This window comes from Quercus robur, chromosome 8 (assembly GCF_932294415.1).
Source record: "Quercus robur chromosome 8, dhQueRobu3.1, whole genome shotgun sequence".
In the NCBI taxonomy this organism is placed as follows: Eukaryota; Viridiplantae; Streptophyta; class Magnoliopsida; order Fagales; family Fagaceae; genus Quercus; species Quercus robur.
Window position 1 is genome coordinate 36954824 of NC_065541.1, and position 71162 is coordinate 37025985.

Here is a 71162-nt window from a genome sequence, read left to right on the forward strand (position 1 = left end):
TTTTATTTGTGCTGACCTTCTATTTTATTTTTTTCATAATTTTATCTTTTGTAATGTGGGAGCTAACTCTTATAATAGAAGTGCACCTCTTTATTATTCTTCATAAAGAAAGAGAAATGTTTAGGCCCATAATATTTTCACAATACTTTCACAAAAAATTGTAGAAAGTAAGTTATTATTGGTTTTAATTTGAACTCACATTTGAAATTACATTTTTGCCCATTACTAACAGTCAATAACGACCTGCCACTTAAGATTTGTAGTGAAAAATCCTTTAAAAAAAAGTGTTGTGAAAATAATAGATATAAACATTTCTCTTTCTTTAATAATAATAAGTTAAACTCGTTCTTCTTTTATGTCTTGTCATATAGGCATTTTGTTTGAATATTGATTTCATATTTATATACTGTAATTTAAGGGTTTAATGATTAAAAATTGGGTAAATTATGTATTTGGTCTCTAACCTTTCGATTGTGTCAATTTGATTTCTAACATTTTAGTACTATGTCAATTTAGTCTTTATTGTTATTATTTTGATGAAAATTGATAACGCATCTAATGGTCAAAATAATAAAAAAAATTAGCTTTCGTTGATGTGACAATACACTAAAATTTTATTTTGACCATTTGACATGTCATAAATTTTCATTCAAGATATAATAATAAGAGCATCCACAGCAGTGGAGCTAAAAATTTAGTCTTTTAGCTCTATCAAAAGTTACTTTATCTATTATATCTACACACAAGCTGCAGCAGTGGATCTTTTAGCTATCAACGCAATAAAATAATATAAACATCACAATAAAATAATATATCCCATACAATAAAATAATATATTACACTACCCAAAAAAACAACCCAGCACCAACCACAACCACACCCACAACCACAACCACAACCACCACCACCAGACACAACCAAACCCACAAACAAAATAAAAAATCAAACCATCATCATAGTCACCAATCCACCACTACAGCCACCAAACCCACAGGAAAAAAAAAAAAAAAAATCAAACACCGTACCACCAAACCATAGCCACAACAACCATCGTTGCCACCACCACAGCCACCAAACCCACAGGAAAAAAAAAAAAAAAAAATCAAACACCGTACCACCACAACCATCAAACCCACAGAAGGAAAAAAAAAAAAATCAAACATCATTCCACCACCATAACTAAAATCCACAAACCCACTGTCAAAATCATCCACCACCACTACTATAGCCAAAATCAACCACCACCACCACAGCCACCAAACCCATACAAAAATAAGTTTAAAAAAAAAAAAAAAAAAAAAAAAAAAAAAAAAAAAAAAAACTCAATCACAGCAAAGAGAGAGGCACGGACTGGGCGATGGGGCTTGGGGAGGTCGGTGAGCTAGGTCGGCAATGGGGCTTGGGGTGGGTCGGCGAGTTGAGAGAGAGAGGTGAGAGTGACTGAGAGAGAGAGAGAGGCACGGACTAGGCGATGGGGCTTGGGGAGATCGGCGATGGGGCTTGGGGTGGGTCGGCATAACATATCGGCGATGAGGGAGCTGGCCGACGAGCTGAGGGATGAGGGAGATGGACGGCGTGCTAGAGAGAAAAAAATTGAGGAAGAAAGAAGAGAGAAGAGAAGCTAGAGAGAGAGAGAGAGAGAGAGAGAGAGAGAGAGAAAAGGAAATGTTATTTAATGAGAGAAGGAGAGAGAAGTGCAATAATTTTTTTTTTATTTTTTATTTTTTTTTTACCACCTGTGAGCTATAGTGCACATCTAAAGATAGATGTGCACTATAACTGATGAGCTAAATCTTTTAGATTTAGCTCCACTGCTGCATCGTGATATTTTGTGTTTGAGAGCTAAAAAATACCATTATACCTATATAGCACCACTACTGTGAGTGCTCTAAGGACTAAATTGACACGGTATTGAAAGGTTATGGACCAAATTGACACAATTAAAAGGTTATGGACCAAATTAAAATATGCAATAAAAGATAAGGACTAAATATGTAGTTTACCCTTAAAAATTTTGGTATGAAATAATTGTTCAGCTCTTAAATTCTTTTTGATATTAAAAAAAAGTCAAACTCCTAAAAAATTAATGTTATCTTTTCGTTATACAAATTGTACTCAATCATTATTATTGTGTTAAGTAGGTCATTATATCTTTAATTGTAAATTATCATAGACAATTTATTGTATTTAAGTGAAGTAATAAAAAAAAGTAGCGAAAAAAAAAAAAAAAAAACTTTAATAGAAGTGATACAAAACAGTGAAACACATGTCAGTTGAGAAAGTAACAAAATTTATATATATATATATATATATATATGATTTTCTTTTCAAAGATAGTTTCAAAGGAAAACAAACTTTATAAATTAAACTAATCGAAACCTATAAGAATATAACTTCATTCAATTGTGAAAAAGAATATATTCAACTCTAACTACAAGTGGATATTGAACCTACAAGTGGAGTGGTCCAAACTCCAAATGTCATGAAAATGATGATCATCTGTTTTTTTTTTTTTTTTCAAAATTTTTATTTTTAGTGAGAAAATAATGTTTTTTGCGCCGAAAGTAATGAAGGGAAGGGCCCATCTTCCACCTCGGCTATCAAGGCAGAGTGTGTCAGATTTGAGATAGGGATGGTCCCCTCTCTCTGTTAAAAGAATCAGCCCGGCCCAGTGGCAACATTGTGGGCTGCCATCTTCCATTTTGGTTTTTAGTTCACCGCTTAAGCCTCACAGACTCTGAATAATATACGTATCCATTTAACGCAAGATAAGGTGCCATATTAGTAGAAAATGATATACTATATATGTGTATAAATATTAAAGGACGCAAGACTCTGTAGTAAGTTGTGATGTCTCACATTAGCAACCAATAAAGAAAACGAATTGTGGAATCTCCACTTCCATTATCTTGTAGAGTTCCTATAACTTTTCTCTTACTCAAAAAATGCAGGCTTCTTCTCTCACCTACAATGAAAAGATGTTGGCAAACTATGTCCCAGTCTATGTAATGCTCCCAGTAAGTCTCAACCAAATCCTATACACACAACTTTTTTTTTTTTTTTTTTCCCTTTACAGATGCGATATAATTTTAATTTATAGCATCCGTTCCATGACAATCACTAATGTTTGATCTATGTATTCTAAGATGATATTAAAAACTAATATGTGCTAATATATATTTATATATTATTTACTCTTTCTTTGCGCATCAGTTGGGAGTCGTTACAATTAATAATGTCCTGGAAGACAAAGCCAGGATTGAGAAACAGCTCAAGGAGCTAAGAGCAGCTGGAGTGGACGGGGTAATGGTAGATGTCTGGTGGGGGATCACTGAATCCCAAGGACCTAAGCAGTATGATTGGAGTGCTTATAGGAGCTTGTTTCAAATAGTCCAAGAACATGGATTGAAGTTACAAGCTATAATGTCATTCCACCAGTGTGGGGGTAACGTAGGAGATGTTGTTAACATCCCACTGCCACAATGGGTACTGGACATCGGAGAATCAGACCCTGATGTCTTTTACACCAATCGCTCAGGTAACAGGAACAAGGAGTACCCCAGTCTTGGTGTGGATAACGAGCCTCTCTTCTATGGACGAACTGCTGTTGAGGTAATCCTACTTCACACTACTGGACTAGACTACTTGCATAGTTGCATCCATAGCCTTCTATTACTGTAGTCTCCTCAGGGTTTTTGAAACTGTTAAATATATGTTCTATGATAAAAACTAGGACTTGCTATATGTTAGATTTGAAATCCGTCTAATTACATGAACGTCTGTTATATACTGACACCATGTTAAAATTGATTATTGAACCATACAGATATATGGAGACTATATGAAGAGCTTCAGAGACAGCATGTCAGATTTTTTTGAAGATGGACTCATAATAGACATTGAAGTGGGGCTTGGCCCTGCGGGGGAGCTAAGGTATCCCTCTTATCCACAAAATCAAGGATGGGTTTTCCCAGGCATTGGAGAATTTCAGGTGAGATTGTTTTTTGTTGCTTTGGAAGTCCTTGAGCAAATATTCAAGGAATAGGTTTTAGCTTTTATGTAAGTGCACGCGTGAGGCAGGAAAAAGGGCTCTAATAGCAAAGATGATGAAGCACAAAATTCTGAAAGTATTTGAGACGAAGAAAAAAAAAAAAGATCCACTTAGAAATCAACATTTAGGGTTTTTCGGAATATGGGAAAAGGAAAACAGAACTTAAGAATCAACATGTACGATTGCCTAAATCATCACCAAGCTATGGGAAGAATTCAATAGAAATTTTATTTACCAAATCAAGCAGAACAATACTGAACTTTGGGGTCTTTAATTAGGGTTCCAAGTTACATTAGTGAAAGAAATGATCTAACTTTCTGACCAAGTTAGGAAATGAAAATAAATTCCAAATCAAGTATGAAAGTAAATAATAATGGACCAATTACAGAAAGGAAAATAACAATTAAATCCTAGAAAAAAAAAATAATGTGTAATAAATATCAATCTAGTCCAACTTGCAGTACAACCATGTGATCTTTGATGTTTCTAGCACTTAGCTACATACTACTTATTAAATGTTGCAGTGCTATGACAAATATCTCAAGGCAGAGTTCAAAGAGGCTGCAACAAGCGTAGGACATCCCGAGTGGGAATTGCCAGATAATGCAGGGACATATAATGACACACCCACATCTACAGAGTTCTTTGGACCAAGTGGTACATACCTTACTGAGAAAGGGAAGTTCTTCTTGACTTGGTATTCTAACAAGTTACTGGGCCATGGTGACCAGATCCTGGATGAAGCAAATAAAGCTTTCCTAGGCTGTAGAGTCAAGTTAGCAGCCAAAGTATACCTCATCATATTGTAGCCATCATATATTACCATCCACCATCTTTAATCAATGAAATGATTCACACTTCATTGTGAACAGGTCTCCGGAATCCACTGGTGGTATAAAGCTGATGATCATGCTGCAGAGCTTACTGCAGGATACTACAACTTGAAAGATAGAGATGGGTACCGACCCGTAGCAAGGATGCTATCCAGGCATTATGCCATTTTGAATTTCACTTGTCTTGAGATGAGGGACTCTGAACAAAGTTCTGATGCCAAAAGTGGACCTCAGGAACTTGTTCAGCAGGTAAAAACTTATAAATTCAACCCATTTAAGACCTCCCTTCTCATGTTTATTAATTTCTGATGAGATATGTTGTTTGGTGTTATGAGTTGTTTTAGAATTTTTTCATGTTCCAAAATTCTTTTTGATAACATCCACAAAATTCTTTTTCATATATATATATATATATATATATATATATTTTTTTTTTTTTCCTTTGTTGACTGTTAAATACTATGGGAAATATGAAGTTACACACACACACACAGCACCATGCCTAGCATCTCAAGAAAAGACATTTTTGTATTAATGAAATTTAAAGAAAGACCTTCAATAAATGATGAATAAAAAATAATAAAAAAATCACATTGGCACAATGTTGAACATGCATTTTCAGGTTTTGAGTGGAGGCTGGAGAGAGAACCTAGAAGTTGCGGGAGAGAATGCACTTTCAAGATATGATCGTGATGCTTGTAATCAAATCCTCCTAAATGCTAGACCTAATGGTGTCAACAAAGAGGGTCCACCAAAACTACGGATGTATGGGGTGACATATCTTCGCTTATCAGATGATCTATTGCAGAAAAATAATTTCAACATATTTAAGACATTTGTGAAGAGGATGCATGCCAATCAGGTGAGTAATTATCATAATTACATACTTCAAAAAGTATATGCTCCTTCAAAATTGAAATGATCAAATGCTCTCTCTCTCTCATAGGATTACTGTCCAGATCCAGAAAAGTACAACCACCACATAGGTCAATTGGAGCGATCAAAACCAAAAATGCCAATTGAATATCTGCTAGAAGCAACTGAGCCAATGGAGCCATTCCCATGGGACAAAGAAACAGATATGAGTGTCGGTGGTGCACTTTCTAATTTGATAGACAAGATCCTTTCTATATTTAAGTGAGAATATGGCCAAATGTGAAGAGAAGCAGCAGTTAAAGAATCAAATAAAAGAGTCGGTTCTGGGGAAAAAATAAACATCCATAGTGGCAATGTTGAAAAAAGTGCTGGGTATCTGCTTTTCAAATAAAAGATCTGTATTTTCATTTCTGTATCAAATGTACAATTATATTGCACTTAGTATAACTCACCAATAATCAGAGCAAGAGCAAGATCCATCTTTAAAATGGTGAAACCTACGGATATCTCTCATGATAATCTCTCGACACGTGAGCTTAGAAATTAGTTTTGTCACTGTGTGGCAATCTCCACATGTGCGAAGATTCTTAGTTATCCTGATTATGATCCCTGGACCTGTGTTAATAAGAGCAAAAGCAATAGCCAGTCTTTCGCTGTGATCCCAAAGCATCTTCTCCTTTACTTCTTTGTCAACATCATAAAACACTGAATTTGTATCAGGCTTGTATCCAGCCTCCTTCAGTTGCTGTTTTAAGTCCTCTAACTTGGCATATATATACTCTGTCTGTTGGTGTGACCTATCTCCAACTAAGAACCGATGAACCTTCTTATCTACCTCGACAAAGCTGCAGCCTGGTGGTTTTTTCAGTCCTTTCTTTCTCACCATGGCTCTTATCCTTTCAACATCACCCCACCGTTTCTCTGCAGCATAAATATTGGAAAGGCAAACATAGCTACCCACACCTTTAGGGTTCATTTCAAAAACTTTCTGTTCCAGAATTTCTGCTAAATTCATATTACGTTGCAGCCTGCAAGCAGAAAGCAGTGCAGCCCATATATCATCAGTAGGAACAACTTCCATACTTTTGATAAGCTCGTATGCTTCATTTAAGTGCCCTGCTCTACCGAGAAGATCCACCACACATGAATAGTGAGCAGAAGTAGGCTTAACATTGTACTTGGTGGTCATTCCATGGAATATTTGTCTGCCCTCATGTACTAGTCCTGCATGACTACATGCCGACAAAACTGAAGTAAGAACACCCTCATCTGGACAAACACTGTCTGCTATCATGGCATGAAAAATGGTGATAGCCTCTCTTCCCCTCCCATGAACCCCATATCCTGTAACCATAGCACTCCAAGAAACCAAATTCTTTTTGGGCATCTCATCAAAAACACAACGTGAAGAAGCCAAGCTTCCACATTTAGAATACATGTCTAGAAGGGAAGTTCCCACTATGATATTCACACCAAACCCTTTCTTAACAAGATATGAATGAATAGATGTGCCAAATTGTAAGGCCATGATCTGATCACAAGCTCTAAGAACAGTTACAATAGTCACTTCATCAGGCAGTGCCCCTTCTGAAACCATTTTACAGAAAAGTCTTAAGCACTCAAAAGCATCTCCACTCTGTTCATAACCTGAAATCATAGAATTCCATGAAACTGTATCTTTCAACTTCAACTCATCAAATAGTCGCCTTGCGTAAGCTATAGAGTTACAACTACAATACATTTCAATAAGAGCATTTCTCAAAAATTTGTTAGACATTTCAGCATTGTGTCGAACAACATACCCATGTACGCCTTTCCCTAGCTCCAAGGCCATCAGGCCAGTACAAGCAGAGAGGAGACCAAGCAAAGTAGTCCCATCTACAGTCATTCGAGCTTTTTCCATCATATCAAAAACCACCAAAGCCTCTTTCGGGCTCTCATTTTTCACATAGCCCGAGATCATAGTATTCCAAGAAGTTAAATCTCTCTCAGGCATTCTATCAAACAACATCCTCGCCATCCCCATATCCCCAAATTTCATGTACATGGCAAGCAGAGAATTCCCCACATAAATATCTGAGTCCAACCCACTAACCACAACCTCACCATGAACCCTCCTCCCAATTTCTACAAGCAACAAATAACCACAGGCCTTAAGAACAAAAGGGTAGGTGAACTTATCCGCCTTCCAACCAAAAGCCAACATTTCACGGTACAAAACAATAGACTTGAAAGAAGAAGAGCCGCCATTACAAGCATAACCCCTGATCATGACATTCCACAAGAATAAATTTTTGAAATCAATCCCATCAAAAATGAACTGGGCTTGGGGCATACGGCCACAACTGGCATAGAAGGCAGCCAGTTTGGTGCTGAGATAAGTGTTGTTTTGAAGAGTTCCAGAAATAGTGATGTGGGCATGGAGTTGGTGGCCTTTGGTGAAGGATTTGGTGTTGGTGAGGGACTGTAAAATGGTTCCGCATTGCAGAGAGGTGAGTGGGAAATGGGTGGTGGTAGTTGTAGAGGTAGCGGTAGCGGTGTATAGAGAGTGCTTGAGGAGTTTGTGAGTGAGAGAACCATTCATGAAGGAGAGTCAGAGAGAGAGACTGAGAAGTAAAGAGCTACGGACTATGATGGAATGGGTAGTGTGGCTCTGTCCTCTGTGTGAGAGTGAGAGTGAGAGAGAGAGAGCTTGGTGGTTTGATTCCATTAAAAGGATCACTATGGACGTTTGGTTTGCCTATGTTATATTAGGCCGTTATATTTCGATATTGTAATCTTAATATAAGAATATAAATTTACATTATTTAGGAATGTGATGAAATTAAAATGGTATTATATATTTTTTAATTTTAAATTATAGTAATTGATAGGTTCTAAAATTTTAAATTTAAATATATTAGAACTTTATTTTGTAATATTGGCAAACCATGCTCAAAACATTTAGTCTTGTTTTAAATTTGTTCAAAGTACGTTTATGTGTAAAGTTGGAATCGAGTGTACTGTAGGATTTACTGTGTAAATCTGTCTGGCTCGATCGATCGAGAATTAGACTCGATCGTTCGAAGCTTGTACAGATTATTTTTCTGCAGAAATTTCCAACTCAACCCAAGTCCGTTTGACGTGTAGGGTTTTATGTTTTATTTTAAGTATAAAAGGAAAAACTCTAGCCATGTTTTAGTGTTGTTATTTATGTGTATGTAAATCTTTTGTGAGATCTCGAGGTGTTTGCCTTCACATATACTTAGGGTTATCAAGAATCAAAATTATATCAAGAGCTTGATGATCAATTCGGTTATTGCATAAAGAGATTAAAGATACACAAGTGGGAGTACTTGTGCTTGCTGTGAATTCAAGAGAGAAGTAGTTCGTGGACTTGGAGCTGTCACGTGGTCGTGGTAGTAAGTTTCCTACTCGAGGTAGTAATAGGATGTTAGTGGTGTAAGTTGCTATTGTGTAAACTTTAATTTTTTTTATAGTAGATCTATTTTACCTTGAGAATAGTTAGGTTAAATCATCTCCAAATTTTTTACCGATTTGGTTTTCCTAGGTTATCATATCGTTGTGTTATTTATTTTTCACACTTTACAATGATATAATATATTTGTGTTAACCTAAATTTGAATAATTTGACTAAGTAATCACTTGGCTAATTAACTAGGTTAATCTGATTGTGTTTTAAGGGGTCTAAAAACGTACAATAATGTTAAAATAAAAAACCCAAAAATCTTAATATTACATCATCGTAATGTGCATCATATTAAAGCACGTTACAACGAATTAAATGTCCCTTAAAAGTTTAGTTCCCTAGCTCAAGGAACCATATTCTTCTTTAATTCTGTGTGTTGTCAGAGCCCTTGGACTCTTAACATACCCAACAAGTGGTTAATAGAAATGGGTTCTCAACACACCCCCAAAAAAAAGAGAGTCTCTCTTCCCCCGAAACAAAAACATTTAAAGCATCATATACAATTACATAATTCTAAAACTAATGTTACATCATCATAATGTGCATCATATCAAAAGCACATTATAGCAAATCAAACGTCCCTTAAAAGTTTAGTTCCCTAGTTCAAAGAACCATATTCTTCTTTAATTTTGTGTGTTGCTAGAGCCCTTGGGCTCTTAACATACCCAACAAGTGGGACCCATCAATTTTCTTGACCAGATGGGACTGTCTTGAAACTTGCATCTGCTGTCAATTGGTTCTTGACTGGCGATTTCCCCCAAGGTACTACCATTGCCGAACAGTGGGCTAGGCCTCTATATCGTGCCTGTACATATTGCGTTCTTATAAAAAAAAAAAAAAAAAAAAAAGAAATATATTGTATTAACATAAATGTTATATGTTTGAAATATTATTATATATATAATAATAATAATAAAAAACCACGTTATATATTTGTGCGCGTTTGGAATCTTTGGATCAATTTTTTTTTGTTCAAACTTTTTTAAAAAATTTGTTGGAATTAGTCAAAAATGTTATTACACAGAAAAAAAAAAAGGTGAGATTAAAAAAATATAAGTAAATAATTTATAATTATTTGATTAAAAAAAAACTAAAGGACACCTAGTCACGAACGTTGTGGAATTTATTTAAGGACTTCCCACAATCACAGCTCCAAGTGGTTGGTTGGTAATTGGCTGAGCATCAACTGACAAAGTGACAATTATTCTATGTGAATTGGGGTATTTATCAATAGCGAAGACACATAGCTAGCACTACAAAATAAATAAATAAATTAAAATAAAATAAAAAATTTACTTCTAGAATTATGTAATTATATATGATGCTTCAAATGTTTTTGATTTGGGGGAAGAGAGACCCCCCCCCCCCCCCCTCTCTCTCTCTCTCTCTCTCTCTCTCTCTCTCTCTTTTTTTTTTTTTTTTTTTTTTTTTTTTTTTTTTTTTTTTTTTTTTGGTGTTAAGAACCCATTTCTATTAACCACTTGTTGGGTATGTTAAGAGCTCAATGGTTCTGACAACACACAATTAAAGAAGATTATGATTCTTTGAGCTAGGAAACTAAACCTTTAGTGATCCTTTTAATGGAATCAAACCTCCAAGCTAGTAACTCAATGTAAAACTGAGCATTGCATTACTATTCAACATAAGCAGCTTACAACGAGATTTATTCCTTTATATTCGGCTACATGGCCGTACATGGCTGTGACTGGCTAACAGGATTAACTAACTATCAAACATGTGCCTAATTTGCCAAAGTATAACACACTAAGCATAGGCAGCTCAACTAACAATATACAGGTTTTATATGTCTAAAGGTGGATCTGGCTGTGGAAGTTTGTACTAGGGTCATAACATGGTATGGGTTCTATTATCAATGATAGAACTCGGTCCTTTGTTCTTGTATCTGGGGCACCATGCCCATCTCCATGCTGGTATATGCAATGGGATATCCGAGCAAGGTTAATTGCTGTTTCTAGAAAAGGTTCTTCAAATGGAGAATCGCTGAACCGATCTTTGTTCATTTTCTTCCAAGTTTTATCAATCAAATTACTTATATGTTCTCGAGCAAAATCTTCAGAACGACTTGTTTCACGCATATAGCACAGGATTGAATTTGCTGTTTCACCTCTCTCTAACTCCGCCTATACGTATAACAAATTTTTTTTTTAATAACTTGTCAACGTAGATAAATCGCTGCCACTCTTAATGAGTTCTCAAAATTTTGATTCAATGTCAAAAAAGAAAGAGCATACCGTTGAAGTACCCAAATCATTGGTAAGTCGAAAGATGATTGAAGGCCAACGTAAGATATTATGGTAATCTTCTAAGCCCTTTAGTGCCCTGTCTGTGATACTTGGACTCATTAAAAAATAGGCGTGAATTAGTAATAGAGCCCCTGATACAGATATCCATGCATTGTCTAAATAGTCCTCAGACGATGGTGTGCGTTTATAATAACGCCACTTTGTTTCCTGTAGGAACGCCTTGCATATATCCCCCCACTAAGATAAAAGAAGAAATTGCTAGTTACATTTAATTTCTCCGTACTAAAATTATCAATTTAAAGTAATTTTGAACAAATATTAACATTGGAAATTAAATTGCTATATATATAATACATACCGCTTTTGTTAGGTATGGAAGAATATCCACTCCTTGCTCTTTTAGAGTGTCATAAACCATCTCGTTAACAGTGTTAAAGAGAGCTAGAAAACATAACTTCATATACTCAGGGAGATCTTTCACGGCCTTAACATCCCATCTGCTTGAAAATACTAAATTAATTAGAATCCAAGAAAAACTAAACTCTAATTTAGTGATGGATACTACTAAAGTACAAACCTTTGAACGATATCGGTAAACATCTCCAGTTCTTCCAAAGTGGCATAAACATCGTAGATATCATCAATGACGGTTATAAATGAAAACATTTTTGTTACCGCCTTACGGCTATTACTAAATTGAGGCTCAAAGGCCATTCCAACCGAAAAAAAGAAGCATTCCATTAATCTGTCTCTGGCAAAGCTCAATTTGTTTCCAAGGCCCATTTCCTGCCACCATCTAAGTAATACAATAGAAGCTAGCAGATGTTACGACATCACCAGATGCAAATTTATTATAGCAATATCACTGAATAGATATTTAAAAATTATAAGAATAATTTTTTTGATTCAATTTCTGAAGAAAAATTGGTATCTGGATATGGACAAAATGCAATATATATTTGGGCAAAATAAACTTTGTATGGACAATATGCAATATTATAGGGACATGGTGTGAATTGTACCTTGACATGTCTTTCAAGTCTCTCTGGTGTACTGATTGCACAATGTTGAAATCTAGCTTGGCAAGTTCAAGTAGCTTGCGATCATGAGCTTCCTTCATATTGTATGCATCTATATACCACCGCTGTTCTAGCCTACGCATTCTGCGGTGCAATGGCATCTCCAAAGAGTGTCTCACTTCTTCTTTTAGTGTTCTGCTTACATCTCCCTTAAGGTCCTTGAGATGCATGGTTGTGAATTCCCTGGCCTCATCTAAGAGGTTCTCTCCTTCAAAACCTAGATATGAAGCCTCATATAGACTCAGCAATCCTTTGATGTCCTTGCTAAGGCACTCCTTGAAATTTCCCTTTTGGTCCTTGAAACAATTAAACATATCTGTGTTTTTTAAGATAACAATCACACTCTTAAGTTCCTTCCAATAACGACAAAACCAAATTACATACAGTTAAAAGAGTGTGGGTACCTTGAGAGACGCCAAACCCATGTTGTCTAAGGAGCCTGAAGCTGAGGGCAGTGTCATGGATACTACCATTTGTAAACTCTTCACATCCTTTCAAAGTGACAAATCTGTCAAGGGCTCTCATTATTTCTTCCTTGAACCGGTATCCCAAACCGAGCCGTTCAATGTCATCAATTAATTCAAGTGTGGTCAATAACTTCGTATCTTTGTTATTGATCATTCTCCTCACTTCTTCCCCCAGCTTCTTTGCCCTATCTTCATACAGGTCAGCCTGCATGATCATGATATTAGACAATAATTGAGCATATATAGGAATTGCCGTCTTACATATATAGAACTAAACATGCATATACTATGTTTGTTAAAGATATGTTATGTTCCAAGTTGTACATATGCACATTCCAAACTTCCAAGGAAAAATAGAAAGAACGAATGTTTAAATTAATAAATGATTGTATAAGAAAAGCAATCCCACCTCATAACCATTCTTCAATGACTGTATATATTCGTAACTCCAGAGGCTCGGCTGGAAATTGGCCGACTGCCTTTCAGTTGCTGTATTAGAAAGCACTTGTTTGCTCGCCATGCACCGCATATGCCTAGGCCTCAGTGTTCCATGAGGTGTTAAGGAGCTCCAATTGGGCAAGAAGAAGAGATGGACTTGGAGTGCTGCCATAACTGGATAATGCTACAAAGTTTTTGTGACAGGTATATATGCCAAAATGTAGATTTTTATTATTATTAATGTTTAGATAGCTGAAGTTCTAATGCCAATTATTTGTGAATGTGATCAATTCTATGTTGGCTAATTGAAGGAAGCAAGGTGGGAATGCAAGGAAAAATTTAGAACTCTGAGGATTGAAAACTAGTTTCTGTTTCTTTTGATGCAGAGAAGACTGACTTTCTGTTATACATAAAGGCTTTACACTAATAGGTATTTATGCTTGAAATGAAAATTCTAGAAGCTAAGAACTAAATAATAATAATAAATCCTGTACAGGATTTTTATTATTATTTAGTTCTTATACTTGAAATGAAAATTCTAGAAGCTAAGAACTAAATTAAAAAAAAAAAAAAAAAAAAAAAAAAAAAAAAAAAAAAATCCTGTACATAAAAAAAAAACCCGGTACAGGATATTTTTAGACAAATATACATATAAAAGTATAATACTATGTACAGTTAAATTGAGCCTCGTTCACAAGTTTATTATGTTTGGTCTTGGCTCGTTTAATAGTCAAGCCTAAACTTGGATTTCAAATTTGGCTTGTTTACTAAACAAATGAACATAAACAAACATTTTCATAGACCAAGCTTGGACTATTCCTAGATAGTTTGGTTTATTTACAGCTATAATCTTACAGAGCTATTACATGCAACCATCCTTATAATATGTGAGTTTCATGTGTTTGTAAGACCTAGATTAAGAGAGTTAGCCACCAACTTTTTTGAAATTTTTTTTTTTAATTTGTTTACTAATATATAAATTTTTAGGTACATTATTTTACATTAACCGAAATTTAATAAAAACATACTAACAAAGAATCAAGGAAAAAAGCTTACCTCCAAACCAGTTTTGAAGAAAATTTTCTCCAACCCACTTTATGACACTTAAAAATATCATTTTTATGTATAGTTTTGGTCACATGATTTTTATATTGAAAAACAAAGTTTAACTCTAACCCACACTATGTGATGATTTGTAAGACTGACATGTGTATTATTTAAACAAATCATATCTCTCATTAAAAAGTTATGTGACTAAAATTATATATTAATAGTTTATTTATTCGCCACATACTAGATTGGAGAAAGATAACTCTAAATTGTTTTAAAGAGCTAAACTTTTTTCTTTAATAAATTATGTGACTTGCATAAATGACACAATAGTCTTATAAGTCCCCTTGTATTAGTAATTAGTTTGGAAGTAAACTTTTTTTTTTTTTTTTTTAATTAACGGTGCCATGCAGATTTTGTCAATTTGGGGTGATCTGTCCGCCAATTTGGAGTGACAGATAAAAGATACCATCCAGGCCACATATTTGTATCTGGGGGAAAATGGATCGGCATTATTTGGAGTTACAGATTATAGTAACATCCACACCACATATTTGTGTGTTTCATATTTTCCCCAAATATTTGTGTGTTTTATATTTTCTTTGTTTTCGTTTTTTTATGAGTTATGGGTCTCATTTGTTTGTTTGACATGGGCCAAGCTAGTCGGACAAGATTGTTTCCTCTTACCACCTAAGAAAAACCAGAATTTTTATTTATTTATTTTTCCTGAATAAGAAGATCCAGCTTTTCGTACGTGTGATTGTGTCGTTGGGCTTACTTCCAAATGGGTCCATCCCATTTTTGAAGGGAATCGCTTACAAAAAATAAAAAAGAACCACCACACACGTGGTCCAATGCTTACTAGTAAGCTCATGGGTTGGGAAAACGACTATGGCGAAAAGAAAAGGTACCACCAAATTTTTTACTTTTTTTTATTTTTATTTTTAACATGGCAAAATATGATTGGTGAAAAAAATAATGAGTTCATGTATAAATAATGATTAACTACTTACAAACTTTTACATCAGAGTTATGACAAAAAAATTGTGGAATAATTTACATACGAAATTTAATAAAAACATACTAACAAAGAATCAAGCCACTATGTGAAGAAAATTTTCTCCAACCTACTATGTGACACTTAAAAATATCATTTTTATGTATAGTTTTGGTCACATGATTTTTATATTGAAAAACAAAGTTTAACTCTAACCCGCACTATGTGATGATTTGTAAGACTGACATGTGTGTTATTTAAACAAAATCATGTCACTCATTAAAAAGTTATGTAACTAAAATTACACATTAATAGTTTCTTCATTCGCCACATACTAGATTGGAGAAAGATAACTCTAAATTGTTTGAGAGCTAAAATTTTTTCTTTAATAAATTATGTGACTTGCATAAATAACACAATAGTCTTATAAGTCCCCTTGTATTAGTAACTAGTTTAGAAGTAAACTTTTTTTAAAAAAAAATTAACGGTGCCATGCAGATGTTGTCAATTTGGGGTAATCGTCCGCCAATTTTGAGTGACATATAAAAGATTATTGTACCATGACCATCCAGGCCACATATTTGTATCTGGGGCAAAATCGACCAGCATTATTTGGAGTTACAGATTATAGTACCATCCACACCACATATTTGTGTGTTTTATATTTTCTTTATTTGGAGTTACAGATTATACTATTATCCACACCATATATTTGTGTGTTTCATATTTTCCCCACATATTTGTGTGTTTTATATTTTCTTTGTTTTTCAAAACCAGAATTATTATTTTTATTTTTCCTGAATAAGAAGATCCAGCTTTTCGTATGTCAGTGTCATTGTGTCATTGGGCTTACTCCCATATTTGAAGGGAATCAATTATAAAAAAAATATATATATATAAAAAAAATAAATAAAAAACCCACCACACACTTGGTCAAATGCTTACTAGTAAGCTCATGGGTTGGGAAAACAACTATGGCGAAAAGAAAAGGTACCACCAATTTTTTTTTTTTTTTTTTTTAACATGGCAAAATGTGATGGGTGAAAAAAATAATGAGTTCATGTGTAAATGATGATTAATTACTTACAATCTTTTATATCAGAGTTATGACAAAAAAATTTGGAATAATTTGTTGTCATAAATTTACTCACAATGTAAAACATCTTTAACTCACTATTCCTTTACTCACATATCCAAATCCAATGGAAAAGATACTACTACCGTAACACTCAAGTAAGAAAGTTACTGCTTTTCAATTATTTTATTTATTAAATAAATAATGTATATAATGCTTCAAAATTTTTATTTTTTTGCAATGTTATTATTATTATTATTTTGGATCCATTATTGAAATCATTTATGTCATTTCCACGGTTATGAAATATTTTACAAAAATTTTAGTGGATTTATACTAATTATTATTATTGGATGATCAAATACTACATATTCAGCACCAGAAAAAATATCAGGATTGAGAGGCACATGGTTAGCCCATCAATCAGGGTTAGATTATTGGCTATTTGGCATGTACCACAAAAAAAAAAAAAATTTTGTTGAACCAGAACCAATGATTTTGATGATCAAAAGTGGGTTCAATTTTAGGAGAAAAATGAATTTGGATATCAATTCTTATGGTGGATGGCCTGGTCAAAATCCCACTATACATTTTTATTTACAGAAAAATATTACGTTCACAATATTAATTTTTACCACAAATTTAAATGACATATTATTATTGGTGAGTAAAAAGTGATGTCAATGGTGGACTTATATTAGAACCAGTAACATAATGGCTAGATTTTATTGTAAAATAATTGTAAAAATGTTGTAGATGTAACATTACTCTTTTTTTTTTTTTTTTTAGAAAAAGTCTCAATCTATGGCATCCGCTTTTGATGATAACTCTCTTTATCATCAGACCAAGACTCTAATCAGTTTTTTATGTAGGCGAGGACTGAACCCCAAATCTCTTATACAACTATAAGATATTTTACCAGTTGAGCTAATTGGAACCCACGATGTAACATTACTCTTACTAGTGTATAACCCCTGCATATGCATGGTACAATTAAAAAAAAATTACAATTGCACACATATATGGATTCAAATTACTCTCTCTCTCTCTCTCTCATTTTTTTTTTTTTAAATTTCTTTTGGATATACATGAGTTTACTCTTTCTTTTTCATTTTTTTTTTATTGAGTTTTTGATGATTTATTTATATTAGACCTCGTCTTTTGCACCTTATTAACTCACTTAGAACAAAAAATTAAAAAAAAAAACTAAAATAGGACACGTGGTGCAAAATTGAACAACAATTAGAATCTAATTTAAAACCTAATTGGATTTTCTTTTAGTCCTGTAGCATTGAGGTAGGTATTTGGTCCAAAGTGTAAAAGAATGTCAAAATAGTCACAATAATCTCTTTTTTAGTTGTATAAAGGCTTTAAGTGTTGAATTTCAACCAAATTCGCCATCTCATGTCTTCTTAAACTAGTCAAATCTCTACATTCAGGATTTGGAATTTTTGACTAGTTTGGCAATCTTACTAGTCAGAGCCACTTGCCTGCTAATTTTGTATATATGGATATACTTAAAGATATATAATAAGATGCATAATATAATTCTTATATAAATATATATATATAAAATTTAAATACTATTAATAGTCATTTTTATATTTTGTTAACTCTTTAAAAATTTTTGTAAAGATATTATTAGCTAGGTATAAAATGTATATTGTCCTTCTTTTTTATTTTTTATTTTTTTATCACTGTGAAGCATTAATTTTTTTTTTTATGATTTATTTATTCTAGATTCTTTGGTTTTTGTACTTAATAACTCACTTAGATGAATATTTATGATGTGGTCTCACATTTGATTCTAAAATTAAGAAATAAAACTCTTTAAGAATAAATAATTTAGAATATATGATGCAAAATTCGAACTCTAATTTGGAATTCTAATTTGAGTTTCTCTCAGCTTTACCTATTATTATTATTATTATTATTATTATTATTATTATTATTATTATTATATATACACACTAGAATGTAACCCGTACTTACGCACATGAATGATTTATTGTAGTGATGCTATTGATGTTAAGCTTGTGTTATTAAAAAAAATTCATGATATTTTTTTAGACAAAAATTAAAAACTAATTTAGTAATTTGTGTTTAATTTGAATTTTAATTGTACTTCCACTTAAAAAAAAACATATATATATATATATATATATTTGAGAATCATGTCCCAGCCTACAATAAACTTTATTTTGTCCACTTTTAACAAAGCCAAAAATACACCTTTGGTCCCCTATATTTTGGGCCAATTCTCGTTTTGATCCTTAAATTGATTTAGCTCCTATGTCAGTACCTGAAATTAGAAAATCGATTTTATTTTGGCCCTTGCCATCAACCTAGTAACATAAAATACATACGTGGCAAACAGAGTTCACTGTTAGCATGTTATATGCTGATGTGACTAATTATGGTGATGACTAGTCATTAAAATAATATTTTAAAATGCCACATCAGCATATAAATTAATTAAAAATAGAAAAAAAATTTTAATTTCTCGATTTTAATTTAAACTAGAAAAATTTAAAAACAAAAAACAAAAAAGCTTAGTCACTAAACCCTAATCTCAACCCCACGAACCCAACCCAACATCAAATATTCCTAGTCACCAACATCACAACATCAATTTAATCCCTTTCTCTACCCATTGTTCTCTCACTCTTTGTCTATTTGATTTCTCTTTCTCTTTGATCTGCTCCAAACCTAAAAACAATAGAATTTGTTGAGAAGGTAAAGTGTGGGTAGCAAACCCTAGAAATTTCTTCACAAAGCTAAGATTTTTGAGAGAGGGAGAGATATCTCGATTGGATTTGGGTTGGTTTTGGGTACAAAATTGAAGGAGATCTATTTTTTTTTTTTTTTTCCTTTGTGTTTGTTGTTACTTGTTTTTGTGTTTGGTTGCTAAGAGATGGGTTTGTTTGGCTGAGTTCGACATGCACTTAATTGATGGTGGTGATGGGTTTGATTGTGAGAACATAAAGTTTGCTGGGTATCCTTGCTCTTGTTTTGGATTTGATTGTGAGAACGTAAAGTTTGATTATGGGTTTGCTCCTATTCTAGGTTCAACCTGCATTATTGGTTTCTTTAATTTATTTCTTATTTTTATGAATTTGATGGAGATTAGATTTGGTTGCTGGATTTGGATTTGGGGTTTTCCAAAGATTGGTTTGGTTGGTGGGTTTATTTCTTGGATTTGGGAAAAACATGAATAACAAGTTCTTATGTTCTTATGGACAAAATAATAATAATAATAATAATAATAATAATTGTAGGGGCAAAGGCCCCAAATCATGTAATGGGCCTTGGGCCCCATCCGGGACGATTAGCAATGTCTGAGGAGAGGAAATGGATGCCAACAGGATTTCCAACCCAGGTCTCGTGGATAGGGGGCGTTTGAAGGACGGTTCGAGGAGGAATGCCTCCTCGGACGTGATGAGTATGGCTCAAATATGCACTCTATTTGCTAGAAGGACCCACCCTAACAGACATTAGTAGTAGGGATGCGTCCCACAGACCCACAGGAAAGAGGGAAACGTAAGATATCCAAGGAGAGACTGCTGCTACCGCATTAAATGCGTTGTAGCTACTTTTCTAGCCACATTAATTTGGAGAGGACCTATGAATAGTGCTGCCTTGGCCACCACAACTCACAGAAGGCTGAAAGGGGATGTCCGATGGGACAAGCACTCAAGTAAGGGTCCAGATGATCAACAAGTGTAAGACCACAATGGCTTCAAGAAGACTATATAAGAAGGGGAGTCCCCATGAGGAGGGGGGCGGAAAAAAAGAAGAGAGAATACGGTAGCAGTACAAATGACCATAATCTTCAAACAGTGACCGACATATATTCATCTTGTCTCCTCGGACTGAGGATCTATTGATACTAACGTGTTTTACTTGTTTTCAACTGTTGTATAGCCCAATAATAACCGTTGTCCAATTTGCTAAGACCTAGTTCTACAGCCCACTCTTTACAAATTCATTGTTTCTGGGCTCCGTGGATCAAGATCCCATACCTTTGGGGCTTAAGCCCCGAATTGTGACCCTACAATTGGCACCGTCTGTGGGAAGAACTTGTGCATTAGCAAGTGCAATGGTTAAATATGGAAGGATCAGGTCCACACCGAATGGAGCTCGCAGACTCCCAATGGCAAGACAACTTTCTTAACCTCGAACGAGAAAGAGATCAAGACAAGCGATGAGATGGTAATGTACATACCTTCCATATAAGCAGAAGCCATTCAAAGGGGAAAGGTCATGCATCCCAAAAGCGGGATGATAACAGAGCTCTACAGTAGGAAATTGATGACCTAGAGAGGAAGTTGTGTAGAGCATAGTGAAGGTGTCCCTCCTCCAGCCCGAACACTAGCGATGAAGAGGACAACGAATACAGGCGAAGGTTGAGAACTCCACCAAGTGAAACCTTCTCCTATGAGGAAGAGCAACCTCACAAACGCAGTCACAGAAGTTCATCCTTCAAGGACCTGGTAAACAACGCCATGAGCAAAGCCCTGGACCGAATCTCCCAGTTACCCTTCACACGCAAGATAGAGGGGGTTGAATTCCCTCAGCAGTTCCATTAACCTACCTTCACCATATATAACGGTCGGACGGACCCCGTAGAGCACGTAAGTCAATTCAACCAGAGGATGGCCGTCCATTCCAAAAACGAAACTTTAATGTGCAAAGTATTTTCATCTAGTTTGGAACCGATGGCTAGGAGATGGTTTGACGGCCTCAGGCCAAACTCCATAAATTCCTTTAAGCAACTAACCCACGCCTTCGGCTCTCGCTTCATCACGAGCAGCAGGGTTCTTCGACCCTTGGATTCCCTTCTATCCTTATCCATGCGAAAGGGGGAGACCCTAAAGGCCTACTCGGATAGGTATGGGGAATTGTATAATGAGATAGAGGGCGATTATGATGACGTTGCCATCAGTACCTTCAAGAGAGGCTTGCCGACCGAGCACGATTTAAGAAAATCCCTAATTGGGAAACCGGTCACCAGCCTGCGCCAACTCTGGACCGAATCAACAAGTACAAGAGGGTCGAAGAAGACCAACAGTTGGGTAAGGGTAAAGCGAAGTTTGTCCCTCAGGAGAGGAGGGACTTCAGGTCAGACCGATTTAGCAACAACAACCGATCGAGGAGAGACTACACGAAGCAACCTGGATCTACTAGAGCGCAAGCAGTCTACGCTGTATTTTGAGATCCATTACATCAGGTTTTGGAGAAAATCAGGAATGAACCATTCTTCAAATGGCCAAATAGGATGGCGGGGGACCCCACGAAACGCAACCAGAACCTATACTGTTAGTACCACCAAGAACTGGGGCACACCACCAAAGACTGTAGGAACCTGAAAAACCACTTGGACCAGCTGGTCCGAAAGGGAAAATTGAGTCATCTCCTACATCATTCCAGTGGCCGACAAGAACAGACGAACATTGAGACATGGAGGGACACCTTGAGACCGCCTATAGGCACGATAAATGTCATTCTCGTCGCTCCCGGAAGGACCGGTTCTCATCCTTCTAGAGTAATGTCGGTGGCCCGACTTCCTACTGAGATTGACGATTGGGAGTCTAAAAAGGTTAAGAGGATGGCCTCACCCATGCTAGGCTTCTCGGATGAAGATAAGATCGGAATTATCCAATCCCACGATGATGCTCTAGTTATCACGCTCAGGATTGGGGGATATGATGTGAAGAGAGTGTTAGTCAATCAGGGTAGCGCTATGGAAGTAATGTACCCCGACCTATACAAGGGGCTGAATCTGAAACTCGAAGACTTGACGGCATACGACTCCCTTTTGGTAAGCTTCGAAGGGAAAACCGTTACTCCGAGAGGCCAGATTAGACTGCCCATACAAACAGGTTTGGATATAGTGGAGGTGGACTTTATAGTGGTGGACGCATACTCACCCTACACAGCCATTGTAGCTAGGACTTGGCTTCATACCTTAGGGGCTGTTTTCTCTACTCTGCACTAGAAGGTGAAGTACTTGTCGGAAGGTCGGGTCAAAGAAGTTATAGAGGACCAGGCCATGGCTGACAATGCATGGTGCCCGCTATCTCACGACGACCGAGTGCTGAACCCTCAACCTCTACCGATAATGACTTATGGCAATTAACAACCCCGGCCATGACTGGTGGGGGGTCAACCGAGGAGGCAAATTGCGAGGATTTGGAAAAAGTTCCTGTAGGCCTTGATCTGGAAAGATTCTTTCAAGTCGGCTCGGAACTACCTCCCCAAGAGAAAGCATTGCTAATTGATTTCCTCAGGGAAAATGTGGACGTGTTTGCATGGGACACTTACGAGGCCTCGGGGGTCAATTCGAACTTCATATGCCACCACCTTAACGTTAATCCATCCGTTATGCCCAAGAAGCAACCCCTTCGGCATCCGTCGAAAGAGCATGCTAATGTGGTCAAGGAGGAAGTGATGAAACTTAAGAAAGCAGGGGCTATCAAAGAAGTCTTCTACCCTGAGTGGCTGACCAATACTGTAGTGGTGAAGAAGAAGAGCGGGAAATGGCAAGTCTGTGTAGACTTCACGGACTTAAATAAGGCCTGCCTAAAAGACCCCTTCCCTATGCCTCGAATAGATCGGTTGGTAGACACAACCGCGGGACATCCTCGAATGAGCTTCGTAGATGCCTTTCAAGGATATCATCAATTACCCCTGGCTATAGATGATCAAGAAAAGACAGCTTTTGTCACCCCTATCGGAAACTACCACTATAAAGTGATGCCTTTTGGTTTGAAGAACGCCAGTTCCACCTATTAGAGGATGATGACCAGGATGTTTGAGCTGCAAATGAGTAAGAACATTGAAGTCTAAATAGATGACATGGTGGTAAAGAGTAAATTGGTGTCCGAACATGTGAGAAACCTTGGCGACATCTTTGAAATCCTGAGAAGACATAGGCTGTGCCTTAACGCGTCTAAGTGTTCGTTCGGGGTGGGATCAGGAAAGTTCTTGGGCTATATGGTGACCCACAGAGGTATCGAAGTCAGCCCCGACCAAATTAGAGCCATCCACAGCATGCAGCCTCCTCGGAATCCCAAGGAGGTCCAAAAGCTTATGACATGATTGCTGCTTTGAACCGTTTTATTTCTTATTCGGCGGATAGATGTAGACCTTTCTTTCTTTTATTAAACAAGTGGAAAGGGTTCGAATGGACCGAAGAATGTGTCTTGGCCTTCCAACAGCTCAAAGAGTATCTGTCTCGGCCACCCATCATGTCTAGTCCTGAAGTCGACGAAGTTTTGTTCGCTTACATTGTCGTGGCCCTTCATGTAGTAAGCTTAGTACTGATACGAGTGGACAACGGTGTACAACAGCCTGTCTCTTACATGAGCAAGTCATTGCATGAGGCTGAGATTCGCTACCTTCCCCTAGAAAAGGCCATCTTGGCGGTTGTTCAAGCTATACGGAAGCTCCCCCATTATTTCCAAGCATACATAGTCATTGTTCTGATCCAACTCCTGTTCAGGTCTATACTCCAGAGCACTGATTATACAAGGAGGATTGCTAAATGAGGCACCATTTTGGGTGCCTTTGACATTAAGTACATGCCTCGCACCGCCGTAAAAGGCCAAATCCTCGCGGATCTAGTGGCTAAATTTACTGAACCCTCACTAGAGGAGGAATATGAAGCATAGATGAAAAATCGATTGGTGCAATCTCTCTGCAAGGGCCCACCTGTTGGAAGGTATACGTCGATAGCGCAGCAAATCAATGGGGCTCTGGGGTGGGACTAGTCCTGATTTCCCCCGAGGGGATTACCATTGAAAAATCGCTGAAATTAGGCTTCTCAGCCACAAATAACGAGGCAGAATATGAAGCCCTGCTGGAAGGAATGCCTATGGTCGAGAAATTGGGCAGGAAATCCGTAAACATGTTCTTGGACTCAAGACTTATTGTGGGTCAAGTAAATGGGGAATTAAAGGTAAGGGATGAAAGAATGCAAGAGTACCTAGACCAAGGTAAATGTTTGCAGTCGTGTTTTGATTCTTTTAGCCTACTGCACATATCTAGAAGTGGAAACACCCACGCTGATTCTCTGGCCACGTTGGCCACCTCCTCAGCTCAATGTTTACCTCGGGTTATAGTTGTGGAAGATCTACACAGGCCCTCGGTGGTGAAGACAGAAGTAATCCACATCCACGCGTCAGAGTGGGGCCTAGCTGGATGAACCCCTTAATACTATTTCTAAAAGAGGATGCCTTACCTAAAGAAAAGAGTGAAGCCGACAAGATTAGAAGAAAGGCTTCTCGATTCTGGCTATCCAAGCACTTGAAACTATATAAACACTCATTTTCAGGACCGTACTTGCTCTGCATGCACCCTGATGCCACAGAACTTATCATAGAGGAGTTGCATGAAGGAATTTGCAGAAACCATACAGGGGGCAGGTCCTTATCCCATAGAGCCATCACCCAAGGTTACTGGTGGCTAAACATGCAGAAAGAGGCACACGAATACGTGAAGAAGTGCGGCCAGTGCCAGAAGTTTGCCCCAAATATACATCAACCGGGAGGGATCCTCAATCCACTGTCCAGCCATTGGCCGTTTGCTCAGTGGGGCTTGGATATTGTAGGGCCATTTCCTAAAGCAGAGGGGAACAAAAGATATCTACTCGTCGGCACTGATTACTTCACCAAATGGGTCGAAGCCAAACCACTGGCAAATATCAAAGATGTGGATGCCAAGAAGTTTGTCTAGAGAAGCATTGTCATCAGGTTCGGAGTCCCTTATACCCTAATCTTGGACAACAGTCTTCAATTTGATAGTAAGACTTTCAGAAGGTATTGCAGTGAGTTGGGAATTGCGAATAGATACTCCACACTGGCTTACCCCTAGGGGAATGGGCAAGCCGAAACCGTTAACAAAGTCATAGTAAACAAGCTAAAGAAGAGGTTAGACGACACAAAGGGAAGATAGGTGGAAGAGCTGCCACATGTCCTGTGGACGTATTGAACCACACCCCACAGATCAACGGGGGAGACCCCCTTTTCGATGACCTTTGGGGCTGAGGCTGTAATTCCGCTAGAAACGAACTTTCCAACACTGAAACCAAGCTCATTCTGTCCCAGTGGCAAAAATGAGCTGCTGGAGAAGAGTTTAGACCTTATTGAGGAGAGTAGGGAATGGGCAATGGTCCAATTCGCCTACTACCAACACAAGTTTAAGCAAGGTTTTGACGCCAAGGTAAAACTAAGGCCATTAGCACCTGGGGACTTGGTATTAAGAAAGGTTCTAGGCACTGCAAAAAATCCCACATAGGGAAAACTTGGACCAAATTGGGAGGGGCCATATCGTATCACTTCAATAGCCGGTGCAGAGGCATACTTTTTAGAAGATTTGGATGAGCATGCAGTACTACGCCCCTGGAATGTAAACAAACTGAAAAGGTACTATTATTAATGAAATTTCTGACTCTTGATATACCCTTCTATTGTGAAAAGCCTTTGTGCTACTTATCTCTCATTTTTCAATGTAAGTATTAAACAGAACCCAAGTCCCGCGTGACTCCTCGGACCACAGGCTTGGGAGAAATTAATCACTTTGCATTTTTATCCAAGTATTAAATAGAACACAAGTCCTTCATGGCTCCTCGGACCACAGGCTTGGGGGAAATTAATCACTTCGCATTTTTATCCAAGTATTAAACAGAACCCAAGTCCCGCGTGGCTCTTTGGACCACTGGCTTAGGGGAAATTAATCACTTCGCGTTTTTATCCAAGTATTAAACAGAACCTAAGTCCCGCGTGGCTCCTCGGACCACAAGTTTGGGGAAAATTAATCACTTTGCGTTTTTTATCCAAGTATTAAACAGAACCCAAGTCTCGCGTGGCTCCTCGGACCACAGGCTTGGGAGAAATTAATCACTTCATATCTTTATACAAGTATTAAACAGAACCTAAGTCCCGCATGGCTCCTCGAGCCATAAGCTTAGGGAAAATTAATCACTTCGCGTTTTTATCCAAGTATTAAACAGAACCCAAGTCCCGCGTGGCTCCTCGGACCACAAGCTTGGGGGATATTAATCACTCCATATCTTTATACAAGTATTAAACAGAACCTAAGTCTTGCGTGGCTCCTCGGACCATAGGATTGGGGGAAATTAATCACTTCACGTTTTTATCCAAGTATTAAACAAAACCTAAGTCCCGCGTGGCTCCTCGGACTACAGGCTTGGGGGAAATTAATCACTCCATATTTTTATCCAAATATTAAATAGAACCTAAGTCCCACGTGGCTCCTCAGACCACAAGCTTGGGAGAAATTAATCACTCCATATTTTTATCCAAGTATTAAACAGAACTTAAGTCCCGCGTGGCTCTTCGGACCACAGGTTTGGGAGAAATTAATCACTCCATATCTTTATACAAGTATTAAGCAGAACCTAGGCCTCGCGTGGCCCCTCAGACCACAAACCCAGGGGAAATTAATTACTCAAAAAGAGCACAAAGCATTGGGGAAGAATCTTTTTCCCTTGCTCATACTTAGCTATAATGAGTTACCATTAGAAATCTAGCAACACAGTCCGAATTCATTCATGACGACAATAAAGTTAAAGCAGTAAAAATAAAGTCCAAAGAAGAAGAAATTATATCATTCATTAAACTCCAAAAGAAGTTATCTTACAAACATTGGCAAAAGCCAAGGAAATGAAAGGCAGAACAAAACAATTGCAAAAGAAAACCCTACACTAAAGTTTTAGGCTTTATCTTTGGTTGGGCTTTTTGCGGGGCCATCAGTCTCGGGATAATCATCTCCGGCTTTGGATTTAGATTCGGCATCCTTGGCCCGCAAGACTACATCTCTAATTGTGAGGGTGTCCTTAGACGACTTGTCCTTGGCTGGTGGCTGTGCCTCCTCATCCACCCCTTTCCCCTTAGGAACGATGGGATCAAGAACGGAGGTCGAGGCGGAAAGGAGCTTCTCAGGAGGATCCGAATCAGGAATCTCTCGAATATCCTTAAGGAAGAAGATATTGTCGATCCTCCTGAGCTCGAAGTCTACAGGAACTCCCGCTTGGTCCATTGCTACTCCCCAGGACTTGGTACAGTAGTCCCTGCAAACCACAGCCACCTCCTCGATCAGCCTGGCCTTGGTGTCCTTCACCCCACGCTCGTAAGAGGCTGCCACCGCAGCCTCAATCGCCTCCCTGGCCACTCGAGCCGCCTCCTTCGCCTGTTGCAGTTGCGCCTTGAGGTCTAGGACCGTTTGCTTCTCGGTGGCCAGATTTATTTCTATTGAGTGAAGTTGCTGATGCATGTCCTCGACTTGCCTCGTTATGGTCTTAAGGCCCGCCTCAATACTGTCCTGAGCCTTAATAGCCTCTTTAACCTTGAGGCGGGACTAAACCTCAACGTTCACCTCCTCTCGGGAATTCTTCACCCACTCCTTGGCCACAAAGATTTGCTGGGTGACCTGTATAAAAGTAATGGAAGAATCATCAAAACAGAGACGACAAATAGATGAGCATAGAATAAGGAACTTGAACAATGGAGAATCTTCATTTTACCATAGCGAGATCCATCTTCAATGACATGAAGAGGTCCGGTTGCCTCGTAGTCCAGAGCCCATCCATGTTACGGGGCAAGAGGAGGGACTGCTGCAAGGCCTCAGCGATATACGATGCCTGCCCCCGTTGGGACTCCCAAAGGGTCGCGTCCCAAGGGATGGGAGTGCCATCCAATTCTAGCTAGGGAGACTAGGTGCGCTGCCCTTTCCTATGTGCAGCCTCATCTCGGCTGTCTATGGACTTTGTCCTTTTGTCTTTAGGCTCTTTGCCTTTTTTTTGCTGTTTGGCCTTCTAAGGGCCGACCTCGCCCTCCTCTAGTTCTTCGATTGGCCTTTTCCGCCTCAAGTTTGGAATGGGTTGTAGTGCGGGGTCAGTGGGAGGAGGAGGTAGAGGAGGAAGGCTAGCAGGAACTTGCTCCTTAGGGGCATCCTTGAAGGATTGCCCTTTGTTCCTGTTGGACATGAGGCCCCTCAGACAAGATCTTGGCTTTAGGTCCATGCCTTCCTTTTCAACTTCCTGGCTTGTGTCGATCCGAGCAATTATTAGTTCTGGAGAGTGAGCCGTTGAGAAGCGATCAAGATCCAAGTCAGAATCTGAAAGCTCTACGGGCCTTGTTGATACCTCACCCTCTTCGTTGAAGTGGAAATGATCGATTTCGGCTTCGAGGGACGAGTGCGTGGAATCAATTTCCTCCCCTAGAACGGCTACCTCTAGGGGAACGCGTTTAGTGGGCGGTTGGACTAGTGGTAAGTCTCTCCGAGCTAAGAAGCCCAGTTTAGAAACGTCAATACAAGCTAATCGGGGACTCTCGGCCCTTATCGCGTAGCCTACGTCCACAAAGGCACGAGATAAAGGCTCGTAGTCCAAAATGAGGTGAGCGGCCCGCAACTGCCCATCCTCGCTTACAAAGATCTCCGACCTTAAGAGGTAGTTGAGAGCTTGGACGTTGACTAGGCTGATCCTTGGGGTAGTGTGTACTTTGTCTGCAAAACATCCAAAGAAAGGGTTACGTCAGTCCAAGAAAACAAACAACCAAAACCAAGACCAAAATAAGTAAAGGGAAAGCTCAAAAGACTAAGATCCCTACCGAGGGACCTGATCCTAGAATGTCCCACCTGGTGCTCCCGGCCTAACTGGGCAGCGAAGACCGTCGTGCCATGCTCCGGATACGATTAGATAATCGTCCTTCAAGCCTTTGTTGGACTTGGGAAGGCAAGATATCAGTCTCACCTCGTCAGACCTGGATTTCAGGTAATACGACTCGGAAAGGTAGTGACACTCGTACAAGTGAACAACATCGTGCCATGAGAGGCCGAGGTTCATCTGTTCATTCAGAGCATCTATGCACCCTAGAATCTGGAACATATTAGCGGCATACTAGTGGGGGGCCAACCTATGGCCGTGCAAGTAATCCCTAGTTATTCTACCCATAGGAATCGTCATCCCTCCTTCTATGAAAGCGATCATAGGAATGACGACCTGCCCCGTTTCTCTCTTGGTTAGGATTTGGTCCGAGGAGCAATACTTTAGATCCACTCCTTGCAAGATATGGTACTTGGCCCTAAAACCTTCCATACCGGCCGGAGAATTTACTAGGCTCTTAAACTTACCCATCCAGTTAACCCTGAAGGGCACGGAAAAAGGTTTATAAATGAAAGAAGGCCAAGGAGAACACCAAAAAAGGGGAGCAAGGGAATATGGGGAAATGAAAACTTATGGGAAGTATGAGTCCTAAATCTCTCAAACTTTCAAAGGATCCGCCGAGAATCCTTACAGGAACAGCTATGGAACTCAGGGACTTAGAGTATTTTGCGAGAGAAAATGCTAAAGTGCTCTGGAACGCTTGAATGTCTTTTCTAAAAAAGGGAAAGTAATCTCCCTCAGGAGCCTTATATAGCGAGGAAAAATGAACGGGATTACTCCCGCCCAAAATTTAGAGGAATATCTGTCATTGACTAAGTGCCCCACCGTTGGATGTGAGGGGACATAGAGCCGCCTAGTGCAATTAATGGCGCCTCGTGGATTACGAAACATCAGTAGTAGTAATGAGGCACGTGAGAGGGTGCTCCTACACGTGTGAATCAAGGAATTGTGGTGACTTATCCATTAAATATCAAAATTCCACCTTTTTCTCCTCGGATAAGAGGGAAAAACCGGAATTTTGAGGGGCTATTGTAGGAGCAAAGGCCCCAAATCATGTAATGGGCCTTAGGCCCTATATGGGACGATTAGCAATGTTCGAGGAGAGGAAATGGATGCCAATAGGATTTCCAACCCAGGTCTCGTGGATAGGGGGCGTTTGAAGGACGGTTCGAGGAGGAATGCCTCCTTGGACGTGATGAATATGGCTCAAATATGCACTCTATTTGCTAGAAGGACCCACCCTAATAGACATTAGCAGTAGGGATGCATCCTACAGATCTGCAGGAAAGAAGGAAACGTAATATATCCAAGGAGAGGCTGCTGCTACCGCATTAAATGCGTTGCAGCTACTTTTTTGGCCGCATTAATGTGAAGAGGACCTGTGAACAATGCTGCCTTGGCCACCACAACTCACAGAAGGCTGAAAGGGGATGTCCGATGGGACAAGCACTCAAGTAAGGGTCCAGATGATCAACAAGTGTAAGACCACGATGGCTTCAAGAAAACTATATAAGAAAGGAAGTCCCCATGAGGAGGGGGACGGAAAAAAAGAAGAGAGAATACGGTAGCAGTACAAACGACCATAATTTTCAAACAGTGACCGACATACATTCATCTTGTCTCCTCGGACTGAGGATCTATGGATACTAACGTGCTTTACTTGTGTTCAACTGTTGTATAGCCCAATAATAACCGCTGTCCAATTTGCTAAGACCTAGTTCTACAGCCCACGCTTTATAAATTCATTGTTTCTCGGCTCTGTGGACCAAGACCCCATACCTTTTGGGCTTGGGCCCCGAATTGTGACCCTACAATAACAATAACAACAACAACAATAATAATAATAATAATAATAATAATAATAATAATAATAATAATAGTTAGATTTAAGGTTTGTTTTTTAATTTAGTTTAAATTTTATGAGTTGGATTTTTTTTATTAATCTAAATGCTAACGTGGCATTTAAAAAATGATAATTATAATTTTATTTTATTTTATTAGCCACGTTAGCATATAACATGCCAATAGTACACTCTGTTTACCACATATGCAATTTCTGTTACTAGATTGACGATAAGAACCAAAATAGAATCGATTTTCTGATTTCAGGGATTGACTTAGAAGCAAAATCAATTTAGGGACCCAATTGAGAATGGACCCAAAATTTAGGGACCAAAAGTGTATTTTTGCCTTTAACAAATTAACAAAATGCTAAATTGAGCATGCTGAAAACTATTAAAAATGAGATTTAAAGAAATCTTAGGTTTATTTTCTTATTTTGTTGAATATTTAAATGGGATGCTTCACATCAAATTAAGCTACCATTCAAACTACGGAAATTATACCACACAAACACAACTTGACATTTTGAGATGCACTTTCAAAACTACAACTATACATAAAAATTTGTCCCTTGAAGGAACTAAATGACACAACACTGAACACGACAACAAAATCCACCCCACTTGTTCTCTTGAAAATGGAATTTTTTTTTCCAGTCTTAAGACAACATCGGAGATTCCCTGTGGACTGCAAACTATCTAGCTCAATAGAGTGCTTTTTTTTTTTTTTTTGCTATGATAGTTCAATAGAATTAGAATTTAACATTAAACTAAACTTTATTCTAGATTTCCCACCTAATCAATTTCAAATTATCTTCCTTTAAGTTAACCTTGCTTTGACCATTGGTAGCATTTCTTTGCTTCTAAATATGGTAGACAGGCCCATGGGGAAAATCTGCATATAACTGTCCTCCTCTGATATTCATATAACAGTGCTTAAGAGTTTAAATTTAATGATACCCCTTGCCCCATTCCATTATGCCACTCCATTGGACTTCAGGACTTTTGATTAGGCACCAGCTTATCATTGTTTCCAGATTTTGAATCATTAGGAAAAAAAGAAACTCTTAAGAGGAAAATTAAAGTTAAATTCTAAAGTTAATGCAACAAATTTCCATGAAATTTTGGTCCCATAAGTTTTGTGCATATTTTGCATAAAACATCAGTTTCATGTGTATAGAGAATTTTGTTTTGGATGGTATCCTTTTTTGAAGATAATATCATCTCTTGGAGTTCTTTCTCAAAAAAAAAAAAAAAAAAAAAAAAAAAAAAAAAAAATATCATCTCTTGGAGTTTTATTTAGCAAAAACAGTTATTCTCTTGTCAAACTTATAACATTTGCAGCAACTAAAGCATATGGGAAACCAACATAGGAAGACGCAAGAGCTGTAAACAAAAACACAGATTTAAATTGAAAATGTAAAAAAAGCAATGTGCCGTACATGTTCAGAGTATGATTGCCTGCTTCATAAGGATAATTTTCACATGGACAAAGTCATAAAGTTCTGCAGCAAATTCCACACCAGCTAGACAACCAGAATCTGCTACTGAGACAATACGACGCCATTTTAGTCGGAAAACCCGAAAAAGGAAAAGAAGAAAAAAATCGTGGAGATGCGGGGTATCGATCCCCGTACCTCTCGCATGCTAAGCGAGCGCTCTACCATCTGAGCTACATCCCCATTCGTGATTTTACTTATCAATAATTAAATTTTAAAAACGAGTACTGCTCATGCCACATAAAGTCTCAGAGCCTAAAGGAATCTGATGGTCTTAAATTTTTTTTTTTTGATAGATCTGATGGTCTAATTTGGTTGTACTTTTCAGCATTAGAGACCTTTTTGAATATCTTCAAATTTCTTGAGTCATATACTTTTCAGGGGAAAAAAAAATCGTCTTGTTTCTATATATCAAGTTTTTTTTTTTTTTTTCGTAAATGTGGGTTACATTACCCATTCAAATGTATGGATTTATTTTTATTTTTTTAAATTGGAGCGCAATTAAAATTTTATTTAAAATTTTGATTTCTTCTCAAATTTTTTTTTTTGAAATTTTGATTGAATTATTTTCTTTTAAGTTTTGAAGTTTTTATGGTCATTATACATGTGATAGTAAATTACAGCATTTTCAGAACAATACTTAAATAGCCATTGAAAATTAAATATTTTGAAAAATTGATTGGAAAATGATAAATTCAAAAAATAATGCTTATAAATTAGAATTAAACCTAAAACATAAATACAATTTTTTATAGCTAAATTCAAACTATCCTATTCATCATGGCATGCGGCATCTTTTTACAAATGAAACCATATATAATAGAGTAATTTTAGTATCACAAAATAAAATATATGAATTTTTGTGTATAATATATTAAAGTAGGAGTACAATGAGAATCCAAATCAAATTCAAATTAATTTCTACTTGTAGTCTGATTTGATATCAAGTTTCCATTTTAATTTTTTAGTTTTTGTGTCAAATGATACATTCGCAACATTTAGGACGAAAACCATGATACCACAATAATAATATACAGTAACCTAGATATGACCACCTTATCATCAATATACAATTTAGAATAACAATACAAATATTTTACTCCAAAACTATTTAAGAATTTTAGTAGAAATGTATTTCCAAGAATTCATTACAATTTTTAAAATTAAAAAAGTAATAAGGTCTTTTCTATACTCAAGTGTCGATTCAATGGGTGAGGCAAATAGGCAATTGCCTAAGGCTCTCAATGAAAAAAGGCCCTCAAATTTTTACCAATAGAGCTGTACCAATGGAAGTATTAATTAAACTCCAAATATTCACCAATAAATAAAAAGTAGTATATTTTTTAATTGAAGAAAAACCAGTTAAAGAAAAATCTTTTTATGGTATGTGGTAATGATGATTCGTTTTTCTCAATTTTAAAATGTATAACTCATTTAATCTCACACACATAAATGCTGAAAGAACTCATTAATCTCTTACTAGCAAATTAATTTATACTCGAATTTTATTTATAGATATCAAATATATACTCAAATTTTATTTATAGATATCAAATATATAATTTTATTAAAATTTTCAACCATATTTTTTAGTATATGGTTGCTTCACTTAATAAATAGTGTTTATTTTTGTAGTATAATCATTAAGTAATACGATGGATTTGTTTTAATTTATAATTTTGCATTTAAAAATAGATTTTAAATGAAAAAAAAAATCCAAAGTTAAACAAATCTTTGATTAATATTCAAAATATAAGAATTAATAAGCCCAATTAAGGTAGTCAGTTGCCTTAGACCCCACAATGATTTGAGCTGACCCTGAACTTCAAGGTTTTGAACAACACTATCAGCTTGATTTAGATCCTATGAATGATTTTCATGCACTTGAACAACATAATATGCTCCATAGTCCATAATGATAAAAAATAAAAACAAAAACTCTTGCCTCATTTGTGCTACTTCTGAGTTCTGATCTTTAAATCAAATAAATGAGAGTAAAAATTATGACACGAAGGAAATACAGATACAACAAAAGCAATCAAAAAAATGCAAAATTAATGCTTTTATATCATATTGTTCTCCTTTTTCAACAAATATAATGTATTAAAATAGAAGTTGCTAAAAGGATTCAAATCACCACTTCTTTGTTGCAACTATCAAATTATCAAAAAAAAAAAAAAAATGTCATTTTTAAGTTTTAAAGGTCATTATACACAAAACAGTAAATTAATGCATTTTCAGAAAAATATATAAATAGCTGCTAGAAAATTAATGGTTAGAAAAAGTGATTGGAAAATGACAAATTCAAAATTAATGCTCATAAATAAAAGTTAAAACCAGACTCAAATTCAATTTTTTTTTTCAAAAAACAAATTCAAATTATCTTAATGAATTATGATTGTAGGGACAAAGGCCCAAGATCATATATTGAGCATTGGGCTTTGTCCGAGGATATTGATATGTCTGAGGATGAACAAACAGTTATTAGGAGTTTTTAGTTAAAGTCTCATAAGTAGGGGACAAGTGGAGAATGATCCAAGGAGGAACTCCTCCTCAGATATGATGAATGCAGCTCAGATATGTATTCCGACAATTAAAGTGACCCTCCAAGAAGCTCTCATGATAGGAACGTGCCTTACAAACATACTAGAAAGAAGGAAATCCAAAAATATCTAAGGAAAAATTGCTACCACCGCATTAAATGCACTGCATCTACTTTTTTGGCCGCATTTATGTGGAGAAACCTCTGAACAGTGCTGCCTTGGCCACACAACTCACAAAAAGTCAGAAAGGGTGTCTGATGGGACAGGTACTCAAGTAGGGACTTAGATGATCAACAAGTGTAAGACCAAGATGACCCAAAGGGAGCTATATAATGTGAGAGACCCTCCATGAGAGAGGGATCAAAAAAATAGAGATAATACACTGTAGCAAGCTAAATTATCTTTGTATCCATCGGTGATTAATTTAAATAAGGGGGGACCTCCTTGGACTGAAAGTATATTAAGATCAGAATCTCTTATTTGTGTTTGACTGTCATTTAAATCAAAACTAGCTGTTGTTCAATTCATTAGGGCCTAGTTCTTCGACCCACTCTTTACAAATTTATTGTATTAGACTCATTGGGCCAATATCCCATATGTTTTGGGCTTGGACTGTAAATCGAGACTCTACAATGGTCATATGACATGACATCTTCTTTAGAAGTGAAAATAAACTTTCTTATTTTTTTAAAAAAAATTAAGTAGAAATTGTGGTGGGTCCATGTGGAAGATAGGGAAATTGTGTTTTGTTTATTTATTTATTTATTTTATTTTTTTGTGGCCATGCTTTGTTAAAGGAAATTATATGATTAATTTTCTCAAATTTATATTAGAAACAATTGATTTTAATTTTTTTTTTAAAAATAGATTTGGAATATAGCAATTTGCCCACATTCAGTTGCTTTGAAAACTACTGAAAAAAAATCATTAAGAGGTATAAGAAAATTCAATAAAACCTTTAATAAAATATATATAAATTAATTTTGCACATAATTAAGTTAGTAGAAATAATTAAATATTTGTAAAGTTACTCAAAAAATACATTGATATTCTTAATTATATTAATCTTAACAATTTATTTTTCTAATTCCTTTTAATGACATGTAAGGTAGTACATATATAAGCAAGATTCCATACTGGCAAATGCAAATTTTTCTATGTAAATGCATTTTTTAATGAGGTAAATGCATTTTTCCATGTATTTATTTAAAATGAATTTATATTGTTTTTTTTTTTTTTGAGGAAAATATAGTTATTTTTCTAAAATTTATATAATAAATTGTTAATTTGGAATATGGTATTCTTAGTCAAGTTTAATTTTTTTAGCAAAAATTGAGAACAAAACCAACAAAAGGTAAAAGCAACTTTAATAACACACATAATAAAAAAATAGAAAAAATAATGGTGCATTTAAGATAGCTGATTCATATTCTTAATTACGTTAGTTTTTACAATTTACCTTTCTTATCTTTTTAATGATGTGTAATATAATTTGAATTTATTTTCCAAATATTATATAAAAAATATTTCAAAATAAGCTTATAGATCTCGCACATCGTATAGGATAACCGCTAGTAACTAAGAAATTCATATCTTACACATCACACACAATAGAGTTTTTGCACATTTTTGTTAATCCATGAGCAAGATCTATATAGACGTCAAATATGTGAACCCATGGATCCACTCAACTCATATATTTCTTTCTTTCTTTCTTTTAAAATTTTTTTTTAATCCAAGTAATAATAATATTGATTTATTTTTGAGTTTTTTTTTTCATAGATATATAATTACTTTGATGACCCTATTTTTTATTTTTTATTTTTTTTGTTTCTTTTCAAGAAAAGCCATATTTTTTTCAACAACCATTTTTTTTTTTCCATTTGATAAAACACTGATAATTAATTCTCTCAAAATTTTTATTTTCAATATCAAAACGTATGTAATAAATGTCATATTATCCCTATTTTTTTTTTTAGAATCCTTATTATCCCTAGTTAAAAAATATCATCAAGTACGAAATTATGAATGTATCTAACGCTCATATGGATTCACAAAAATGATGTGAATAAAAACTTAAAAAGGAATATTGAAGTCATTTTGATGATTCAATAATAAAGTTTTGAGGTTTGAGTAATTCCCGCAAACCTCTTTTTTTACTTGAAGGAATCAGCCAGAAAAATTTTGTGTTATATAAATCTTGGTAAAATCAAACTTTTCTACAAACTTTCAAATCCTGTAACTGTAAGCTAGACTCTAGAAAAATTTTACGTTTTAGCTTTTCAAGATAATCTACAACTTTCCCAGAAAATTTTACTACAAATGACTTCAGAAAAATCCTATAGCGATTATGAATTGAGGAATCTTTGACAATTGTCAAATTACCCTAACAATATTTTCTTTTGCATGGCGTGAACAAATTAATGCACTCTCCTTTCCTTATCCTATAAACTCCAGGAATCTTTGACAATTGTCAAATTACCCTAACAATATTTTCTTTTGCATGGCGTAAACAAATTAATGCACTCTCCTTTCCTTATCCTATAAACTCCCTTTATTTACTCAATGTACTCAAGAACAAATTGTTTTCCATCTTTTCTTCTTGTGATTGACAATGGTTCGCAAGAAGCTCATTGTGAAGAAAATTGAGAATCCTAGCTCGCTTCAAGTAACATATTGTAAGCGTAAGGATGGAATTATTAAGAAGGCTTCTGAATTAGCAGTTTTATGTGATACAGATGTTGGTCTTGTGATGTTCTCTCCTACTGGTCGATTGACTAGCTTTGCAAGCAATGGAAGGTTGATTATCAATATTAATTTTTGAATACTTGGTTTATATCTCTTTCTTCCTCTATTGTGCTATTGTTTCTCAAATACATTTTGAGATGATTTTTGTCTTGCTTTTTGTAGGATTGAGGATATCTTTCTTCGTTATGTTGACCGGCCTAATGAACTACGAGGAGGGTGTGTTTTGAAAATGTTTCTGATTTTATTTGTGCTTTGGTTTATCCTGAATACCTTATTTTTAAGCCAAGTTTGTTTTATTATCTTTTTCTTTGAATAACATAATACTGTTGTTTGATTGTGCAGGCCTATTGAGAATGAAGAGGTAATTAATTACCACACTTTCTTTTCCCCCTCTCTCTATATGGGCAAACTTACCTTGCTGTGTTATACTTTCTACTTGTAGCGTTTATATCGAAGCCTCAAGAATTCGAAGTATGAAGGAGAAATCCTGGAACAGATAGCAAAGTATGACCTTTTCTTTTTCTCTCTCTCCCACACACATACACAGCAGCACAGACCTTTAGCAATTTATGCATGTCTTTTCTTCTGACTTTTTTTTTTCTTCTCTTATTCTCTCTTATTTCTCCATCAAAATGATTCACAAACTGGTAATGGCATGACAAGCTCAGACTTAAGGTAGCATTTGAATTATTTACAGTTTTAGCCTTACAGCTTACAAGAGTGTGCTTTTCATGAGTAACCAAAAAAATTACACATAAGTATATGATTTTTCTCTGTTTGGCTTTATAGACTCTTGGAGAAGAACTCCATGATCTCAATCAGCTAGAAGATGAAATGCAGCAAAAAATGAGGTCAAATTTTCATTTACCTTTATATTTTCAAATTTACTTTGTAGAATTCACATAACTATGCGAATGTGATTTATCATAGGTTTAAGAATTCTGACATTAATTGAGTTTATTTGTGTGAACATGGAAAAAAAAAAGGTCCTACAATCCAGATATAGAGAAGATCACCTCGATTTATGATGCTCTAGTGCACCAGAAGTTTCTTACTAATGCTATTCAACGTATTGAAGAGATGAAAGTGAGTATATTCAGCACGGCTCACTTATTTCTTGGTGTCAAAGTTGGAATTAACAATTTTTCTTCTCCCTTTTAGCAGGCAAAGCTGCTTGGTAAACAAATTGTTCCACTGGAACCTGACAGCATTGAAGTAGGAAAGGAAAAGGAAAGTCAATCAAGTGAAGTAAGAGAAAGATAAATAATAAAAAAGCTACTATAAACTTCTACACCAATATTCTCAATTAATGTAGTTTTTTTGTGTAAAATGTGTTAATCATTTCAATGTATTTTACTCGTAGGTACCTGTTCTTGATATAAAGGATTCAAATTTTATGGCTGAAGAGTCTGTAGATCCTAATGGAAGGAGGTATTGAGATTTTATTTCTTGAATTTAGTCTAATTTTTTCATAGATTATCAGCATCTGTACTTCTGGTTTTTTGGCACATTTGAGCATTGTAAATATATATGCATATAGCCATAAGTCACTAGCTGTTGGAAAGTGAGGTTCAAGGCATCTCAGATTTGGTAACTGAGCTTTCGCTACTGTTCTATAGGAATCCAGTGATGGAAGATCATCACCAGCAAAAGACATGCTTCCTTGGGGGGCCGCACCTTAGTATTGACTACCTAAAAACCCAAAGTAACTGGAACCTTCAATGTGGTAGCAGTAGCACATCCCAAGGTTGACATTATGGCAGCTTTCATGGTTTTACATGACAAGCAGTAGGATTAGTATCTGTTACTGGGTACTGTTGTGGTTTTGTAGCCCCGTTTCTCTAAATATGTTGAATGTGGAACATGATTTACTATATAAATCCCAAAACAAAAGAGGTGCCTAGAGGTTTTGAGAATTGTAGTGATCTGTTTAATGTATCTTTCTGGTGACAAGTCATTTTTGTTTTCTGGGCCAATGGCAATGGAAGCTGTCATGAAAAATAATTGCAAGCCCTAAAATGGTGTCATTATAAGAAATTTTTTCCTTGTGATTAATGGCTCTAATCATAAATGAGGAATTGGCTTTTCCAAAATGATATTGTCGGGTCGTTATTGTTGACTCGATACGCGCGTGTCGGATTGTGATTGATGTGCTCTTAAATCCTGATTTGTGTTGGTAAGTCAAGTCCGCTACTCACGTCATGTTATGATTTATGAATGGAATCGATGACGGTTACTGGTGCATTATTGATCATGCCATATGAATGTAACAAATAGAGAGACTGTAAGAGGGAATCAATCATGATTAATAATTTGCATTAATGAGTGATAAATGAGAGAAGGTAGGAATAAGTGAGGAGAGAGAAAAAGAGAATTTTCATTAATAAGTACCATAATAAACTTCTTTCCTTATAAAAAATACTTAAAAACACAAATAAGTTCATAGTAGATTTTGATTTGAATTCTTGCACTATGAATTGCATCTTTGGGCCAATTTTTCAATACCAACAAGCTTACATATACCATGAGAATGAAACTTATATTTGGGGGAATTGCGATAAGACCTCTGGAACTTTTATGGTGTTGTATTAAGATCTTTAACTTTTTTCGTGTTGGTACTCTAACAAATAAAAAATTATAAAATACTTTAAAAGTGCTATAAATGAGCACTCCTTTATCTCACATAAATAGTAAATCTCACAATAAATTTTATTAAAGGATTTTTCTAAAGGATGCCCTAAGGGCATTTATTAAAAAATATTTTAGAAACTTTTTTAGGGGAAAAGAAAACACAATTGATTTTTTTTTGACACATTTTCCTCATAAAAGTTGTATTAAAACTTCCCTAAAATGATTTTTTAACAAATGCCCTAAAGGTACCCATTAATTGGACCCTTTAATTAATGTGACAAGCTATTTTGTTAGTTTTATGCCCAATTGCTACCATCCCATAGCCCATGACTCTCTACAAGAAAAAACAAAATTGCTCGCTCACCAAAAGAACAATGAAAAAGGATTAGAGATTCAATTACGATTACACATTATATTGCTATGGTGGAAAAAGGAAAGGATTAGGGATTGTGGGAAGATTTAGAGAAACAATGTTGGTTACTCTTTGATGGATTGATAACAAAGTTCAACGTTTAGAGAAAGACAAAGATTCAAGATATGAAGATGGAGAAGAGAAGAAAACAATTGTTGAATCTGTTAGGGATTTAGGCCTTGATTGTGGCAAGTTGCCAAGTTTTACAGTCAAGATGAGTTTTAATCCAATTATGCTCGAAAACCAATGGTGACTCAAGGAAAACCAATGGAACAACTTGTCCCGCAATAAAAACCATTGAGAGAGTTTAACCTTTCAATCCTAAGGTAAAACAAAATCCACTAGAATAGAATGAAAGTTTTCAAATCTACTTTACCCTAAATCTACTAGTACCTCATGCACCCCACGTAGTCATGAATCCAAAAGCACTTCTATTATAGACTTTAATGAACATGAACCTATTGCTCACGACTTCAAGTACCAACTTGAAGGTTTGTACCAACAATTTCAGTGTAACTAGTTTGTAGCAACTTCACTTCAATCACTAGATCTTTAGAACTTGAGTTAGATCTTCGGTTGACGCCTTAAGAGGATCTTGGAAGATCTCCAATGCTTGTGTACAAAATATGCCTCTCCAAAAGTCTTGAAAAACATGCTCTAGGATTGCTTTTATATTTGAGTTGAAAACCACAAAAACCTTGATCAAACTATTGAAAGAAACGTAACCATGAAACAAAACTTGAACGAATCTTGATTGGTCAAGATTTTGACTTGATTGGTTGAGAACTGTGCAAAAAAAAAAACGCTTGACCCACTAACCTGCCCAACCCAATCCATACAGGTCTATTAAGTGAGACATGTGGGGTTGGGTGGGTTAGATAGATAATTTTGTGGGTTGGCTTGAATAACGGGTTGAGATATTTCTAACCCGCCACAACCTGACTTGACCACCTATATATAGATATGTTGCAAAATTCTACCTCACATACACACCCACTTTATTTCTCTCATCTCTTTCTCTTTCTTTTTATTTTTTCATTTTCCTATTTCTCTTCCTAATAAACTCCAACCACTGTATTTAAGATTTTAATATTATTTTTACTCTATGTACATATCTAGTGTGTGTTTGGGTTGGCGTTTGCTGCGTTGCGTTTCAGTTTCTACGTTTTCTCCTTTTTTTTTTTTTTTTTTTCATGCGTTTTCCCCCTCACAAGCGGCTACTATTCATGTACTATACATGAACAGTAGCCGCAACATTTGACCATATTTACGTGAACAGTGCATCCGTGCACTGTTCATGGACCCACAAATTTCATTTTTTATCAATTTTTTCATTAAAAATGGGTCCCACGGTACTATTCACACATTTAAAAATTATTTTGCTACAATATTTTCAGTTTTCAGTTTTTAGTTTCAGCAAAATAAGTTCTATCCAAACAGACCCCTAATTTAAGATTCTGAGATATTTTTATTTTTTGTGTGATAAAATTTTAGTCATTCTAATAAAAATAATGTAGTATTTGTGATTATTTTTAATAAAAATTTCAATTATTTATTTCCTTTTTTTTACTTGAGGGAAGAAACTATAATCCAATTTAATTGAAATAATTTCAGTTAGCTAATTGCATTTGTCAACCCGACGAGTTGAAACCATTAATATTTTCAACTGATTCACCGGATTTATAGATTAGTGGGTTGGCGGTAGATTGGAATTTTCCTAACCCGCCATTGGTGGGTTAGTTAAAAATATTGCCTTCCACCCGCCCACTCCAACCCACACACACCCTAGTCGAGATGGAATCAAGTTGGAGTTGAGATTCTAGAAACTTTAGGTCTTTTGTTGCTTGAACCTTGGCTTGTCTTGAACTTGAACTTGAACTTGGCTTCAAACACAAGATTCCTATTTTTGATTACACAAAGTCATAGTTTTGCCAACCTAGTCTTATGGGCTTAATAGAAACTTTGGTTTCAAGGCCTTATTTACACAAATTGTAGGTATCTTTCAAGATTGAAGTAACAAGAGTAAATGGTTAACAATATAACATATTTTGGAACTTAAGCTGAGTGGTTAACAATATAACTTCTTTTGAAACTTTACCCATCAGCTTAAGTTTCAAAATGTGTTATATCGTTAACCACTCACTTTAATCTTGAAAGACACCTGCAACTTGCTAATTCATATCCTAGAAAGCATATTAATGCCTCTTGGGAGTTGATTAAAACATAAACTTATAAATTGGTCGAGAGAGAGAAAAACTCAAGAAGCCTCACAACTCACAATTAGCAAAGCAATAAAAAAGAAAAAATGAATTCATCCTTTTAAAAATAATATAAAAAAACAATATCACCACACATCATTGACTTGATGATTATTTCACAAATGCTTGTAAGATTAGGGGTGTGAGAGGGCAAGGACCAGAGTTCTCAAGTCTCTAAGAATGAGCTCCATACGCATATACTAAATTAGGCTAGAATAGTTTTATCTCAAATAAAAGAAAAAAAATATTAATAATAATAAATGACTTTAATTTGACCCCAATTAATGAAAGAGAAAGGGAAGATTAATTGGAACATTTGTCACAATCTTACAGAACTGTGAAAATAAATTGAAAGTTCGTATTTTATCTCAACAAACACATACTGGCATCGAGCTGGCATGTTAAACCAAATTTGATTTATATTAATAAACAAAATGGGTCCGTATGACACTAACATTCTATTGGGTCTACAAATATGCTAATAAAAACGCTTGATTGTTTCAAGTCAACTGTTCCTTAGACATCTTCTTTAAAAAAAAAAAAAAAAAAAATTATAAACAATCCCTTGTGTAGTCACAACTCACAACTACCTTTCTGTCAAAAAAAGAAAAAGAATATCAATTATGTGGTCACTTACTCACTTTTGCCAAAACGGCATAGAGATATAAACATGTATAGCATGACCCAAAAATAAGTAAATAAATGAATAAATAAGAAAATGAAAAAGAAGTCTCATCTATATTATAATTTATTTTTAAAAAGTTTATAAGTGGACTCATTTTTAAGCTAACAATTATGTGCCATCTTTTTAATATTTTCTTTGCATTGGTCTAGATTTTGCTGCTTGGTAGATTCCGTAAGGTCTTGGTAATATGTGTAATAGTATAAGGAAATGAGTTCCAGTTAGCTCAATTGGTAAAGTCTCTAATGGTTGCATAAGAGATCTGGGGTTCAATTCCCGTCTACACCAAAAACTGATTGCTGTCTTGATCTGATGATAAAGAGTTATCATCAAGAGCAGACGTTGTAGATTGAAACTCTCACAAAAAAAAAGAAAAAAAAATTGGGAAAAGTATTTGTATTTATCTAAAAATTGATAGAGATGTATAAAAAAAATCAATAAGAACAATTATAATTTTGCTATCCATGAGGTGTTTAAAAAAAAAATAAAAAATAGAATTAAAGGTTGATATTAGTAGTTGTATACGTGTACTATGATTTTTTTTTTTTTAAGTAATGTTGATATGAACAATTAGTGTGAAACCAAAAAAAATTATATATATTTTTAAAAATCTAACAAAATTTCTACAACTTGGTGAAGCTACATGGCATAACCATGACTTCTAAACTCAACTTTTATTATATAGTATATGATATGTAATGTCCGTGTGTTGCACGGTTTTATGTTAAAACTTGTAGAATATATATAATTATTATAACCAAATAAGTAATTATTATAATGAAAGGAATAAATTGCATTGGTGTAACAACCATCAAATATAAAATGCAGCACCTTAATACAAAATTATCTTCTAACATACCAATTGTGCTATAATATCATTTGTAGTTACATGTATCAAACTATTCGCATATGAATTTTATATCTAATGAATCTACAATATAAGTGATTTGTAGTATTCTTAACAATAATATTAATGATTAAAATCTTTAGACAAAGTAATATAAAATTGACCACTTTTTAAAGATAGAACTATTCGAGGAATAAAACCTTTGTTCTAATTAAAAAAAAAAATTTGCAAAATTCTACATCTAGATTACAAACCTTTCTTAGAATGCTTAAAATCTTTCTTGACAAAACTGAAAAAAAGAAAAAAGAAAAAAAAAGTACCACATAGATTGCAAAATTGTATGTAAATTTAATAGTCTATGATTGGAATTTACTACAACAACTTACATATATATTGGACAACAAAATAATTAAATTCGATCAAACCATTAACGTATGAATTAGATCAAATATAAGGAAATTACCCCCTCAAAAAAAGAAAAAAAGAAGAAGAAGGAAATTAGCTTAAACAAAAGGCAACAAATACATAAAACATATTTAATTGATTATAATAAAAATTTAGAGTAAAAAATACATACCTACATGATTGTAGGTAGAAAAATGGAAGCCTAAAAAAAAAAAAATTGTACAATAAGTTGGAGAATGAAAAACTACACCAACTAACAGTGTATATATATACATACTTCACCTAGAAAAGGAGTCTAAGTAAAAATCAAATACTCTAAACTCCTTGAAGTTACCTAATCAAGAAGTTTAGGTTAATTACATATTAGTTTTTTTAAAAATACTTTATCCCAAAAAAATGATTATCGTTATTAGCTAGATTGTTATTAGTTTTTTTAATTTTTTTTGTTTACGTTAAAGTTAATACCAAAAAAAAAAAAAAAAAAAAAAACCTTACTGGAAGCTGTATGTTTTTTTTTTTAAGAGATACACTTACTTTATGGTATCAATGAATTAGAGTCTTCATTTTTTGAATTTGAGATATGAATGAATTAGAGTCCTGATTAATCTAATATTAATTTACCTACAATCTTAGCAGTTAAAAAAAAAAATCAAAGATTTAAGGAACAAAACACAAAAGGGAGCTTCTTTACCACTCCAATGGTAATCACATTCAAACAAAGAAGAAGCAAGAAAATCTTCCCAGCCTTCATCTTCATACTCTCATGCAAACTCCTCTGCAATATATAGTAACAAAGGAATTTTAGAATAACCGATCATCAGTCAACAAACAAAGAGTCACACACCCATGTAAATTCAGGAAATACCCATATCAAATTTAACACATAAAACCTCACACACACACAATCAAGCTCACATAATTATTAGAAATAAACCAATTTGGGGAATACCCATTTACGAAATCACCATATAAAAACATGGGTTATTGTCACATTGTTAGAATACTCACTTCACTTGCACAAGAAATTTCACAAAAGAATCATTCTAACCAAACAGAAAAGCCAACAAAAGACAAACAAAACTATATAGAGAGAGAGAAACTCACAGATAGAAACTAACTTTTGGGTTCAGCTTCGATTGGAATAGGAACACATGAGTCTATCTTAGTAATGTCGGTTAAATAGATATACTCTAGGACTGAGAAGTAGTAGTAGATAAGTATCAAGATTAATTATTCAGCTAAAAAAAAATTGTAAAAAATTAATAATAATATCTGTATAATTTTTTTATTAATCTACACTTACAATCTTACATGAAGCAGACATGAAGCAATTTTTTTTATTATTTTTTTAAAGAGATAAACTACTTAATAATAAAAATGAATTAGAGTCCTAGTAATATACTATTCATTTTTAATTTTTTAAAAATCTAAAAATTTAATAAAATTTCTACAATTTGGTAAAGTCACATGACGTAACCACGACGTCTAAATCCAACTTTTATTATATGATATGATATGATATATATATTATAATATGATAATTTTATAAGGAAAATTATTAGAAATCACAATTTCAGTTAAAAAAATTGTATACACAACTTTATTTGTGGATGATGTGAGTGTAACGTGCTCTAGTAGACATTGATCATTGTAAACAGGTAAATTAGTATTAAGCGATTAGATTTATTTTGAAAAAAACAAATGTAAAAAAAGAGAGAGGAAAAGATAGCAAAAATTAATTTTGAGAAGGAGAGATTATAAATATTTCATGGGTGTCCCTCATTGTTCTCTTCACGTCTTTTTGAGTCTCTACGCGTCATTCTCTCTCTCTCTCTCTCTTCGTCTCTCCTAAAAAAATCAAATCTTTCGCATGAACAAAAATCCCAACAGAAAATTCTTCCATACACATTCAAAAACTATTTTTGGAAAAAAAAAAGAAGAAAAAAATTTGATCCGTACCACCCAAAAATTCGGATTCAAACAAAGTTTTCAGCTTCTGGGTTGGCTTAGAGTTTTGCATGATTTGGTTTCTTTAATTCTTTTACGTTGGTGGCATTGGTTCTTGCAAAGATATTGCCTTAACATGATCACTTTTGAGCATTATATCAATCTTTGATACACATGTTTGGTGTACATGTATCATGGTCACGTTCGAATTCCAATTCATAATGTTGAATTATACGTAGCAGTATTGGAAGCTAAAGGCTATTTGAGAAGGAGAGATTATAAATATTTGTTTTGTTTGGTTTGGTTTGGTTAGAGTGGTTTTGAAGGATTTTCATTCAAATTCCGATGAAATGAGAAGGAAAATATGCGGTTTGAGTGATTTGGGAAGACATGGAATTGAGAAGGGCTGGTTATGCGGTTGTCTTCCTGAGTTTGCTTTGCACATTGGCGATAGGGGGATCAGACGCGAAGAGGACCATGGACACATTTTTTAGCAATGGAGATTCCTCAAAAACGCATGAACAAGATGAAATGGTATGAAAACTCATGCATTAATTTATTTTATTTTATTTTAATTTTTGCTGTGTTTGAATTATTAGTAGCAATTATGGTTTTTCAGATTTAAACCCATTTTGCGGTTCTGGTATTAGGATGGTAGTTTGCAATTGGTTGCCTTATGACTCTGCTTCGGTTTGTGGGAATTGTCAAAGAAGTAATAATGCCAGTTTCCTGAGTTTTATGGTTTCTGAAATGAAGAGAATTTGACTATAATGCTTGTTGATTCTTGATGATCACTTTCTTTAGAATATTAGTTGAGTCTGTAAATATTAAGTTTGTGATATTAATGGATCAAATTGGGTCTAAATTAAATCAAAGGTGACAAAAAGTTCAAGAGAAAAGATTTAATTGAATTCAATTTAGCATAAGGCCCTGTCAATTCTGGCCTTCCATCCTATGACAACTTTGGAGAACTCTAATCCAACCTTTTGAATTCTCAATAGTGAAAGAGGGATTTAGATAAATATACTTAGTAGAGTATTTGAGCTTTCAAAAATATTTCCAGCTTGATGGCTAAGAAATGATGTCACAAAGAGGGAAAAAAAATAAAAATTCCTCTGTCCCAATGGGATACTGTAGTTTGTACTTAGTAAAGTATAAAGTGGAAAACTCCTAATGTGACAACGTTTTTTTTGTTCATCACAAAGATATCCTTTAGCAGTGGTAGAAAGGAAGACTGATTTTCTAAAATTAGGTCTACATAAATGTCTTGCTTTCTGTCTCATTTTTCATAATTTTGAATGATTATACTCAGGGACGGAACCACCAAGGCCCCGCGCCCCCCCCCCCCCCCCCCCAACAAAAAAAAAAAACCATTACTTTGAAAAAATTTAGTATATTAGAAAACTCATATTTTAGAGTTTATAGTTGGCTCCCTCAAATTTTTGGATTGGTCCAAATAGTCCAAAAGAAACTAATCATCTAACCCTTTCTTTGGGCTCGTGGCCCCTCCTTAGTCTAAATACAACACAACAAAAAATCCACAAATCACCAATATCATAATTCAATATAATTCATAACCAAAAAAATCTCATAGAAAAAAAAATTCCCTTACGGGAGTGACAATAATTTATATGACTTTTTAAGTGATTTATAAATTATGGGAAAGTCAATTACAATTGTGGGGCCAGGGAGCTTATGATTCGGCCCACGCTCTATTAGGGCCCAGGGCCCGTGCCGAGGAGGGTATTTGCCGAGGACGAATGGGGAAAGGCCGAAGTGTCGAGGGGAACAGCCGAGGATGACCCTGTCCTCGGCACTCCAAGACTTCAAGGGGAAGAGCAACGTCTCGATGAAGGCTGCCCCCAAAAAACCCCCTGAAGGAAATGCGAGTAGAATGGGACCCACGTGAGGGTACGGTGCGAAACTGGTTCAGGGTAAATACGTCCTCTCCGCATTAAATGCATCCGCCAACATCCTAACCATATTAATGAGAAAAGACACCTAGATAGGGTGACTTCGATCATCGCAACTAACAAAAAGTAAGGAGGGACAGCTGATGGGACGGGTACTGAAGTAGGCACCTGCCTGATCAACAAATGGAGGGATAAGATCAACCAAAAAGAGCTATATAATGTGAAGGTTGATGCACCAAGAGAGGGGCTGGGAAAAATGACCAAAAACCAAAGCCTCCCAGCCCGCCTCCAGGAGAAAGACTCCTAGAGCGAACACGATTTAATTATGTATGAACACCACGAAAAACCACTATCTGGTGACCAAACCCTAGCCTTTCAAACTCACACTCTATAAATGATATTGTTTGGGCCTTTTTACGTGCGAACCCAACATTATTATGGGTCGTTACAAATTGTGTCCTTACAACAATATTTAAAATTTTTTCAAAAGATAAAATGCAAAATTCTTTTAGAAACCAATATTAATGATGTAGCATTGCCAACTCTTAATATTAATATCCCAATTTTTTAAAATCCTCAAACAAAGTTTTGAAAACTTCATTAGTGTGATTTTTGGTTGCATCCAAAAGTATGAGTTTATCATATTGGTGAGTTGGTCAACGTGATAAAATCAACATTTTTATTCCAATTACCCAAAATCTAGAGATCCGAAGTCCTCTTTTTTTTTTATTCTTCTTCTTTGAAAATGTTAGAATATCATATTGTAACTTTCAACTTTTTTGGTTCATATTATTTCCTTCTTGACTTAAATATTTATGGTAATAAAATGCAATTATTTTGCCTACCATGATTTTTTTTTTTTTTAATAAACCATGTCACTTGAATTTTTTTGGTTCATGCTTTGGCCCCCAGGTTCAAATCTTGGTTCCGTCCCTGGTTATACTATTTAGTCAAATCAGCATGTGAGAGAGCAATGAGGGTATATCTGTGAATGATACATTCTTGCTCCTTCAAATGAAACCATGCAACATTTTGCACCTTATTTTTGCCATTATTTTCTGCTGAAAGCAATAAACACTCTTTCATAATTGGAAGATTAGCTAGCTCCCCAATTGTGTTCTACTCTTGGTTGCTACTAACAGTCTAACAGTTAATTTGTCTCTTCCTCTACATGTGACATTGGAAGCAAATGTTATGATGACCAAAAAGTAAGAATATTTTTAGATATTCTGTTTGCAAATACCTGGGAAAATCAATTTGCAAGTAACAGCACATTGGAGCTTCAAATGTTTTTGGCTTTTAGGCTGTGTTTATAGGTTGACCCTACAACAAGTTCAAGGACCTGCTCTTTGCTAGCCGTTTTACTTGTTCTGGTGTTTTAAAAAAGCAGATAAGTGTAAGAAACAGGTTCAGTCTCATCTAAGCACTTATGATAGCTGAGATACAGCAATAGAGAATAGATGCCAATCCAAAAGACTGAATACTAGATCTAGAATGGCAGATCTATAGTAACTACTGTTTTTCAAACTGATTTAGCTATGTAGATAAATGATTTTACTTTCCATAATCTTTACACAAGTGCATTCTTGTTAATGTACGTGTATGTACTAGAAATCCTCACTTGTTGCATCATCTTTTCTTGCATAGCTTCCTTGATACAAGTAAGGGTTCTAGTGATTCAAGGTATGCAACAGCAATTAAGGGAAGTAATGGAAATTTTATAGTTCTCACACTGAACTCAGAAAATATCAATTTTTTAGAGTTAGGTTTGAAAGATTTACAGAGATATTTGATGCAATATTCTGACTTCAGGTGGAGCAGGTATGGGTCCATTGCAGGAAAGAATTGATAGACAGGAAGGATCTTCTTGAAGATTTTGACTTGAACATCCTACAGGATGCAATCAGGAATACAAAATCAAGATTGCTGCCAAAAAGAAAAATAGACAAAGCCATAAGGGTTCTACCTCCCCATATGAGACAACTAGTTTTGGATTGCTTAAGAAGAAAAAGTTTTCTGTTTCATCCTGATGAAGATAGCTTCAACAATAGGTTCATCAAGTGCGCTGAGTTGCTTTTCAGTTTGCCAAATGCCCCCAGAAGACATCTGGTTAGTCAGTCACCTGGACAGATAGCAACAAGTCCAGCTCCAGCTCCTAGCACAACAGAAGCAGAATCACCTAATTATGGTCCAGCACCATCTAATCTAGCACCTTCCAGTTCTTCATCTCCAAATCCAAACCCCCCTGTTCAGCCCCCTGAAGCGCCAGCTCCTTCACTTGATGTGATCAGCTCACCTCCTCCACGTCCTAAACATTTGCCACCACATCACTCTGTTGTTCCACAGAATTCACCGAAAAAGGACGATAGCTATCAGATGAAAAAAATTGTGGTTGCTGCTGCAACTGCAGTAGGAGTCCTTGCCCTTCTTGCACTGCTCCTCATTTGCTGTCTTAAGGGTGGAAGCAACAAAATTGGACCTAAAGAGGGACAAAGAGATGAGAGGCCACTTCTCAACTTACGTATGAGTGATTTCTCAGGTGGTATTCTTTTGTCAGTTTTTATTTATCATTGACTCATTATTATCTTCCATTATAGTAGTGCATTTTCTGATGATGTGTGTAAGTTTAATCTTTCAGGTTCTTCTCAAAAGTCTGTTAGTATAGGAAATTCAAGTAACAAAGACTTCAGTATTAATAGTGGAGTGAATCCTTCTTTCCTTACCGACATGTCCATGAAGCATGGAACCAATGATTCCACACTGGCTGGGGCATTATCATCAGAAGGTACAGGGCAAGTTCCACTTCTTCATTTAAAGCCTCCTCCTGGAAGATCAGTTACTATGTCTCTTGCTCCACCAAGTCCACCACCACCACCTCCTCCTCCTCCTCCTCCTCCTCCTCCTCCTCCTCCTCCTCCTATTGCTCCTTCTGCTCCTAAACCCCCACCACCACCTAAAGTTGCTCGCCCTCCACCTGCTCCACCAAAAGCAATGCCTGGGAAATATCAACCTTTACATTTTGGACTAAATCATCGAGGAAGTAATGATTCTAGCGAGGGAGGTGATCTTGATGGTGAATCTGGAGCCCCAAAAACCAAGTTAAAGCCATTCTTCTGGGATAAGGTTCTTCTTGCCAACCCTGATCAATCAATGGTTTGGCATGAGATCAATTCTGGATCATTTCAGTAAGGATATACCTCTATCAATATAACTTCAAATTCCATGAATAAGCAAAAGTCAAATCAGTCGTTTTAACCTCTGAATTCATTACAATTTTTCAGGTTCAATGAGGAGATGATAGAGTCTCTATTTGGTTATAACAACATGGATAAAAATAAAATTAACCGCAAGAGAGAGTTGGCGTCCCTTGAACCTTCAATCCAGTATATTCAGATTATTGATGCTAAGAAGGCACAAAATTTATCAATTCTTCTACGAGCCTTGAATGTGACAACAGAAGAAGTCATTGACGCTCTTCAAGAAGGTCTCTCTCCCTCCCTCTCTCTCTCTCTCTCTTAGTTCCTTATCGTAGGGAAAAAATACATTAAGAAACTTCTTCAACTATCAAATATCAATTGAGTACAGTTTATTTATATGGTGTGCTCTTTATTCCTTACACGTGGAGAATTTTTCCTTAATATCCACTCTTAAATTCCAAATCAATCTTTTTGTATTCAAACCTTTTCATTTTATATGTTATGTGCTTCAGCTCAAGGGTATATTCTAACTTCATCAGTGAAGAGCTTCCCCATAATTGGACCCACAAGAAACTGCTGTGTTTAAGGAAATAGTTGATGCTGCTTGGTAATAAAATGTGTGCTATGAGAAGCAAATAAATAATTATGTCATGTTGGATTTACATCTGAAATTTCAAGATTTGTAATGATAGAAAAAAGAAAAAAAGAAGTCTTGAATCTTCATCTAAGTTTAGATTTGAACCAATTGAGATGAGTGTTATCTGGTGGACCAGTTAGGAACTCCAGAAGTTGATATAGAATTGCTAGGTTGAGTTTGAATTTTCTCTATAGTTAATTATTAATAACCCTATATCATATTTTTAACATCTCCATTTTTTCGTAATTAGTTAATAATTCTTGTTAGCTTGCAGTGTGTAAAATTATTCATAATGAACAGCGTATAAAGCATTGATTGTTATTATTCTGCCAGATGAAAGAAGCAAGTTTTGTAAGAACACTATTTTGGAGGATTCAAGTATTTTATTTTTTAGCTGACATCAACTGGGGTGAGGGGGATTCAGACGAAGTTCACCTTCATGGGTGATTCAAGCATGTTGTCTGCTGGCCATTCATCCTCATTACTATGCTTGTGTAATGACAAGTGAGCATAATATGTTAAAGAAAATAAGGATGAACGGCCTGTACATAATTAAAACTTGTGTAAACCTACCCCAAAGAAGCAATGAATTATTTGTTTTACTTGCTATTATTTGTTTTACTTGCAATGAACAGCCTGTATATGACAGTTAATGCCTTGTTTCATATCCACCTAGCCAAAGTTGTTTAGTAAATGCTTTACTGTTGGGTTTGAAGTCATCAAAAACTTACTAGTATTTAATTGAATCAGGTAATGAGCTTCCCGTTGAGCTTCTTCAAACTTTGTTGAAGATGGCACCGTCAACAGAAGAGGAACTGAAGCTCAGGCTATATAGTGGTGATATTTCTCAACTTGGCCCTGCAGAGCAATTCCTCAAAATCTTGGTTGACATCCCATTTGCATTTAAACGACTAGAGTCACTTCTATTCATGAGTTCCCTTCGGGAGGAGGTCTCTAACATTAAAGAATCCTTGGCAACTCTAGAGGTGAGACACTAGAGATAGGAATTGTGTCTCACACTTAATTTTATATTGCTATATTTCTGATATAATATTTCCTATTTAGTATACATACATAGGTACAGGATTGGGGACTATGGCATTCTCTTAGTTAATATGCTAAAAAGGTTATGTGGAATGTTGCATTAATGTGCCAGATCTTCTATTGCTTTAGAAAACAGTATCAGATGTTCATAATTATATAACCATGCCTCATTTTAAATGGCAGGTTGCTTGTAACAAACTAAGAAATAGCAGACTATTCCTAAAACTCTTAGAAGCGGTTCTCAAAACTGGAAACCGCATGAATGATGGTACCTACCGAGGTGGTGCACATGCATTTAAGCTTGACACTCTCTTGAAACTGTCTGATGTAAAGGGAACGGATGGCAAGACCACACTACTGCACTTCGTTGTTCAGGAGATTATCCGTTCTGAAGGCATAAGAGCTGTCCGTACAGCCAGAGAAAGCCAGAGCCTATCCAGCATGAAGACAGATGATTTTACTGACGATTTCACTGAAGAATCAGAAGAGCACTATCGCAGGCTTGGTCTTCTGGTGGTTTCAGGTTTAAGCAATGAACTGGAAGATGTTAAAAAGGCAGCATTCATAGATGCTGATCTTTTAACATCTACAGTATCAAAACTCAGCCAATCATTGATAAAAATTAAAGGTTTCTTAAATGCTGAGATGAAGAGTCTGGATGAAGACAGCGAATTCAATCATGTGCTAGCCAATTTTGTGGAGTTTGTGGAAGCTGATATTTCAGGGCTTTTGGAGGAAGAAAAGAAAATAATGGCTCTCGTGAAAAGTACTGCAGATTACTTCCATGGGAATGCAGGAAAGGATGAAGGCCTGCGCTTGTTTGCAATTGTACGTGATTTCTTGAGAATGTTAGATAAGGCATGTAAAGAAGTTAGAGATGCCGGAATGAAGAGAGGGAGGATTACCAAGAAAGAGGCTCCATCAGTGTCATCTCAGCAGTCTACAGATATACGTCCACGGCTATTTCCTGCAATAATGGGGCGGCGAATGGACAACAACTCTAGTTCAGATGATGAGAATCTATCTCCATAGCTTTCGTTTCAAATAGGTACATAAGAATTTTTAATTGGAAGAAGCTTTCTTCTAGCATATTGCATATGCTTGGTGTGCTGCATGCAAGTAACTTCAAGTTGTGATTGTTGTAAAAAAAAAGGTATAGCGTACATGTTAAAATCCTCAAAAAGATTTTGCATCACTGTCGGAGTCAATGAGTCTAAGTTACATCAACTTTATAGTATGTCCTATGAGATGCAAATGGCCAAAACTAGGCGGCAAGGATTTCTTAATCCCCTTCCCACCGCCTGTAGGTTGATTGTGTTGAACCTTCTTCGTTGTTTAGTTAAAATTTTCCCGACACATCAATCTAATAACGCACAAGTTTTCAAGATAGAAATATGGCTGGAAGTTTATCTCAAACAACTCCATATGTACAAACTGTAAATTTTGTTGAAGATTAAGAGCTTCCCCATAATTCATGTGACTATGCTTACAATTTTTTTTTTCTCTGTCTTGGGCATTTATTCAAGTTGCTTGGAATTCTCGGAGGCAAGATGAGCAGATCATCATGGTTAGAAGAACTAGCCCACATCAAAATTCCATCCAACAACAGAATATGAAACTTGAATTTCATTCTTGGATTTCAGTAAATGATTATTTGTCAGCTGATGGAAGTTTAATTTTTGAAAATAGGATTGGCTGAGAACGGGTTGACTTGTATCATCTACATTTCTACTGATAGCAAAAAGATTTTGGTTGTACAGAAGAAAGTATATAAATACTCATTATTGCTGCCATCTTATACATTTACACTTGTGAACCATATATTAGTCCATAGTCTATTATGATTTTATCTTCCCATACACCCCAACTTGTTTAAAGAAGTATATTTTCTTGGTCATTATGTAATCTGTTGAAAGTCTTCATTATAATTGTGTTGTCACTACTTTGAGGAACTACATTGCATATGGTTGACGTACACCCTCCCCTCAATTCCTCAATCTCACAACATACTGACCAATTAAACAAGCCGACTCAAGGCCCAGGCCATTTAGGCCTAGCCCTAAGGCCAAAAATAGCATACTCTATCTACAAAAATGTCCCACCCCCATTATAAAATTAAAAAAAAAAATCCAAATATATATTAATATATATATATATATATATATATTAATAGCTAAAGTTGAAATAAAATCCAATTAAATTCTAAATTGGAGTCTAATTTTGCTCCATGGTGTTTCATCTAATTTTTAAATTTGTGTCAAGTGAATTATTAGGTGCAAAATTCAAAGAATCTAAATTCAATTAGGTTTTAAATTGAATTTTAATTGAAATTCAATTTTGTGCCATGTGTCTCATCTAATTTTTTTAATTTTTGTGATAAGTAAATTATTGTGTGCAAAAACTGAAAAAAACAATCCAATTAGATTCTAAATTATATATATATATATATATATAAATTGTGATTGTTTTTAAATGTACTCGTGCATATGCATGATGTTACACACTAGTTTTATGATAATAAGTGGATTTATAAAAAAAAATTGTACACTATTTTCTCACTACCAAAGGGAATCCAAAATATTAGATCATTAGAAATTCAACACAATTGAAAACCTAAATTGTTTGGAAAAAAGAAAAAAAAAGAAAGTTGTAAATGTGCCATATTGCCAATGATGATTAATTTTTCATATTGGCGTGGTTTTAATTTTTACAAATCAATGTCGGGGACAATAAATAGGGAAATTAGCTGAAAACTTCTCTTGGGTTCTTTAAAATGTGATGAAACCAACGGAGTCAAGTCCAAATTTCCAATGCCTCACACGAGTGAAATCAAGTGCTAAACAACAAGGGACGGAAGAATATGGGAAAAATGGGCACAATATCCAATGTTTGAAACTGTTTTTCACATATTAGGAATGAAAAGTTGAGAGAGGTGGAGAGGGAGAGAGGGAAGAATCTTCTATGCCACTATTTTCATCCCAAGACCTCCAAAAATATTGCTACTCCTTGTTAAATGGACTTATATTTTGAAACTAGATTTTCAATGTTTAATCCAAGATTAGTCCTGTTGGATCTAATGGAGTGCTTTTAGCAAGTTTGGGGGCATCCTTAAGGACTGATCTATGGATAATGAATGAGGTCATGGACCTCTATGGTGTTAAACTAGTGGTAAGGTTCAAATTTGCCTTTGTTTGGGTGGGCTGCTTTAGTCATGAATAAAGAAATTAATTGACTTAAGCTCATTAGCTGCATATTCCTAGCTAATTCACCCTCGAAGGAAGTTGCTCAATGTGGCAGAATGCATCAAAAGTCAGCTAACAAATTAGAGTGCTCTAGGGACCTAAAATGGCTATCTGAAACTTCAGGAATACATAGCAGGAGCTACAAATCTCCTTCATAAACCTTGGGTTTTGCAAGTAGCCCCCAGCCCACTTAGCAAGACCTACTTTTTGGAGAAATTATACATTCTTCTAGTGGATCACGTTATTTGTTCACTATTCCACTAAAAGACTCCCACTTGTTTAAAATTGCTGAGTTAGTAATCAGTTTTTGTTTAAAAAAATTTTCTAGCTCAACAATTTTAAACAGGTAAAAGTCTTATAATTTCCCCACTTTTTGGGCTTATGAAAGGGTTCAAACAAGTGTATTCATACCCTCCATGGTTCTTGATTTTCTCAAATTATATTGGTGTGCGTTTGTTTCAGCTTTTAGGAGCTGAAACGCACGTTTATTAAAAAGCTGGAGAGTTTTGTGCGTTTGGCTCAGCCCAAAACACAACTTTTTGGAAAAAGTTGCATTTTGGGCCAAGGCAAAAAACGCGTTGAGAACGCATAAATCTTATGGACCGCTGGAGGTCCATAAACCAAAAAGTGCATGCGCGTTTAAAGTATCCGTTGGGCTGGTTACTCAATTACCAAATTACCCTGATAAAAAGTCCTCATCAGTTCTCACGCCTGATCTGAGAAATTTTATTTTTGTCTAATCTGATCTGAGAAATACAAACTCAAGCATAATCAAAATACAAACTCAAAAACATAATCTTAAAATTAATCAAACCACAACAATAAAAGCAAAAAAATTTTGTCTCTCATAAAACTGATATAATTTAAACAACAAATCTAAAATCAAAACAACAACAACAACAGATCAAGAACAGGAAAAAAAAAAAAATTAGAACAACAATAAATGATCAAGAAAAAAAAATAGAAGCCGATCTGACAAATCTAAAATCAGAAACAACAACTAATCAAGAACAAGAAAAAAAAATAGAAGCCGATATGACCCCTGGTTGCATGCACTCTGCAGTGAGGAGAAGGAGCAGCAGTGGCAGTGTGGTGGAGCAAAGGCGATTTCTCCTTTCTCTCCATGCGTGTCTATGTGTGTTTGAAGATAATGACACCAAAAGGTAAGCAAAATTATGTGAGACGTATCACAAAGAGAGCTAGAGAATTTATGGAATCAAGTAAAAAAAAATAAAAATAAAAAAGAGAAGAAAATGAGAGAGCTGGAGAAAGAGTATGGGAGCTTCCGGAATAAGTGGAAGTAAAGAAAAAAGAAAGAAAGAGTGAGGTAGCTTCTGGAATAAAGTGGAAGTAAAGAAAAAAAAAAAGAAAAAGGAAAGGATGTGATGGGTATACGTGTGTGGTGGACAAAATGCAAGAGAAGAGAAAAAAAAAAAAAAAAAAAAAAAAAAAAAAAAAAAAAAAAAAAAAAAAAAAAAAAAAAAAAAAAAAAAAAAGGAAACATATGGATGAAAGAAAAGACAAAGAATAAGAAATCACAATTTAAAAATAATACCACAATATTTTTATAATATTTTTACAATAAATTTTAAGTAATTAGCTAATATTGATAGGTAAAAATATAATTTCAGTAGTCGATTCAAATTAGAACTAGTAACAACTTTTCATATAAGATTTTGTTATGATTCTTGTGAAAGTATTGCAAAAAATATTGTGGATGTAATACTTTTTGTTGAAAAATATAATTGTTGAGAATGAATAGAAAAAGAAAAAAATAAAATTTAATTAAAAAATAAAGATTAAAAAAGTGGGTAGGCAAAAGGTAAATATCAAACAGTACAAAAATTTACCTAACTTGCTAGAGATGCTCTTATATATACATTGTCCTTTTTGATAATTTAGAACTCAAACCGCTACTTTTATAAGTGCTAGCCAAACACTCAACTTTTTCAAAAAACATTTTTTAACAATTTTTATTAAACACTCAATTTTTTGAAAATACATTTTTTTTATTATGCACTTTTATAAAAAGCTGAACCAAATTCACCGGTGATTAGTGTGAGGTTTGGCTTTGGCATTAAAAAAAAGAAAAAAAAAAAAAAAAAAAGGGGGGGGCCGAGACACGTGGGCGTAGTCCCTGGTTAAAACCCTACTGCCCACATATATAAAACCTCCCAGATCCCTTCTTTCATTCACTCCCAAAAACCCTTTTCATCGTCTCTCTCTCTCTCTCTCAAAGTTCAAAAACAATGGCTCCGAAGCGCCTAAAAGAAGACCCACCTCCCGCTGCTACTTCCTCTGGAGAAGAGGAAGAAGACTCTGAGAACGATGCCGCCTCCGACGAAGAAGAAGAAGAAGAACATGAAGTAAGCAACGCTGTTCAAGAAAAGGAAAAATCTGATGATGATGAGGAAGAAGATGAAGATGATGATGAAGAATCCCCTGCGGGAAAGCTCACTGTAATCCCTACATCGAACAAAGTCTCCAACTCCAACCCCCAATCCGACAACGAATCCGGGTCTGGGTCGGACTCCGAATCCGAATCCGAATCTTTCAACGACAAGTCCTCCCCGCCTTCCCCATCTCTCTCCGCCTACACCATCAAGCCGATCGCTTCCAAGCCCATGGAGCCCAAGAAGTCCTCCGCCGCCGCCAAGCCCATTAACTCCAAGAAGAGGAAAGTTGTTGCATCATCATCAGCAATAACCAACGGTGACGATGAGGACTCGAAGAAGCACACTGGAGGCGTTCCACGGCTGTGGAGCGATGAGAATGAGCTGGCGGTCCTGAAGGGCATGATCGAATACAAATCCAAGAAAGGGTCGGACCCGATTTCGGACATGGGTGATTTCCATGAGTTCATCAAGAAAAACATCAGTGTTGAAGTGTCTAAGAACCAGCTGGTCGATAAGGTTCGAAGGATGAAGAAGAAGTACCAAGTCAATGTCGAAAAATACAGCGATAATGGTGAGGACCCTGTTTTCTCTAAGCCTCATGAGCATAGGTGTTTTGAATTATCTAAAAAGATTTGGGGTATTGAAGCTGGTAGCAGTAGAAAGGCGAAGCCTCCTACAAGGGGCATTGCTAATAACAATATTAATAGCAATAACAATTCGATTGCAATAGCATTGCCTGCGAAGAAGAAGGAAAAAGAGAAGGAGAAGGAGAAGGAGGCTTGTTTGGATAATGGGGAAGTGAAGGATGAGAAGGAAGAAGAGTTTGTGGCAAGTTATCCGTGTTTGAACTCCGTGTTGGAGTCAGGGGAGGAGGGTTTTTCGAGGTTAGGGAAAAGGTTTAAGATGGAATTGGTCACGGGCATTGGGAGTGCCAAGGCAACGGAGTTGGAGACCAAGTGGAAGAAGGTAAGGGAGGCTGAGTTGGAAGTGTATGTGAAGAGGGTGGAGTTGGTGCACGAGCAAGCTAAGCTGATGTTGGAGGCTTTCAAAAATAGGGCTTAAGGAGCTCGGTTTTGTTTGATTTATTTTGTTTTGGTAAGTATGATATGCTTTTTATTTTTTTGTTAAAAAGGAACTGATTTTGGTTGAAACCCGTGTTAAATTCATTGGGTTTTCAAAATTTTGGTATAAATTTGCATACATGGGATTATTTTCTTATGGTATGAGTAAAGTTAATTCACTTATGGGGTTTATGGTTTTATTTTGTTGGTCTTTAGAATATATCTTGATAGAAATTCGGTTGATGTTGTGCTGCATATTCTACCTAAATTTTAAAGCTGGTATGAGAATACATACATTTGCTTATAGGATGAGGAGATTGTTAATGACTTCAGTTGTTACAGTGATGCTAATTTGGTCATAGAGAGGTATTTTGGATGTTAGATATAGTGAGAGTATAATGGATGGACGGTGGGGTATATTAGCAAAATTCAGTGTGATTCTCTGAGCGCATGCAGTGCCACTAATTGCACAAAGAGAGAGAGACTCTTTAGTTTATTATTTCTTTCTGGAATTCTTTTCAAACTCCAAAGTTGAAGAGGGAGAGAGCAATGGAGCAGAGTTGCCCCCCACCCCTCTCTCTCTCTCTCTCTCTCTCTCTCTAATGGAAGGGGGTGCAAAAGGACTTCCAAGAAGGTTATGCCTTCTTTATGGGGAAACTAGAAGTTTGATTAAGCTGTGTCAAGTTGACGGGCATTATATGAATCACTTTGACCATCTAGTTTATGTAATTTCACTAAGGTAAACAGATTGAAGCCTGTTCTACAGATTTCATTTTTGTGCTTAGAAGATAGGTTGCTCACTATGCCTTTTTGTCCTTCTGGGTTAAAGAGAGTGATTTTTTCCCCTGAATGAATAGAAGTGGGGTTGGATTAAAATTTTCATCATAGTGGAGATGAACTAGACTCGTGACTGAATGAATTACATTCTCTCAGATGTTCTGCTAAAGATTTTGTTTCAACATAAATAATGTGTGGGGATGACCTTCCATTGTTTGTCAGCTTTGTCCTAGATATCTGCCTTTTTTTTTTCATCGTCTACTCTATGATTCTTGTATCCGTTTTCTCTATCCACTCTGGCTGATGGTTGATTTCATTATCCGGTAAAATACATCTAGAAGAGAAATTGAATTAGAATGAATATTATTATCTCAATTGACATCACGTCTCTGATGCAGGATCTCTTAAATTATGTAAGATAGATGTTTCTGTTTACCAGGATTATAGATGAGCCGTAAGCAGGTCTAAGCATGTCAATAAACACCCTGCTTTAATATGTGTGATCATGTAGGAGGTTTTGTAGCCCTTACACTCTGTGTTGGTACAGAATTTAAAGTCTGCCACTTTCAACATTTATGTTGTGTTCTATAGTTCTAAGACTTATGATTCTTTTAGATAAAGGATCGTAGGGATTACAATTTAGAGAAGTTAGTTTGTTGCCTGCTCAGTCCTCGTATGTTTGTTTCTACCTGTCCTGCTCGTGCCTTGAGATGGAGACATGGAATTCCATAAAATAGCTGCTTTGATGTAATCAAGAATGATTTTCCATAGGGACTTATGTTCCTGCTTTCCTAGATGATTTCAAAAGTTGTACTACTATTGTGGTTTCTACCTGTCCTGCTCATGTCCTGAGATGGAGACATTGAATTCCATTGAATAGCTGCTTTGATGTAATCAAAGAATGATTTTTCCGCAGGGACTTCCTGCTTTCCTAGCTATTGCAAAAGTTTTGCTACTATTGTGGTTTGTTAACATTGGGGAAATTTTAACGGCTCGGGTTTATTTGCCTTTTCAATATCCAGTGGAGAAATTGAAACAGTTCGTGTAATTTCCTTTTCCTTCCAAGCTTGGGTATAATTTTGTGTTTAACCAATATCCTTAAAAGTCTAGTTCGTTCTCATTACTTACATTTAGTGGAACCAACACAAGAAAAATGATTTGCTGATCCATGGCTCGTATCTTACACAATGGGGTTTTTGAGGGTGGACGTGGGTGGTTATTTGCTGTGCTGTGCTGTGCTGTGCTATGCTGTGTAAATTTTGATCTGTTTGGTCGCTGGAAACTTTTATTTTTCCATTATTTGAGCTCTATAGTACTACTTGGCTCAAGAGAAAGCTTCTTTTCCACACTCCTGGAAGCAAGAGAAATATAAAAACTCCTGTTTGGCAGAGTAGCTAAATAATATATTTTCAATTTTTAAATAACATTACACACATTTTTACACACATTTTCACACGTTTTTTCACCCATATGTATTTCAAAAAACTACAAACAACATTACTCAAACTACTCTACCAAACGGGCGATTTTTTTTTTCCAAGCAACCAAATATGGGCTAGCTTTTAATCGTACTTTACAAGCCATTGGCATTTTAACGGTTTTTGGGGAGTGTTAGAGATATATATTAAACATATATTAGCCCAATATAATAGGCCGAAGCCCAGTCTTACTTGTACTAATAGTTTAGGGCTTAGTCGCCCATATATACTCATGTTAGGGTTCATTATAATACAGGAGGTTATTGTACTACACTCTCATACAATAAAGATGTAGCCCTTAGGGATTCCTCCGTGGATGTAGGCCTTAAAGGCTGAACCACGTAACCCTCGTGTTCTCAGTGTTCCTCTTTTATGCTTCCTCTTCCGCATCCACTTTAGCATACACAACATGGTATAACACATCACATTGCTAATATTCATAATAATATATTTATATTTAACACCAAAATTGGAATCTACGCGAAAAACTGAGTAAGATAGGCCCTTTCGGAAATTTTGACTTTTGGTCAAAGGTCAACGTAAAAAGTCAAAGTCAACAGTCAAAGGGCTCACGGGTCAAATCCGGGTGGTCCAGGTCGGGTCGGTCCGGGTCAACGGTCAGCTAGGTGACGTGGTGCTGACGAGACGACACTGCTGACGTGTCGTTGACGTGTACTAGGGCTTGTGTGTCTAATGACGTGTACTAGGGCTTGCGTGTCTGCTGACGTGGATAGGTGACGTCATCTCAAAGTCAACTGGTCCAGGGTCAAAGTCAACAGTCAAAGGGCTCACGGGTCAGATCCGGGTGGTCTGGGTCGGGTCGGTCCGGGTCAACGGTCAGCTAGTTGACATGGTGCTGACAAGACAACACTGCTGACGTGGCTGATGACGTGTCGCTGACGTGTACTAGGGCTTGCGTGTCTGATGACGTGTCATGCTGACGTGGAGTGATGACGTTATTAGGTGATAGCAGCATCAGTTTAGGCGTGTGGCTGTTCCATCGGTGCGTGTCTGGAACTTCTGAAGGCGCGTGGAAGCGCGAGCGAGGGAGATTGATGCTCGGACTTCGGTGGTTTGGCAGATCGGTGGTATGCACGTGAGAATCTTCTTTGCTTGCTAGAGATATTAGCCCTTAAGGGATTACTCCGTGGATGATTTTCCAAAGACAACTGAGGCGCGTGGAGGCGCGTGGCAGGGCTTCGGGAGACCGAATTTCTGGGTTTTCCTCACAGGAGGCCGAGAAGCATGTCTGTGGTGTCGGTTCGGGTCAACGATCAGCTAGGTGACGTGGTGCTTACGAGACGACACTGTTGACGTGGCTGATGACGTGTCACTGACGTGGACTAGGGCGTGCGTGGCATGCTGACACACGCCAAAGAGCTGCTGCTAATGACGTGTGACGTCACTGGATGACGTCACCTATCCACGTCAGCATGCCATGCACACCCTAGTCCATGTCATCAGCGACACGTCATCAGCCACGTTAGCAGTGTCATCTCGTCAGCACCACTTCACCTAGCTGATCGTTGACCCGGACCGACCCAACCCGGACCACCCGGATCTGACCCATGAGCACTTTGACTGTTGACTTTGACCCTGAACCAGTTGAAACCACGTAACCCTCGTGTTCTCAGTGTTCCTCTTCTATATGGAAGAGGAAGCATCGAAGAGGAACATTGAGAACACGAGGGTTACGTGGTTATTATATTAGACATATATTAGCCCAATGTAATAACCACGTAACCCTCGTGTTCTTAGTGTCCCTCTTCTATGCTTCCTTTTCCGCATCCATCTTAGCATACACAACATGGTATAACACATCACGTTGCTAATATTCATAATAATATATTTATATTTAACATGGTATCAGAGCCAAACTTCGTTCTTGGCATCAAACAAACATTTCTACATAGCAAAGAAGATTTACACGTGCATACCACCATCTGAAGTCACACATATTTCTCTACTAGATCTAGACTCCATGACATCTCGCAGCCACCATGGCGCAGTGCTGTGTCCAAGATTCACAAACTCAAGCACAGCCCGGACTTAACTTATCAGATATATGCACATTAAGCCTTCGCCTGATGAAACCAACAAGACATACGTGCTCCATGGCATATCGCGACCAAAACCCAAAAACCCGACCTCCAACGGCAGTCGCATGCGCCCCCACGCGCTGACAACGGCTACCCGGAACACTCACACGCGCCGCCTCAGATTCCTGACTTCCAGATCGTGTTCTTGGTACACGCACCGCCATGACGGCCTCCTTGTCCACCGATCTATAGAACCTGAGATTCCGGCCCTCATTCGACATTACACGTGCTTCCACGCGCCTTCGGAAGTTCCAGACACGTGCCGGTGGAATAGAACACGCGCCGAAGAGCTGCTGCTAATGACATGTGACGTCACTGGATGATGTCACCTATCCACGTCAACATGCCACGCACGCCCTAGTCCACGTCATCAACGACACGTCATCAGCCACGTCAGCAGTGTCATCTCGTCAACACCACGTCACCTAGCTGATCGTTGACCCGGACCGACCCGACCCGGACCACCCGGATCTGACCCATGAGCACTTTGACTGTCGACTTTGACTCTAAACCAGTTGACTTTGACTTTTTACGTTGACGTTTGACCAAAAGTCAAAATTTCCAAAATGGCCTATCTTGCTTAGTTTTTCACGTAGATTCCGATTTTGGGCTCCGTTTCTACATTTGAGACTCTGAAATTGGTCAATTGGCACATTCTTCATTGTGGTTTCTTCAAAGGCATTCTTCAAGGCATCTCCAAGTGATCTTCTAATGCTTATCCAACCTCAAGTCTTTATCGAGCTTCCGCCTTGAGTTTGAGAGAGGGTGTTAGAGATATATATTAAACATATATTAGCCCAATATAATAGGCCTAAGCTCAGTCCTACTTGTACTAGTAGTCTAGGGTTTAGTTGCCTATATATACTCATGTTAGGGTTCATTGTAATACAGAAGGTTATTGTACTACACTCTCATACAATAAAGGTGTAGCCCTTAGGGATTCCTACATGGATGTAGGCCTTCAAGGCTGAACCACGTAACCCTCGTGTTCTCAGTATTCCTCTTCTATGCTTCCTCTTCCGCATCCACTTTAGCATACACAACATGGTATAACACATCACGTTGCTAATATTCATAATAATATATTTATATTTAACAGGGAGTATGAAACAAGTAGTGAGTCTATGAGCATTTCACAAGCATTGAGACCCATTCCGTCGACCCACAAGTTCGCAACAGTGCTCTCTCTTTTTGTGTTGGTATGTTCGTGTGGGTGTTTGTGTAAGTGCTCTATCTCTGTTTATTGGTTTGTCCGTGTGGGCATGGGTGTGTGTAACAGAGGAAAAAGAAGCAAAATTGTGAGATAAGGGAACGGTAAAAGAAAAAAGGTTCAAAGTTTTTGAGGTTTGAGGTTGAGGTTAAATCGAGATTGAACCGTAATGATGTCATAATTAATTTAATAATTATTTAAATATAAATAAATTTGTTAAATTAGTATAAACTAAAAAATGAACTAAATTAATTCAATTAAATATAGAACTTTTTAAAGTTTAAGGACTAAAAAAAACTATTTGTAAAATTTAGAGACAAAAGTAATATTTTACCTACATGTACCTTGTGTTTGATTTCAAGAATGAAGAAAGCTGTAATGAATACAGCGAGAATCAGTACAAGGAGTAGTACTAGGGCTGTAAATGAATCAAACCGATCTTGAACAGCTCGGGCTCAGCTCGATAAAAAGCTTGTTCATGTTTGTATGTTTATAAATAAGTCAAGCTTGAGCCTTAGTGTTAAGCTCGATTAATAAACAAGCTAAGCCCCAAGCAAAAAAAATTTGTTCACAAACAAGCTCGTGAGCTATCAGGCTTGATACACAACAATTCAAGCATAGACTCATTTATAAATTTATATGTGTAAGCTAAACATACTCATTACACATATCTTAATAATGACATGGTTAACATGAGACCATTACCTATATTACTCTAATTTTTTCCTTCCCTTTAAACTGATCAAGAACCACTTTAGACTATAGTTACATTTAAAAATAAATAAATAATTAAGTAGGCCACATATGATCCTTCCCTATCAATCATCCAAAGTAAGTTATGAAACATGTTAGTATTTTCTCATTCATAATAGTTACAAACATGTATTTTTCTAGTCTATCATCTAACGTGAATGTAAAAATTATATTTATTTGCTAAAGCTGGAGATAAGGAATGATAAATGATGAATTTAATTATGTAAATTATTAATTTGAATAATAGCTAATCATAAGTAAGACTAGATGCGTAATAAAATGAGTATACTATTTTCTTTTTCCTTTTTCTTAATTTTAGAGATTTAGGTATTTAATAATGTAATTTTTTTAGCTCTCAAGTTCAAAAACTTGACCTGAGCTCGAGTTTGAGCTTGATATTAAGCTTGATTTTGGCTTGACTAATTAATCAAGCCAAGTCAAGCTAAGCTCAAGCTCAAGCTTTTTGGCTTTCCTACGAGTTTAAGTTCAAACACTATTTTTAGGCTTGTCACAAGCTCAAGCCAAGCTCGAGCTTTTGTGAACATGTACTACTCGACAAAGCTCGACTCATTTATAACTCTAACAAGGACAGTGGAGACTTGTTAGTTGCTAGGAGAGAATGGAAGGTTATGTTGTAAAAATGAATTGCAGTGAATAAAAAACATGTAACCTTAACCGCAAAGCAAACATAGTAGCCTATTTCTTAACTAGATAGTACATGTTTAATTTTGTTTTAGGATATTCTTGATTTAGGGAATAACTCGTTGTAAATGTAATCTTAAAGGAGGCATATCAGTAACAGGGGCGGCCCAACATAATTTGGGGCCTAAGGCAAAAAATTTATGCGGGGCTTTTAATATGTAAATATTAATTAAACAAAATTATTTAATACTAATCAAATTAAAGTTAATTTGATACATTAAATACATAAATAATACCAACTAGACTAATGTTAATTTCATATAGAGAATTGAATATCATAGTTGAATTATAAATATTAATAAAAAGAAATAAAAATATATTGCGATTGAAAAAGATACTTTATTTTGGATATAAGACGATGCATAGTTAAATAAAGTTGTAATCTAATTTTTAATTTTATATTTTTATTTTAAGAGAGAGAGATAGATATTATTTGGTGTGTGACTTTGTAGGATATTAGTTTACAAAAATCAAAGTCTCAAACTATCAAGGGAGATTAATCTATAATTGATGATTTAACACATTTGCAACATCTTTTTGAAATATTTTAGGGTTTCAATTGAGTTAAGGTTCTATTGGTCTTATAATTTGAGAACATTAATAGAAATGAAAAAGAAAAATGCGCTAATTAAAAGCACTATAAAATTTTCAAAATATAATGTGACACTGTCTCTCATTGATGAACTTCATCAATTTAACTAATGAATGTTTATATCACTTATTTGTGATTAATAACATGACAATTTGTAAGTCAATAGTAAAATTTGTAGTACCCTTAACATCACTAATAAAAAAAATGTACAACCTTTAGAAAATATATAAAAATTTGGGCCTTTAACTATGAAAAATGGGGCCTTTTTTCTTAAGAAAATTTTTGTTTTTTGGTGGGGCCTTAGGCCTAGGCCTTGAGCCGGCCTTAATCAGTAAATTTGTAGGCAACTCTGTTGCTATTTTGTTTTGGTCTTCAATAAAGTTTTTCCTATTAAAAATAAAAAAATAAAAATAAAAAAACATGTAACCTTTTAAGGTACAACTAGTTAGGGTGGCACGTGTCTTGCACATGCTATCTCTTGAATCAAAAAATTAAAATAAAACTTTTATTCGAAGAAGTATGAAACTATGTGAATAAAAAATGTATGTAATCAAAGTTAATTTCATTCGTATAAGAATTTTTATCACACACAACGTTATGGTAGCTGTTTAACATATGAATATCTATTTTATTATAATATTTTCTTAGTACTTATTTGCTAAAGACAATATCCACTCACTAAAAACTTCTTAGAATATTAACGAATATCATTATCTTCTAACAATAAACAACTGATTTTTACTGAGACATGTCACAATATTTAAATTTTCGTAATGAATGATATCATATGCTACAATTGAAGCTCTTCATCAAATACCTTCAATCATACACAATAAAAATTTTGTCATTCATACTTTCTTCTTCATCATCCTATATGAGTCTAGGTGCAATGTTTAGTTTACATAGTTTTTAATAAACACCAATTTTAGGTAAGAAAATAAATAAATAAATAAATAAGATAACAAAATGTATGTGTCATCAAATTTTCCATTAGATAAAATATAAGTTTTGAATATTTAAACCTAGAAAATTAATATTCTCTAGGAAATAAATAAAACATCCTATATTACCATTTTAACTTTCTAAGCATTACTACTATCTAAAACTCAAAGTACGTGAAGAAAATTTATGAGATGCTAAAATTTAGTAGGGATATTTTAGACATTACGCAATGAAATATTTTAAGAATCATAAGTTTTTATTAGGGTTTAATTGAGAGAATAACAATATGACATATTTGCTATTTTCCAAAAATATTAAGAGAAAAATTGTTTGATTTTAAAATTTAAGGAGGAATTGTGAACTATCCTAAACGTAAAGGATGAAAAGTGTTTTTATCCTAAGTTTTTGATTTGTGTGTGTGTAAAACTGTGTTTTTACTTAAAATGGTGCATAAAGATAAAAATACAATAAAAAAATACAAAAAATCAACCCAAGAAACAGTGAATTTTTGGCTCAACAAAATGGTACAATATTTTATTTTGACTTGTAAAAAATTGACATTTCAATAGTTCTGAAAATATTATGACGACAAGAAAATGTTTTAACATTTTCACAAGAGAAATGTTATGTCTACAATATTTTCATAACAAATCATAAGTAGTAGATTGTTACAAGTTGTTATTGGTGAGTAAAAAAGTAATTTCGTTGGTAAGTTTAAATTAGAACCAATAACAATTTACCACCTATGATTTGTTATGAAAGTGTTGTGAAAAATGTTGTGAATGTAACAGTTCTTTTTTCACAATGCCTTTATTCTTAGTTGTGGTTCTTTCCAGTATAATATTTTATTTTGACTTATAAGGAATTAACACTTTAACAATTGTGAAAATATTATGACAATTTGTTGTGTTAACTAACAGTTGTATATAAAAAATATATAAAATATAAAAAGAGTTGACCAAGCAATATTACTAAAAAAAAGGCCAGTAAACAGTACAAATTGAACAAACCAAAAAAAAAAAAAAATTATAGCTACTATTATAACTTTACGCATTCACACTTTTGTTATGAAAGTGTTGTGAAAACTATTGTGAATGTAGCATTTCTTTTTTCACAATACCTTTATTTTTAGTTATGGTTGGTTTTAGTATGATATTTTATTTTGACTTGTAAGGAATTAATACCTCAACAATTGTGAAATATTATGATAATTTGTTGTTGAAAGCGCTTGGATTTGTGCTAAAAACACTAAGCTTGATCAGACCCCCAATTAAAAATTATGGCTGGATTGCTTTTACTCTAACTTAAACTAAGTGCGGAGCAAGAGTAAATAAAGCATAATCACCGAATCTACTCTAGTGCATACATATGAACAATAAACAATAAAAGTAAAGTATAAGAGTAAGGAAAGAGAGATATAAATACAAGATAACACTAAGACGTGTTACCGAAGAGGAAATTGAAGAACTCGACAAAAAACCTTTCCGCAACTCTCCAAGTCGAAATCGATCCATTAGAGAATAAAGTTGGAGTACACAAATAACAAAAGACCCTCTAAGCCTAGTCTACCCAATGTACTTGAGCCCTTCGAACTCCTGTTACCAACGGACTTCTTGGAGTCATGTCTTCTCTAGCTTTCCGGATCCCACAATACGCCCGATTTCATCCGCCAAGTCTCACTGGCTTCTTTTGGCAAATCCTTAAAGTTTCTCAAGCTCCAAAACACTCTCTATACTCTGAAAAAGGTGTGAGTTGTGTTTGGGTACAAATCTCCTCTCAATGTATGACAATGGGAGAGAGAAGGAAAATATGCTATAATGATTTCTCACTAAGGATGAGTAGCTCTCTCTCTAAACAATGGGTGTGTTGTATTGTGGAAAACCTATCTAAGGTTTTTCTCTCTAAATAGCCTCTCTTACTTTTGTGGGTAATGAGGGTATATATAGTATGGGTAAAGGGTAAAAAAGTCACACTTAAAATCCTCCAGGCAGAATGTTTCGCGGGTACCTCGCGAGATGA

The 71162-nt window shown here is 35.7% G+C and overlaps 8 protein-coding genes and 1 non-coding gene across 10 annotated transcripts in view; 6 read left to right on the top strand and 3 right to left on the bottom strand.

The window, feature by feature from the left end:
* Positions 1–6221, top strand: part of LOC126695392 (beta-amylase-like) — a 7976-nt gene extending 1755 nt beyond the window's left edge. Inside the window, exons 2-8 of the mRNA XM_050392122.1 lie at positions 2952–3017; positions 3214–3612; positions 3827–3991; positions 4576–4839; positions 4924–5133; positions 5507–5746; positions 5831–6221. Coding sequence (XP_050248079.1) covers positions 2952–3017; positions 3214–3612; positions 3827–3991; positions 4576–4839; positions 4924–5133; positions 5507–5746; positions 5831–6025 — 1539 coding nt within the window. The 3' untranslated portion in view covers positions 6026–6221. The remainder of the gene's footprint in view (positions 1–2951; positions 3018–3213; positions 3613–3826; positions 3992–4575; positions 4840–4923; positions 5134–5506; positions 5747–5830) is intronic.
* On the bottom strand, positions 6138–8484 carry LOC126695391 (putative pentatricopeptide repeat-containing protein At3g11460, mitochondrial). Its single transcript, XM_050392120.1, has one exon. The coding sequence runs from the start codon at positions 8342–8344 to the stop codon at positions 6209–6211; it is 2136 nt and encodes a 711-aa protein (XP_050248077.1). The 5' UTR covers positions 8345–8484; the 3' UTR covers positions 6138–6208.
* Positions 8485–10836: 2352 nt separating this feature from the next.
* LOC126695393 (isoprene synthase, chloroplastic-like) lies at positions 10837–13942 on the bottom strand. The gene is made up of 7 exons (XM_050392123.1): positions 13449–13942; positions 12977–13244; positions 12516–12888; positions 12071–12289; positions 11852–11990; positions 11482–11730; positions 10837–11370 (listed from the first exon to the last, which is right to left on the bottom strand). Exons 1-7 carry the CDS (start codon positions 13647–13649, stop codon positions 11038–11040), a joined length of 1782 nt encoding a protein of 593 aa, XP_050248080.1. The 5' UTR covers positions 13650–13942; the 3' UTR covers positions 10837–11037.
* An 8205-nt stretch (positions 13943–22147) lies between these two features.
* Positions 22148–22597, top strand: LOC126696243 (uncharacterized). Its single transcript, XM_050393013.1, has one exon. The coding sequence runs from the start codon at positions 22148–22150 to the stop codon at positions 22595–22597; it is 450 nt and encodes a 149-aa protein (XP_050248970.1).
* A 10140-nt stretch (positions 22598–32737) lies between these two features.
* TRNAA-AGC (transfer RNA alanine (anticodon AGC)) lies at positions 32738–32810 on the bottom strand. The gene has a single exon. It is a non-coding gene; the product is annotated as a tRNA-Ala (tRNA).
* A 4974-nt stretch (positions 32811–37784) lies between these two features.
* Positions 37785–38744, top strand: LOC126696244 (agamous-like MADS-box protein AGL104). The gene is made up of 5 exons (XM_050393014.1): positions 37785–37969; positions 38081–38134; positions 38261–38279; positions 38361–38422; positions 38708–38744. Exons 1-5 carry the CDS (start codon positions 37785–37787, stop codon positions 38742–38744), a joined length of 357 nt encoding a protein of 118 aa, XP_050248971.1.
* On the top strand, positions 37874–39936 carry LOC126693976 (uncharacterized). 2 transcript variants are annotated; one of them, XM_050390019.1, is made up of 9 exons: positions 37874–37969; positions 38081–38134; positions 38261–38279; positions 38361–38593; positions 38708–38769; positions 38905–39004; positions 39080–39166; positions 39282–39349; positions 39538–39936. In XM_050390019.1, the coding sequence occupies exons 5-9, from the start codon at positions 38753–38755 to the stop codon at positions 39668–39670; spliced, it is 405 nt and encodes a 134-aa protein (XP_050245976.1). In that variant the 5' UTR covers positions 37874–37969; positions 38081–38134; positions 38261–38279; positions 38361–38593; positions 38708–38752; the 3' UTR covers positions 39671–39936. The 2 variants fall into 2 exon arrangements, with proteins under 2 accessions (XP_050245976.1, XP_050245977.1); XM_050390020.1 differs by having other exon boundaries at positions 39083–39166.
* Positions 39937–47101: 7165 nt separating this feature from the next.
* LOC126695394 (formin-like protein 3) lies at positions 47102–55661 on the top strand. Its single transcript, XM_050392124.1, has 6 exons — positions 47102–47634; positions 50826–51555; positions 51652–52198; positions 52295–52497; positions 53598–53833; positions 54075–55661. The coding sequence occupies exons 1-6, from the start codon at positions 47491–47493 to the stop codon at positions 54921–54923; spliced, it is 2709 nt and encodes a 902-aa protein (XP_050248081.1). The 5' UTR covers positions 47102–47490; the 3' UTR covers positions 54924–55661.
* A 3649-nt stretch (positions 55662–59310) lies between these two features.
* On the top strand, positions 59311–60790 carry LOC126695395 (STOREKEEPER protein-like). Its single transcript, XM_050392125.1, has one exon. It carries the CDS (start codon positions 59383–59385, stop codon positions 60589–60591), a length of 1209 nt encoding a protein of 402 aa, XP_050248082.1. The 5' UTR covers positions 59311–59382; the 3' UTR covers positions 60592–60790.
* The last annotated feature ends 10372 nt before the right edge of the window (positions 60791–71162 follow it).

Excerpts from the sequence above, each read along its gene's own strand:
- LOC126696243 (XM_050393013.1), top strand. The coding sequence starts at position 22,148 with ATGTCGGTGGCCCGACTTCCTACTGAGATTGACGATTGGGAGTCTAAA.
- LOC126695393 (XM_050392123.1), bottom strand. The coding sequence starts at position 13,649 with ATGGCAGCACTCCAAGTCCATCTCTTCTTCTTGCCCAATTGGAGCTCC. Across the intron at positions 12,290-12,515 it reads GACTTGAAAGACATGTCAAG|ATGGTGGCAGGAAATGGGCC; the intron begins GTACAATTCACA and ends TGTATTACTTAG. Across the intron at positions 11,371-11,481 it reads ATGATTTGGGTACTTCAACG|GCGGAGTTAGAGAGAGGTGA; the intron begins GTATGCTCTTTC and ends TTATACGTATAG.
- LOC126693976 (XM_050390019.1), top strand. Across the intron at positions 39,167-39,281 it reads AGGAAAGTCAATCAAGTGAA|GTACCTGTTCTTGATATAAA; the intron begins GTAAGAGAAAGA and ends TTTTACTCGTAG. Across the intron at positions 39,350-39,537 it reads GTAGATCCTAATGGAAGGAG|GAATCCAGTGATGGAAGATC; the intron begins GTATTGAGATTT and ends ACTGTTCTATAG.
- LOC126696244 (XM_050393014.1), top strand. The coding sequence starts at position 37,785 with ATGGTTCGCAAGAAGCTCATTGTGAAGAAAATTGAGAATCCTAGCTCG. Across the intron at positions 37,970-38,080 it reads AGCTTTGCAAGCAATGGAAG|GATTGAGGATATCTTTCTTC; the intron begins GTTGATTATCAA and ends TGCTTTTTGTAG. Across the intron at positions 38,423-38,707 it reads ATCCTGGAACAGATAGCAAA|ACTCTTGGAGAAGAACTCCA; the intron begins GTATGACCTTTT and ends TTGGCTTTATAG.
- LOC126695394 (XM_050392124.1), top strand. The coding sequence starts at position 47,491 with ATGGAATTGAGAAGGGCTGGTTATGCGGTTGTCTTCCTGAGTTTGCTT. Across the intron at positions 47,635-50,825 it reads CGCATGAACAAGATGAAATG|GTGGAGCAGGTATGGGTCCA; the intron begins GTATGAAAACTC and ends TTCTGACTTCAG. Across the intron at positions 53,834-54,074 it reads AATCCTTGGCAACTCTAGAG|GTTGCTTGTAACAAACTAAG; the intron begins GTGAGACACTAG and ends TTTAAATGGCAG.
- LOC126695395 (XM_050392125.1), top strand. The coding sequence starts at position 59,383 with ATGGCTCCGAAGCGCCTAAAAGAAGACCCACCTCCCGCTGCTACTTCC.
- LOC126695391 (XM_050392120.1), bottom strand. The coding sequence starts at position 8,344 with ATGAATGGTTCTCTCACTCACAAACTCCTCAAGCACTCTCTATACACC.